Here is a 72,089-nt window from a genome sequence, read left to right on the forward strand (position 1 = left end):
ATACAATGTAAAAAAGATGTACAATGCAAATAATTTTGTCACCTTATTTTTTTTATAAAGGAGCAGTAAGCGAGAGTACAATTATGGACAATGCTTTACATAACCACGCCAAAATTTCTTGCCGGTTTTCTTTTTCGGCCATTAAAGTTTTTCTGTGCCATTTCACAGTTTTTTTTCTTACGAAATACGCAGCTAGTTGCACAACTTGAGCCAGCTTGTTAGTTTCTGATCTAGCTCAATTCGCAATAGAGTATGTCATCACAAGAACCTATTAGTCTAACCGAAGACAGCCCGTGGAATTCGTTTTCCCTCCCCACAGGGGCAATAAAGTCAGAGAGGATAAAAAAACAAGCTAATCTTACACAACTGCCCGCTTTTGAATGCCGATGTTTGAGGCGTGTGAGCTGAATGCAAACTGTTAGGGAGAACGTCGGGTTGGCCTAAAAAAAAAATCACAGCATATCCACGGAGTGAATGATGATGAGTGGGCGAAGCTGCGGAGGTTCATCGGTAAACCGTGAATCTTCCGTGAATTCTGCCCAGTACATCATCACCGACGTGAGATCGGGCGCGTTTATACTAAAGGTTCGATGAGTTATGACGACTTGCAGCGCACTTTAATTTTACATGTACGCTGTGAATTTTCATTGTTTAGAAAACCATTGCTTAGAAAACATCTGGCGTCTTTCGTTAAGCAGCTGGCGTCTTTTCGTTTTGCTTTAGAAACATCTGGCGTTATTTCGTTTTGCTTTTACAAAACATCTGGCGTCTTTCGTTTGTTTATTTCATCAATCAACGGCGTTTTGAACAAAATTTTTATTGTTTAATCACGCACAGGAGAAATCTCACCAGGCACAACCTTGGAGGTAAAGAATGGCTGCTAATGGGAATGAGAGACAGAAGAAGTCGGCTTTTAGCTAACGCTGCGAATTTGTTATTGTTCAACAACGCACAGGAAAAATCTCCCACCGGCACCACCTTGCAGGTCAAAGCGTAAGACTGGTTACATACTACGCTACGAGGGACGAACGGGTGCCGCTATAAGGAGCTTCGCCCCTAAAAGTCACACTTACACCGCAGGGGTGAAGCAGCCAATGCGACAGTAACGAATGGGAATGTCACACGAAGAATGGTGAGCAGCTCGCTGCTCACCATTCTTGCAGCGCGTTGCTGAAACACGACGAAGGATGCACGAAAAGAACACACAGGTATGCACAGGACGAGCGCAAAATAAAAACTGCCACACTTGTTACTTTGTGTTTTAGCAGCGCGCTGCTAGTGTCTGCTATGCACAACCAACTTGGCCCCTATTTTGGCTTTTCTAGGTAGCAGCTCACTCCTTTCGCTAACGCAGCCACAGCAGCGAGCGATGTGACCTTCGTGCGCTGCGTAAATTCAACGCAAAATTTGCGGTGACAGCACAAGACGTATGTTCAAATCGCCCCATCACGAGATAAGCGCGCGCACGGGCGACCACGCCCTGTAGGGCAAAGTACAGGTGGCACAGGTAAAATGCGCGCGCGCATCACAACTCCGGCGGAGAACGAGCGCAGCGTGCGGGGCGAAGACATTTAAAGCGCACCCTTCGCGCCATCTCGGTGATGATTAGGAAAAGTCGCTGAAGCGCCTCCGAGCTCTGCGTACTACCAGCGCCAAATGGTGTATATAAATAGCTTGCCGTAAGTGCGTTGACGGGCGTGTGCTGCGTGGCCGAGTTGTTGAACGCGGCGCGCTCCGGAGCGAGGAGTCGCAGGTTCGAACCCCCGTCGCGCGCTTCGAAAAAATATTTGGTCTGAATTATATTGCTTTGTGGCTCATTATATATAAGAAACGTGACCTAACGAATTTTAGTTAGACATTGCAAGTTGTTGCGAGCCCAATAAAGAGCATTATGCCACAAGAATTTTTCTAATCGGTCCCTTAGAAGCTGAGAAAAACAAAAATTTGTAGCGGCGCGAAACCATGATGCGAGGAGGCGAGCTGCAAACCCTTGCCGCTCGCCCCGTGTAGCCTTCGCAAGCCAAATTCCTTCCCTGCCCTCTTCGGCACGCGAGCAGGAGGATCACATAACGCATACGCATGAACACGTCATACGCGCAAAATCTCACGAGCGCATGACGTGCCCGAACCAGCCCGAGCCCCCGAGACGCGAGCGGTGTTGTGGCGGCGTTCTTTGCGCTTCATCTCTGCAAGTTATGCCGAATGCGCCCTAGCCGATCACTTGGCTTTCAACCTATAGGCACCCGGCAATGCAGTTTCCGAGATACGATGGTAGCGCCAGAAAACACAGCCTAGCGAGTAGACGCAGCAAAATCGAGTGTCTATCCTCCACATCCTCCTAAGGTCCCTAGATAAAACAAGTTTTCAAGGTAGCGACACCCTTCCTTTTCCTCCTCGCTTATTTGCCTGGAGCGCCCCCAAGAAGGGTCAAAGCGTGCATAAAAAAGGGAATGTTTGTGTTCAGTTATTATGGCGGATAGAAATATTTATAGCAAATGAAAAGTAAATGAGACGTAGGATAAAAGGTTACTTAGTTGAATATAAGCGGTACAACATAAGAAGAAGCGTGATGTGTGTTACCCAACTGGCAACGTTGTTATAGTTTTATATTTCACACCATTATCCATGGCGTCTCGCATCGTACGTCGTAGTTCGTCCCGGTTCGTCCAGTTCTCCGAATGTGTTTTGCTCGTGAATGTCATGTGGCACAGTTAACGTACCTCTTTTTGGATCCTGTGATCCTGACTGATCACAGGGCAGCACCTTGTTGTGACGTTGTGACGAGTGATCATAGCCGCTTGTGCGCACACAGGCAAAAGCCGTGGCCAGACTAGAACGAACGCTTGAATAGCAGCATTGCGATGACAGTTTTTTCTGGAAAAATACATCCATTTTCGCAATCATGATGCCAGGCAATCGTGGTGCATGTTTTATTATCTGGGTGACTACGGAAGAGACCGCGGCACCGCAATGCGGGTGCACGCAACTTAACGACAAGTGGGGTTCTACCAGTTTGGTGTACCGAAGTGATGAACATTGCGACGATGTCTTCGCCCTACCATCAGCGGCAAGTACCAGAAACAGACTTAAAAAGCGTTGGCACAGCGTCGCGTTTGAGCCTGTTTACGCCGCGTTCAAGAGCAAGTGACCCGAACTGGTCTGGCGTGAAATGTCCCTGAAAGTGCAGCCACTTCAGCTGTATTCAACTGTACGTGCATACGCACAAATATTTGTAATGAATTTCACGTACTAGACGCGCGTTAGACGCGCGTTCTGTAGCGTTTCAACAAAAGGCGACAAATCAACTCGCCTCGCAAAGCCGCGTCCACGGCGTTGCACGGAAGTCCTCGCGTCAAATGTTTTCTAGCCACACTTCACGGCGTGCCCTATTCCGGATACCACGAGGTATGTTGTAGAGGGAAAAACCGCCTTCTGTTTTGTTGCTGCAGCCGACATCACAGTACTTGACATATTCAAAATTCAACGGCGAAGCATGTTCGGCCGACTCGGCGTCAACTGGAACGCTCCTCTTCTACAGCTTGTCTTGGATACGATTTCGTCTTTCGTCGCGGCAAGAATCCGACTGGAACCATATGCACATGCGCACTCGTTTTGAACCTTTTGCTTTATAATAAATATCACCACCATCCACTAACAGCATCACGTGCAACGAATTCACCAATCACAGACGCAAATGATGTAGAAAAGGAGGGGTAGGCGCGAGAGTGAGGAGGAAGGCGCAAAGAGCAATGAGTGTCGCTACCTTGAAAACTTTTTTATCTAGGGACCTTACATCCTCCATGTTCAGAAACGCTCCTTGACTTGAACGTGACTTGCCACCGCCTCAATGCAGTGCGTTTGAAACGCGTTTGTAGCGTTTGTACTGCCTTGGCACAGCCTGAAAAGAGCGCGTTCTAAACGCGTTTGTGCTGCATTGAAGGCGGCGGCAACATCCCTGAGGTGATTACGAACGCACGTAGGAAGCGTTCGTTGAAAGAGGCGCCCAAAAGGCAGACACTTGAGCGCGTCGATGTGTCCAGGAGCGTTTCATTTTCTTGGTATCCCTGGCGGCTGGTGCCCTCAACACTTAGGCGTTCGATAAGAGCTCCATCGCGCCCTCTGGTCAGTGACGGGTGCCTATTACTGAGCACGAAAGCTGCAACATATGTACGGACGCGAGACTAGCGATGTGCCGCATGAACATCTAGTTAGACGCGGGGGGGATAAATGAGCCTAATGAGCGCTGGAACGCGGTAGAAAATTAGTTTCGTTGTAAAGGGTGGCGTCTGCACGATGCGCAAAGCGCGAGAACACGAATGCGTGCGAAACGGAGGTACATTAGTCTCGAATCTCGCTGCGATTCGCAGTAAAAATTAAAAAAGAAAACGCACACATTCGGTTTGTGTGTTTTATTATTGCTCTCAAGTTTTATTCATCCATTCAAGCAACAAATTACACAAACTACACGTCATGTCAAATAATTATCGCAGTGTCACGTGCTACTGTTGGCGACGTCAGAGCACGGTCGTCTACGCAGACGAGCGACGTCACCGCACTACCATCTACGTAGGGCCATTCTCTCATGTACGTCATCCCCTCATTCTCTGGGCGCGCGGCCGCGAGAAGAAGGGCAAGCAGCGTTCAGCTTGAAATTTGACCCGTTTACGCCGCGCGTAGCGTTGCAAATTTTGGCAGACGCAATCGTGAACGCCCAGTGCATGCATTGCGCTCGCCATCTCAAAATTGTCAAACCTGGTGAGGGGCCCTTTAAACAGACAGCGTTTATCAGGACATGGAAGCGGCTCAGGCGAGCGCTAAGAGAGGTACCGTATGAATGGGTGGCCGGGCCACAAGCCGGCGACGCTCCCTGGGCGTTGCAGGAGTTCGTTGCGTGTCTCGTCCGGTACCTTGGACGTGTCCTCGAACAGCCGTTGACTACGGGGCGATGCCGTAGCACGATGGTCCACGAGCACCCGGTACAAAAGCCGGTGACGCTCGTACCCAGCTTACGCACTTAAAATCGAACACCCAAGGCCCCTAGGCCCACGTCACCTTCTTTTCTAACACGAAAGTGTTTTATGCCGGGGTCCACTGAGACGTCAGTGATGTATTTCCTTCACGGAAATGACGTCGAAAAAATTTACGCGATCAGATGGCAAAGAAAAAAAGTTCCGTCAACGGGCATCGAACGCACGATCACTCCGTCCGCAGGAAGAGACGCTGGCCACGCTATCCACTGCGCCATGGTCACAGACTTCAGAGGATTTACAAACGCGCCTTTTATATCTACCATTCTCCCAGTCCGCGGGGGGTGTTGCCCTCTGGGAGCGGTAAAGTAATTCGTCCTTACTGTGGCCTCCGCGATTAGCACCTGCAACGCGTTACACGTCCGTCCCATTCGGCGCGTTTTCAATAGATGTTCAATTTTGTCAATGCCCTAACACAGCGCGATGTGTCAACCTTACCCCAAGCGTCGTAAAAGCGTCAGCCTCGCTCATAGTATCACGCTAATCCAAACCAAAAATAGCTCTGCGACCGGCGCCTGCCTCACCTGGCTGTAACCGCGCGTTCCCCGCTGTCGCGCTCGCCCAGAAAAAAAAATCGCGGCCGGGATACCGCGGTGGCACGACGCGATTTGGGTTTCCCTCTTGTCCGGGCGTGGGTGTTCAATCGCCTTTTACCATGCCGCTGGATGGCGACCAAGCTCTGCGTCCGATATGTGACACTCTTCTGGCTATCACACCTCGTTCTCTGATTACGCTTTCACTGTTAACTACTACAGCTACCACAAGGGTTTGTGGAATAATTTACCATGGGCGTTAGTCGTCGGGATGGAGATGTATCAGCAATCATCAAAGTCGGTGCGTCCACGTTAAACGGTGCTATAGCTGCCAGACATCAATATACATTGTGCAAACTCTCTTATATCAATGTACAGTAAACATCCAGTTACCTCTGTAAGGGCACGTATTACTTTCGTGTTATTCCGATTCCTATGATGGAGGGATCAACTATATTTTATATCTTTAACTTCGTTTTCGTCATCTTTTAGTCTTGCGGTTATACTTGCGCCTTCCTCTTTGTTTATTATATTTTCCCTGTCGCCTCCTCTATATGACAGTGTGTGATAGTTTCATCCGGCATTATCATATGCCGCTTAATTTTTTGAGCGATACTTGCACTAACCTGGGATGGTCATTCTCCAAAAAACCGTCCTCACCCACAGCCGGCGCGCAGCAAATAAGTAATATATACATTAATCATTTGATAAATGCATTAGAAAGTGTTGGGTATTGATTGGAATCTTTTGTAGCTGCCACTCAGATAATCGTTTAGTTGCATACGGTTTTCTCGCAAGCCGGTTCAGTGCCGACAACTGCTCTATTTGAGAGAGGGTTTTTTTCTCTACATATACTCGAACAAACAAGATCATTTGACAAATGTGTTATCTGGTTTGAAGGAAGTTTTAATGGGAAACATTTCTCCGCGAACGAAATGCTGTTTAGTCATTCGTATCTATCTATCTATCTATCTATCTATCTATCTATCTATCTATCTATCTATCTATCTATCTATCTATCTATCTATCTATCTATCTATCTATCTATCTATCTATCTATCTATCTATCTATCTATCTATCTATCTATCTATCTATCTGTCTGTCTGTCTGTCTGTCTGTCTGTCTGTCTGTCTGTCTGTCTGTCTGTCTGTCTGTCTGTCTGTCTGTCTATCTATCTATCTATCTATCTATCTATCTATCTATCTATCTATCTATCTATCTATCTGTCTGTCTGTCTGTCTGTCTGTCTGTCTGTCTGTCTGTCTATCTATCTATCTATCTATCTATCTATCTATCTATCTATCTATCTATCTATCTATCTATCTATCTATCTATCTATCTATCTATCTATCTATCATGGGTGAGGGCATGAGCGCGTCTGAGGTGGTGAGATGAATGACATGACATGTTTGTCGTGTACATCATAAAATCTTTCCCCCAGTCAAGTATGACCCATACCCTCGTACCACGGCCCAAATAGGTATGCGGGTACGTGCCACAGGTGATTCACAATCTATGTCAACCCAGGACAGCGAACATATGCACTGTAAACTTCATAACATACTCTTCGAGGGATAAATAAGAGAAGAACATACCGTTTGATATAGTTGAAGATCTTGATGTTGAAGACAAGCGCTCAAAAACGTGCTGCAAGGAGCTTCGGCGAGCAACCACGCGGTGCATATTGTCAACAAATATATTATATCAACGGGTACCTATCAGTTGTAGCAGTACTGCTTGTCTAACGTGAATTGAGGTTGCGGTGTTGGCTATCCGCTGTATAAAAGATCATCGCCCAAACACTGCGCACAGCTGGTGAACCATCGAAGCTGGCCCGTGCGGCCCCGGTGATTATAAGTGGGTTAATCACGATGGTTCAATAAAATCTTTCTCAGTCATTGGTTACGTACGTCCATAAATCGTAATCGGTGTTTGCTACCCATGTGTTCTCTTCTTCTTTAGTGGACAATCAGTGACTAATTGGATTTTCGGAATTTCTGTGGCACATTCGTTTTTTCACGCGGACGACTTCGTTTTTAATGGACGAGGGATGGGTAGTGGGGCATGCCCAACTTGTGTGGCATATAGGCGGTAGGAATTTTTGCGTACATAGGACGGGCGCACTTTGGCTTCGCCTATTCAAACGCAGCTTGGTAGTAATAACGTTAAATTTGCATGTGCACTCCTATGCCAAAACAAGTCATAGTATAGCGTTACTCATCCCAGCAACGCTAGGCTATAGCCAACGATCGCAACGCCAAGGATACGCGAACGATGGCTGCTAACAGTTCGTTTTGATGAAACTGACGTTGGTACTGTATCGGGAGTGCCAACGTTACGTTGCACAGGGAGCTAGCCTTTACACAACAGTGTAGTCGACGTGCCTGGTAATCCCTCGACATTCACACTACTCAAATTTTACAAAGGCGTTGATCCAGCTCGCAAGATTTGGATCAAAGCCAAAACGAGTGCAGCATATGCAGGTGCTCGCTCACTACTTCGCATGAAATTAATTCCCACAATACGTGGGATCTGCCGGAATCTTTAATGAAGTAACAGTTCAGTAGCATATACGACTTGTATGGAAAGCACCACGTATATGGGCGCAAATGCACACACCAGCATACAGTTTCGCATTAAATAATTCATATTGTGACAACTGGCCTGCCGGAGGCTCTTTATTTCGCTTTGCGTGTGCCGTTACCTGAAATCATAGCTCCTCTCCAATGCTGGGCAGTATAGATGAAACATGTATCTTAGATACTATCTTAGATACTCTTTGGGTGTCTTGTATCTGTATTGCGATACATCTCAAAAGACGTGTATCAGTATCATTATTTCCGATAAATTGAAGAATGTATCGTGTATCTTAAGATACAAGATACTGCGATCGCACCATTACCATGCGAAACAATAAACCTTGGCTGAACGCCGCTTCTCAAGCTGATACTGCTGCCACTGTCACCAGAATAAAACTAAAGGCCATGACATTATTTATCTTTCTTTCCACCTGGTTTTTCCAGCGAGGGCAGGTGATGAGCTCTGGCGCTCGCGTCGTCTCGACAAACCCGCGAACGTATATGCCCAGACGACATTTTTTTTCACGGTTTTCCTTTTTTCTCTTTAGTTGTGTCAGTGCTATAGCACTTGGCTCTTAGCTACTATCCTGTGCCGCGTACTCCAATGTGTGCGGTGTCGAAGTTTCTCTTGCGTTCTGAGTTGTTACGAAGTCTGAAGAATACAAGAAAAGGGGTTGCTTTTCGTCTCATGGCTTTCACACATCGGCGATTTGAAGGACTTCGTCGATGCAAGTTTGACTTACATGCAATGAGATTGACTTATATGGAAATAAGATTTTAACAGCTATTGCACCACTGGTACCGATGCTGGATTTAACAGAACAAGCAATTCACTTAACACAATCTATATTGGCGTACGTCTCCTTTTCTTTAATTCAATGAGTTTTAAAAATCATAATTGGATTATTAGCACAAATTCTAAGCTGTCCTCTTCAATCTCATACATTACCTATGTCTCCGTATTGCTCTTTTCGGGTCTGCTTACGGCAATATGTCTCTAACGTGCTGGCAACGTAAGCTCTCTGCTTTATTCTTACGTTTAGCTGTCTGCAATATTTCTGCTACTGTTTACAGACTTATATTCTACTTAAGTTTGCTGTTACGTCAATGCGGCGTTGAGAACAAATATGTAATAATCTGCGCGTTCTTGGAGTATACAGTAACAAAAGTTCTGCTTACTGCTTAGTAAAATAGGGAAATTGAGTTTTCGTTATAATAACGTAAATTATTAGGAGCCATCTCAAAGTTGTTAGCAAAGGGATTGGAGAAACATTGTTATACAAAATACTCCGTTTTTCTAATAAGCGTCTCATCGAGTCGGTTTACGCTATTTTACATAGGCACGGGATTTTCTGTAGTCTTACCTTAAATGCCTAATTGTCATGGCTATTAAGGGTTACCCGCCGCGGTGGTCTAGTGGTTATGCTGCTTGACCGGTGGCATAGCCAGGAGCGGCAGACCGGGCCCGTCCGTGCCCCCTTCCCCCCGAAATTCTTTTCTGTCATTGGATACACAGCACAAAATGACACTCGGCCCCACTTACCTGCTCGGACCCCAAGTCGGATCAAGGGCGTGCAACCCCCTCCCTCCCCAGAAAAATTTTTCTGCCTACGCCACTGTGCTTGACTGCTAACCAGCATACTGTAGCCCGCGGCGGCCGCAGTTCGATGCCCGTGTGCTTATATTTAAGTTTTATAACACCACGTGGTCTAAATTTCCGGAGCCCTCCACTATGGCGTCTGTCATTATCATATCGTGGTTCTGCGGGACATTAAACTCGGCAATTATTATTAGCTCTTGGGAGTGCCGCCTGTACCATGCTCCTATACTTATTCGCTGTGTTTGATACAGAACCGCCTTTCAATTTTACTTAGTTATATTTGTTTTTCCTAGTCTTCTCTAAATATTTTTACTGTTACTATACACCAGGTTATCGGACCTTAATGACAATATGTGTCAATAGCGGCGGTGTCCTGTGGCGCTTCGTGACCCAATGGAACACGTCTGACACGTTTTCTGGGCTGCAGATTTTCTCTCATAAAAGAAAAATTGTTAGAAGTTCCCGCTTTACTGAGTACGTCGCTTTACGCCAGCCGATAAGTAGAATATAAATGTAATTGCAGTTTTATGTCCTCTACGTAAACAAGATACGTCGCAAAGAATGTCACTACCAGCGTTCTCGCTGATGTACACCTGTCCGTTGATCGGGTGTTGCGAAGACAGTGATACGTTTACGGGCAAGGTAGAACTTAACAGCGGTATTTGCACGATTGTGGGGAGGCTTCTTATTGAAGATGGCAGCCCACTAACTGGTCCGCAAGCAGAGCATCGACTCCACCCAATTACAAAAGCGGCAAGCAAAGACCGTTATCAGCGAAGTGTGTAAAGAGCTGTCACGGTAAGCAGCTAAAGCAACCCTAAGTTGTTTTGGGAATAAAAGTAATATACCTTCAGCGACAAATACAAAACTTCGGAAATACTAACACACATTTATTAATAATAAATATTTGGGGTTTAACGTCCTAAAACTAACAGACGTTTCGTTCAAATGAAACAAAATTGGTCGTGGTTATTAACGTTCAAGCGAATATTTTTTGTGCATCGGCGTTTAGTGCTACGTTACCGTATATACAGATGTATAATAACAAATTTCCGAATGTATCGAAGTATCTTAAGATACAATTGGAATGTATCGTATCGGATACAATCGGCGTTGAGGTATCTTGTATCTGTATCTCAAATACATCTTGAGAGCGGAGAGGCCCGCGGACAACGCCGGACGCCTGACATACACCGACTAAGAAATGCATTCGCATTTAAAAAACGGAACGTACCATCTCGCGTACCTCCAGAAAATGCGAAAGCAGCCATCAAGACCGTAAAAGATCTATATCTATCTATCTATCTATCTATCTATCTATCTATCTATCTATCTATCTATCTATCTATCTATCTATCTATCTATCTATCTATCTATCTATCTATCTATCTATCTATCTATCTATCTATCTATCTATCTATCTATCTATCTATCTATCTATCTATCTATCTATCTATCTATCTATTTAGCCGCCTACGTCTGGGTACTCTCCAGGTCGTCTCCATAACTTGTAATATACAAAAATTGGCAAAATTTGCAGGGGATCAGTGTATGGCGAACACGATACACTGGTCACGACATGAATAACGCAAAATGCCTGTCGCGTACGTCATGAAACCCTTTCTCTGAGTCAGGCGTGGCTGGTATACCATCTTGTTACTGCAGGCAGGTCGGCATGCACTGGTCTGGGGATATCCAGGGCTTGTAGTGCGAGTCAGTGGAAGTTATGTTTTTGAGAACAAATTTCCCACTGTCATCATTTGGGAACCACACTTTTGACGATAACTTGGCTGAAAAGCTGTGAATAATTTGTTTCTTCATCCCGTATTGAAACAGTCAAGTCTTTGTTTATATTAGTAAAGTGCTAACATATGGTCACGAAATAGTGCAGCTTCGTGATTGAAATCACTATATGTGTTTCCGTTAACAAGAAGCTGTCGTTTACATAGATAGGTGCACACATATCCGCATCTCTACTAGTTGGTCAACAGGTGCTAAAAGATATAGTTGCAACATCTCCAAGGGCTTGGCTAATTATGGGCAACAGGGAACCGACCGTAGACCGGCCCATCTGCGAGGAATGACTTATAGTAACCGCCTTGGTTTGACACCAGTGTCGCGGACTATACTCACCAAAGTCCAACGGTTTTCAGATATTGACACTCACGGCAGCGACCATATTCCCGGATACCTGCGAACAGCAGGTTTTCGCGGTCCTCCCACTACTGGACTCTCACGACAGATTGGCAGGCAAGCGATTCAAGCCACATAAATTATGTGAAGACGTTATTGGTCATGCGATGAAGGCTTATGCACGAACGTATGCGAAATCAACAAGACGTACTGAAATCGGTCAAGAGTTGGAGAAACGCCTGGCAAACCACCGGCGTGCCGAAAGACAGTACAGACGCAGGAAGTTCATTTATGACCGGACGGAAGAATGGTGTATTCTGAAGAAAATACAGCTAAATCGCTAGGCGTATTTTTCAGAACATCTGGGAGCCGTACTAATTGCTTGGGGACATATCATAGCACGTGTATAAAGAGCCGATGCGTTTACCTCGCAGATAAAATTTCTGAAGTTGAACATTCGGCTGCCCACTTTTGTTCTGTTTGCAGTTTATTGGTTTTTCTGGCGGCATGTTCGGCCAAGAAGGAAACTAATATTAAGATATGCGTTATCGCAGCTTCACAAGAAATCTTTAGAAATTATAATGCTTTTAAATGCGAAGCATTTCTGAACCTACCAGTGGCAATTTGACCATTTCTACCTATATATCCATATATCCATATATCTATCTATGTAGTTGCCTATCTCTCGGCGCTCTCGTGGTCGTGTCCTTAACTTTGTATATTCCAAAATTGGCGCAGGAGGACATGAGTGTATGACGAACGCGATATACAGGTCATGACGTGAATAACGTCACGTGCCTGTAGCGTGCGCCATTAAACAAAACAACACCCGCTTTTCACGGCCCGCGGCATAGGGGTATGCGCCACAGGCGATTCACATCTATATCTACCCAGGGACAGCGAGAATATATCTTCAAAACCTTAACGCGAAAGCGTTTAGGAGCTCGTGTCGCAGAAATTCCGGTGCCGCAGAGGAGGTCATTGTCGATGAGTAAAAAGTCCCATTTCAATTCAAAAAGAGGAATCACGGCTCGAGTAGAAACCAAACCCCAGGATTCTGCATGGCAGTGAAGTATTCTAGCACAGAGGAAAGCCAGTGCTTTAAATTCCTTAGGAAAATGACCCCAATACTCAAAATATAGTGAAGCGTTGCTCGTAGACGCCGTCGGCCACTACTTATGATATGCACATTATCTCACCGTAGCGTGCACTTCGTTTTGATAAAGCATCTCTGCTTTAACAAGTGCCGACCTTATGTCGGACCAGTGCAGTCGACGTTCCTGGCAAGCCCACGATATGCGCGCAACAACTAAATTTGCACCAAGATGTCGATACAACTCGTAACGTTTGGCTCGAAGCGAAACATCGGTCATTCACTTCAGCTCGGTGACTGCTTAGCATGAAATTGATTCCCAGAATGCTTTGGGTATGTTAGATTTTTTTATTGCCACTCTTTCACTCCTTTTAGTATTACACATTGTCAGACGCTTTGCGTGTAGCCTACACTATTTTATTGATTTGTTATGTACAGGGGCGAGCTCGTTATTTAAATTGTTAGGCAACAGCCAGTGATAACATACTTTCAATAACAATGTCTGCGTCAGATCAGGTGTTTATACTTTACTATAGTTTGCGATGTGTCCATGTGCGTGTCTCTTGACACTGTCAGCTATAAGGCATATTTTAATCAGCTAAAGAAAGCTAATTGCACGTTGCAATAATTTTATCCGGGGCTCTATTAACAATAAGAACGGTAAAGACTATATCTTGTTGATTTTTACGGCGAAAGTAGGTGCATGTTTGTCTTGTGTTCCTCTGTGATCTTGTTACTCAATTCCTGGTTGTGATAAATAGTTATTCTTTCTATTCACCTTGAAATTCTGAAAAGGAAAGTTGCATGGTAAAATAATAACTACAAGATACGATCCGAATTGCACATGCTACAAAATATTAAGATCCAACCAAATGATAATAGGAAATGGAAATATATGAAGACTTTATGAACAGTAAACAAATCTAATCATGATTACATGATTAACTTGACTGAAAAAGGTACAAAACAGAAGGAAACACAATTGGAAACATTGATAACCTATACGGCAAATGGTTAAACTAGTGAAAAAAAAGATTTTCTTAGAAATGATATTGATTTACCAAATGGACATAAATATGTGCCGGTACCCCTGCATATATTGGTACTGTAATGCGCACACAGTTTTTTTCTGTTTATGAAGTAAACTCAGATAATGATTCGGCGTTAGTGATAGCGTCGTCAAGTTGATCTCATTCTGCTATTGCGAGCAGAAAGCAAGGATACCTAAACGTGTAGTGTTTACATGCGTATTCTGCCGATGCGTGCTATGCTTATTACTTGTTTGTCGAGCCTGGGAACATAAAATGTATTTGGGACTAGCTATTTTTAGCTATTTTTCAGTAGTTGAAACAGGAATGTTAAGCGAGCGCGTTTTGCTCTTGCGAACAGTGTTTGCGAACCGCACTGGGTTAAAAGGTTTGTTGCAGAATTTCTGCGTCTGTAATTCTTGCAAATAAAGCTGACTGATTGCCTTTGCATTGCTTCAAGTTAGGCTATCTTACTCAGCGTATGCGGAAAACAGACTATGTTAACATGTTCGAGAACTGGCCTTACAAGTGATGTGTAGGCTAGCAGCTTCGATGGCGTTGTGCAGAACGTCAGGCTTCGCTTTATGAATAGTATGCGTAAGGCCTTCGAAGTTGTTTTAACGATATGTTTGTCCCATTTGAGATAATAATAATATCTAGGGTTTAACGTCCCAAAACCAGGATACGATTGTGAGGGACGCCGTAGTGGAGGGCTCCGCAAATTTTGACCACCTCGTGTTCTTTAACGTGCACTGACATCGCACAGCACACGGGCCTCTAGCATTTCGCCTCCATTGACATGCGGCCGCTGCGGCGGGGATCGAACCTGCAACCTTCGGGTGAGCAGCCCATCGCCGTAACCGCTACACCACCGCCGCGGAGGACGTCCCATTTGAGGTCAGATGTTAGTGCAACGCTTAGATATTTAAGTTCTTCAACTTTATTACAAATGGCGCATGCGAAGTTGTGTGGCATTGTGTTGCTGCTAAGATATCATCCCAGGTTTTTCTATGCTTGTTTTCATCGGCCATGTTGAGCCCCAATTAGCTGAGACTACAGAATCATTATTTTTATGATTGCTGCAACGATTATTTCTTCAATAAATGACACAGTCTTCCGCACATGATTTCATATTGGAAGTGAAGTTAGCAGTCGTACCATTATTACAGAGCAGGAAGAGCAACGGCAAAGCACAGAGCCTTGCGACTCCGGATGTTAGTGCGTCTTAGAAAGCTTTCTTCCGTAAAGTACAAATTGTGACCGGTTAACTAAGAAACATTTTATCCAAGCAGAAAGCTCTCTTATACCAAAAATCATTTTCGCCTTTAGCTGTTTGCTATGATATACACAGTCAACAGCCCTACATAGGTCGAGTAGAATTAGTTCAGCTTTACCACGGTTATAGCTGTAACAGCGAGGTCGTCGACTAGTTACGTTAACTGGTTTACTGCTTATAAATCACTGCGAAAACCAGGTTCGCTCGGAGAGACAAAATTGTAGCACTCTAGAAATACCGTCATGTGCTTTAAGATTATGTGTTAGAGGAGTTTACATGATGTGGTATTCATCCAAATGGGACATAAGATTGAAGGTAGTGCTGCATCTCCTCCTTTGTGGATCGGTAATACCTTTGCGATTTTCCAGTCGTTAGACAATAGCGAAGTCGTGAGTGATCTTCGGCAAATAAGACCAAGATTTCAACTACACTATTTCTAATATATTTTAATAATACTATTAGGTGTATTGTCGGGGCCACTACGTTTCCTGCGGTCGAGTTTGAGCAGCAGGTTGAAATTACCAGCATAAGCGATGTCAGTTTGGACAATTTTCATACAATGTTGCATTATATCTGGCGAAATAGCACTATCACCTGCAGTGTACACTGACGCGTGATCTATAGATAATTTTTTTCGTGGGCGCTTGGTTGTTGCATGCTTGTAACCAGAGATACAGAAAAGTACAAGATATTTGAACTGAAGACTGAGGGAATCGACATGTGGTGAGGCACTGGAACCAATTTATAAAATTGCTGGAATTCATGAGTAAGATAAGTTAGTGTGCCATCGGCATCAGCGTTTTCGACGTCTGTTACTACGGCCACAGAAGAATGAGTGGATATGATACCACAAAAAGGTACGACGCACACTGGTACGGCATGGTGAGCTATTCCACTGGTTGAACTGATCCTTATACGTTATATGTAGACGTGATTGTTGAAAAAGAATAAATCATGTATGTTGGGAGTAAATTCCTGTGACCGGATACGGCGTGATAAGACCTGATAGAGAGCATGAGGTCAAATAATACATCCGAAGCAGATGATGAATAGCACATACCATTCCAGTTCATGACTGGAAGATTAAAATCCCCCATGAGGACGACATGTGAACCGAACGCACTACCTTGCAATTATTCATGAATGGCACTGATAGAATCGTCATCCCGATTTTGGCTTCAATAAACGCAAACGTATGAATATGCTGGTACCGCCAGAAAGTAGTCTGCAAAAATTTGCTTCAGCATTTTGCACCTCTGGAAGAGCCACGAAAGAAAAGCCTGTTTTTATCAATAACGCCACTCGACCACCACGTGTGGTGTGGTCTTTTCGGATCACTGAATAACTGCGTGGTGTAAACTCATGATCGAAAACTTCAGGAATGAGCCACGCTTCTTTTACGATTGCTAGGTGAGGTTCATGACAAATTATCAAATTTTCAAGTGGTTCAGACTTATTGGTCACGCTTCTTGCATTCATCGCGAAAAGTGTTACTCCACTGATTTCGCTGTACGACTCTGTTACATTTGGCCACCGCCTTCCATCGTCGCCTTGGCTGCAAGTGCTGTTTCTAATCCAGGTTGTGTGCATTTTTTAGTAAACAGCACCTTGTCATCCTCCTCGTTGTTGCAAACATAGGCGTGATCTTAAGGCGAAAGTCTCATATGTCTCATCAAATGCAGAACCTGACCGGAACGCACCGTCGGCGTCGTCAACCCGAGTGATGCAAAAATCATCATCGCGTGATGAATTCACCATATGACGTCAGCATGACGTCACAGATAACCAGAATATGTGACGTCGTTATGCCGTCAATGTGACGTCGCATGATAATGTCATCACCTGGTATCATCGCTTGGTCAAAGCTGGGACGATCATGGACGCAATGCAAAACCCCGTTATGTGCGGAAAGCTTTCGCTGGGTGGCAGGGCAGGATCAATACAGCGACTGAGAAGAAAAGAAGGTGGCTTTTGCCTTCGCGTCACCATAGGAGAATGCATAAGGGAGCCACTGAATTTTTATATGCAGCTTGTCAAACACAAGGGAAACTTGTTAGTTATTTTCTCGGTTACCATTTGCACTGGTGCAATGTTTCCTACGGATGTCACGTACTCGTCTCGAAAAGTATTCTGTCATAGACAGGCCTGCATCTCTAAGTTCATAAACAAATTACATAAAATGTTTCTGCACATCCAGGGTGCGAATTCAATACTTGCCTTTTTTTGCGATTCCGTTTCGCGCGAAGCCACTAGAAAATAAACAAATAACATTTGAGGATTAGGTACGGGAATATCACCCAAAATCAAAAAAATTCCCAATTCAACATGGTGTTACGCCTGCCCTAACGTTGTTTATCGTTATAAACAAGCGAGTAGATATTGAGTTATGAAACAATTTTCAATATTCATATGTTGCATGCGGCGAATAAACATTCAGAGACACATGCTCACAGCAATTTCCCGTCAAAATACCAGAGCCTGTACTGCTTTCCTTAAAAATCTGTCAGCATGGCGGGTCGCTACGTCGTACTTTAAAATTTTATTTCTACAAAGCAGCATTGGTGAGCTCTGAATACTGTATCGAAGGAGCTCATAACTTAGAACTTGACGGAAACCATCCTGTTCATACTCTGACGACTAAACGCGTTTATTTACATGGCGGGCGATGCAGAGCTGTAGCTCAGCGAAATCAGTTCATGGAGCCGCTTGCGAGCCAGTCCAACCTCGTTTCCCACTTTGTCGAATATTTGCAAGCACCTTTCACGTCCCAGTTTGCAGACGATGGCCACTGGGCGAGTCAGACAGATGGTTGACGTAGTACGGTTTAACGGGCGCGACGTGTGTCAGGTTTCTTTTGCTAGAGCGGAGACAATTAATTTTGACGCTAGAGATTACGTACGCGTGACTTAGTTTGCGGACGAGTGTTCATAACCACACAAGGTCACCCTTTGTATAAGCACCTGAGTGACGGCGGGCGTCGTTTACTGTTCTTGGAACGCTGTTGAGATTCCACAGCTGCCAGAGTTGGCTTCTTCTGCGCGGCAAAGCGCAGAAGAAGCCAAGAAGGAGCCAGAAGAAGCGACTCGGCTACCGCGTTTTCTACATTTGGCGTAAAAGGTGAAATAGTACCGAAACAACTGCTCGCGGAGTGACCGTATCGCAGGTAAAATGGAGAGTACCCTGTGATTGTACGCGTACGTGATGTATGGTATTAGTTCGTCCCAGTTTTTTTTTTTGTGCTTGCAATCGACATAAATAGATACCATGTTCGTGAGGGTCTTGTTGGTGAGCTCTCTGGGGTTTTCTCCGAGCGATTGCCGAGTGATTGCGGGTGGCATGGAGTAGCACGGGGTGTCATGGCAGAACTGGCAGGTAGACGGTTCCTCTTTCTCTCTCTATCTCTTTCTCTTTATTTTTTCCCTTTTTATTTGATTCCCAGCCGCTTGCTATACTGTGCTATACAAGGCTGCGCTATGCTCTGCTCGCGTACCTGGATAGCCGAATGATTGCGATGCTCAGCTTCGAATCACGGCTACGCGGATTCGAATAGCACATTACCGAGAAATCTTTCACCAAAATTTCTTTGTTATCTCTTTCTTCATACTCTCGCTTTCTCTATTTATTACTTTGTATTTATTCTCTCGCCCACCAGAGGTATTCCATCTCATGCCGGACAAATACGCGCACGTGTTCTAGGAGTGAAGCAGAAGACAAAGAAGAGGACAATGCGAGCGCGTGCCGGTTCATGATGATGATAGTGCTTCTATTCAATCTGCACGGACTATCAGTTGGCTTAAAAATTTCGCAGATCCTCCGTACCATGGGAATCGATATTATGCGAAGAATGCGCGGGATAGTGACTGTGGCGTAATATTTCACATTGAGCGAAACGTTACGGAATGACGCTAGAGAAATATGGAAGTGGTATACGCACACTCATATGTTGAAGAGTCGCATATCTAATATATAACCAGTTGTTTACAGTTGTTTACAGTTGCGTAGCGATGGCAACAGACACATGGGTGTTACCAACACCAGACGTGGTAAACTGATATGTAGTGCTTATAGTCATCAATACTGGATAGCGCGAATCCGAACAGGACAAAGAATGAACACAGACGCACAGGACAGGCGTAAGTCACAACTAAGCTTCATGCAGGAAAGTTTCCCTAGATATATACACAGCCGAATGACACGTGCAGACACACTGCACGTACGTTACAGTCAGTTACAGTTGTAATGCTTATACTTGTCCGTTTTGATGGGAGAACGCACGCACGTTTCATGAACCCGTGTGTATGTGTAGAAGAGGTTCGTGATAGTTCTCGAACAAGGTGACCATCACCGTGATCAGTGAGCCCCAGCAGCTGGACCGGACTTGTTAATCGAATCCATTCGCGATCGCGGTTACGAGGGGCCTAAGTGTAGTTACGTGCGAGGTATAGCACAGCTGGCGGAAATCCTGGATGCCTGTTACGATGAAATGATCTATGATGCCTCCTGTCGTGGACGCGGCAGCGAGGTCTTTTGATGCCTTCTCCACATCCAATCCGTCTTTCACGCAATATAAGGACCAAACATTTTCGGGTTTTGTTAAAACAATGTTGAAGACACCGGTAAGGATGAGAGGCCTGGTTCGCTCAGCTGATTTATTGTAGGAAGCAGTGACGCCGGTTTTTGCGTAATCCCCGTGGTCCACGTTGCGGACCATGTGGACAAGTGGATGGTAGTTGAGCGTCTTACAGGGCTGTTCTGTCTTCAGTTTCCTCACTTTCCTAGCGCTCGCCGCGGTGGTGTAGGGCTAAAGATGCTCGGCTGCTGACCCGATGGTCGCGGGTTTGATCCCGGCCGCGGCGGTCGCATTTGGATTGAGGCAAAATGCTAGATGCCCGTGTTCTGTGCTATCTCGGTACAGGTTAAAGAATATCCAATGGTCAAAATTTCCGGAGCCATTCGCCACTGCGTCTCTCATATCATATCGTTGTTTTGGGACATAAAACCCCAACAAATATTGTTATTATCACTTCGCTTGCGTGTCAATGTGTGTGTTCGCGGTTACTGCGTTGGTTGAGAGTTGTATCACCTGTGGCACGTACTTGCATAACATTAAATCTGGTTTGCGGGTTTGTGCCACAGGTGACTGAGAGAAAGCGTTTCATGACTTACGCGACAGGTATACAGGTATGTTGCGTTATTCATGTCATGACCAGTGAATCATGTTCATTATACACTGATCTCCTGCTAGGCCAATTTTGGTATATTACATGTTATGGAGACGACCAGGAGAGCGCCCAGACATAGGCGGATAGATAGATAGATAGATAGATAGATAGATAGATAGATAGATAGATAGATAGATAGATAGATAGATAGATAGATAGATAGATAGATAGATAGATAGATAGATAGATAGATAGATAGATAGATAGATAGATAGATAGATAGATAGATAGATAGATAGATAGATAGATAGATAGATAGATAGATAGATAGATAGATAGATAGATAGATAGAAATGGCCGAAGTACCTGAGGTTCGCTAAGAAATGCTTCGCATTTAATAGCTATAGCTCCGCTGTTGAAAAGAAAAGAGAGAGACAGTGAATTCACTGCAGCGTGTGGGCGTGCAACACATGTCAGCGGCGTTCGCACAAGCCCGTCGTCCACAAAAAGCGCAACAATGCTTTCGTTGCATTGTTGGCCGTCGAGAGATGAGGACGGTTTTCTAGTAGCACCTGCACGGAAAGTAGCCGATCACCCAGTCGTCGCAGTGCGTTCTAAAGTACTTATCTCTCCGAGGCAAATCGAGGACAGCGGCACAGCAATGGTCAGTGCTTTCTTTAGTGCCGCAAAACATCGCATGCCGCAATGTCATTCACTCCAATCAACGTTGTATATGCCTTCGTGAATGCAACTCCCAACCAAAGTGCGATAGAGAAGCGAAACTTTGCTTCGGCGAAGGCCGGATGGAGGTCGGAGTTGCGGTGAAACGTTCAGTTATTGCAGTCTGGTATGCCTTATCTTTGGCGCGTTCCACTCCGTCAGTGTGAGGCCGCGGGTCAGTTCAAGAATCTACCAATTGTAACAATCTTTTCTTCTTGATGTGATGCGCGACCAGCTTTATCTGCGGAATCATTGCCACTGATTCCACAATGGCCAGGTAACAACTGAAAGTCAATCTCGTGGCATTTTTTTGTGTCACGTGGTGGTGAAGTTCGACGGTGTCATACGTGAACTGTTCGAGATATCCGCGTCGGAGAACCGACCGCAAGCACTGTAACGCCAGTTTTCGCTATCATACGAGCAATAGACATCTCTGTCGTTCTTGTAATAGGCGCATAAATATCGTATTAAGTGCGAGATTAATTATACAGTTATACTGGTCCGCTGTACGAAAACGCTGCTAAAACAACCTATTCCCGCTGTTCATCGTCTGTTTGGGCGTTCCTGTTTTATCACACATTCTTATAGTCCTCCCAACGTGACCATCAGCCCATTCAACCACATCACCGAGGCCATCGTCCAAGTTATCCAACCGCGGTAATCCCGCCTCGGGTTTCACAATCATGTTTCTGCTGTCTTTTTTTGCTATATGGATACTCTCGACGGGTTATTCTCATCGCTGTTGGCGTTGGCGTCGCCGTTATCTTCCTTATAAAGTACAAACCGATACCGCCACTCCGCGCATCGTATGTTCCCCCGCGAGTAGAACCTCGCGAGCACTGGCGAAGAACGCCGCTGAACCAGAGCAGACTGCTTCAGCCAGTCCGCCCTGCAGGAGGGGCAAAAACTAGCAGACCATCTCCGTCACATGGAGGGATCATGCAACAGCATCTACAGGCAGTGGAGCCCTGGACTTGGGGCCCCACCCATCGAGCTCATGGCCCGTTATCCCAACCCTTATGAATAAAGTTGTACTACTACTACTACCCGCGTGCGGGGCCTGTCGTCGATTGGTCCTCAAGCAGAGAGGAAACGTCCCGCCTGTCTTTTCTAATCAGCACTAAAGGAGTAAACGCCGACCACTACAAAGACACTTTAAAAACAAACAAGACGTTTCGGCTCCCGTGCGGGAGCCTAAACGTCTTGTTTGTAATATTGTGGTCGGCGTTTATTCCTTTTCTACAATGCCTCCTTCCGATCAAACGGCATCTCGTCAAACCCTGGATTTCACTAAGGAGCACGTAGGGACGCCAGGGAGGGATGGGGGCTGCGTCGCTTGAGCAGAAACTGTGAAGTTTGATCATAAGGGCGCGGTTGCGAGTGCTGGCTAGCGCGCTATCTCGGCAGACATCAGCAAGCGGCGCGTGTACCCGTCTACGTGCAGTGCTCTCACTGCTTCGCGTCGATATGACAGACTGCACGAAAACCACTTCTCTCCCTGGAGCGCCCGTGTTCCCTCACACCAGCGTTTTGTAGAGTTAAGCGAAATCGGATGCAAGAGGGTTAGCTGCTAGCCTTACTTCGTATAGCATTACAATTTGTTGCTATCGCCTACATTGCTTCGCCCTTAAACAAAAATATGATTTTTTGCTACGCAAAACCCGTGACAGGAATGGCCTTCCGAATGCCCCAGCAATCACCACGATCTCACGCGCTTCAGAGCTGTAGGAAACATACTGGTTCACATGATTACAATACTTCCTTCGATAGCGTTACACCTACGTTCACAAATTCTCGGTGAATGCCCACGATTACTGTTTGAAAGAAGAAAAAAATTCATAAATGACTCACCGGCAGTGCATTATACACAGTGTTTTTGCAGCGAATGAGTTTTGCTTCAGCATATAGCCCAGAGACATGCACACTTGATATTCTTCACATCTTCGTGACGTGATATTGTAGAAGAAACTCTTCTTTGGGTAATAGCTGGAAGTTGGTTCGTATGTTGCACAAGTACCTGCGGGGTGGTCGGCGCAAATTCCTGGTTGTTCACCTGGATGGAACAATATAAAACATCACTACTTTTTGTCGGAAGCGTTGCGAAACGCAATGACCCACATAGGAGCACCCAATAAATTTATGTACATAAGAACTAACTGTTGTCGAGCTAAAATGGCTATTCCAGGGGTGGGAGAAGGGGCTCAAATAGGAATTTCAAGGCAGGCCCTCGCTGCTGATTTTTTCAACTTCAGGACTAGGTACTCAAGCTGTACCTGAATCAATCAGTTACGATCAGTTCAGGAGGGCTTTAATTAGCGATAACTTAGTTCAGGTACAGTGGCACTAAGAGAAAATGAGAACAGCACTGCTATCTTTATTCTTTTCATGTGCAAGCGTACATCTCTAGGTTTCAAGCAGTTAGCAATAATAGCGTGAGAAAGCAGCTAAAAAAACTTCAAGCAGCTTCACTAACTTCAAAACGCGCGCGCGTCCCTCCAACCACGCCTCAATCGCGCCTCAGACTGCGGCGTGCGGTTCCATAGATTGGGTTTTCTACAAGCCTCGACCTTAAACATCTCCTCTGTTAAAAAGCCAAAAGCAAGACAAACATAGGTAAGCACATTGGGTCAACAAAGTGTACCGTCACGCGCGTTCTATCTGAAAAAAAAATTCAGCAGATCCCACGCATTGTGGGAATCAATTTCGTGCGAAGCAGTCGGCGAGTAGTAGCTTATGCCCGATTTCAACAGCAATGCCGTTTAAGCTCGCCGTAGTTTGTCTGTAGGAAGCAGAAATGATCATCATCATGACGCGGCACGCGCCTTCTTCGTCCTCTACTCCTCTACTTCATCGTCGTCCTCTTCTTCATGTTCTACTTCGCTCCCAGAACACGTGCTGCGATTTCTCCTGCGCGGGTAGATAACCTGATGGACGCGAGAACGAGTACAGAGAGAGAGAGTGAAAGGGAGCAAGAGAGAGAGAACGAAAGAAAGAAAGCTAGGAAGAAAAGTAGACACAAATATTCTTCAGAAAAAGTTTGTTGGCGACGCGGTATTTGAACCTACGTGCCGACAATCCAAAGGCGACCATCGTAACCGCTCGAGTATCCAGGCACGCTAGCCGAGCATAGCGTAGCCTTGTAAGAATGGCAGACTGGGCTTGTTGGTTTAACGTATTTGAAGTTTAAGGCGCGAATAAGACACGGACGAAGATAAGGAACACGTCCGTGTTATCTTCGTCCGTGTCTTATTCGCGCCTTAAACTTCAAATAGCATAGCCTTCTACAGTATAGCATTACAAGTGGGTTTGAAAGGGGAGTGAGGATGGGGAGAGATGTGAGTGTGAAGAGGAGGGAAGAGGGTAAAGCATAGAATAGGGAGAATGAGAAAAAGAGAAATTGAGAGAAAGAAAGACAGAGAGAGAGAGAGAGAAAGTGAGGGCGACAAACAAACAAGATAGTGAGAAAGTGAAGTGAAGGTGAGGATGCGTGATGTAAGGGTGACGAGGAGAAAAATGACGACGGGAGACAGTAAAGCACAGCATAGACAGAATTATCAAGAGAGAAATAGTGAGAAAGACATGTAGAAAGTGAAAGAAAGAGTGACAGAGAGCATCAAAGAAAGAGAGAGAAAGAGAAAAAAAAGATAGAAAGAAAGAGGAAGCAAGCGAGAAATAGGGAGAGAGATAGAGAAAAAAAACATGGTTGATCCCTGCGTCATAGGAACCGGAATAACGCGAAAGTAAAGCATGCCCTTACAGAAGTAACTGAATATTTACTGCACATTGATATAAGAGAGTTTGCACAATGTATATTGATGTCTGGCAGCTATAGCACCGTTTAGCGTGGATGTCCCACTTTGATGATTGGTGGTACATCTCCATCCGGACGACTAACGTCCCTGCTTAATGATTAAAGGGGTCATGAACCACTTTTCCAAGTAATGATCTAATGGCCTCAGTATCGGAGTGTACTGCCTCCCGAATCGATTGCCGCAAAAATTTCTCGAATCCGTCAAGAATCAGCGGAGTTACGGGGGTTTGGCGCACGCTCCCAGCGCTTTCTCTCTTTTCTCGTGCCGACGAGCGCACTGGAAGCTAGACAGGGAGGGATGGCATGGGGGAAAGAAGTTACGCCAGCGCGCGTCATGAAACGCGATCGCTCTCCCGCTGTGATTCGCTTGCGCGAGTGCGGCGCCGGCAAGTGGCGGCATTCCGCGGCAAGAAGTGCATCTGATCCGAACGCCGCTCTCGATTTACGTCGGCTATCGGCCAATAAGCATGCTATGTCTTTGCGACGTACAGCGGACAGACGCCCCGCCCACCGACGAGAGTGAGAACCGGCCTCTGTTTGAAAAGAGGGTGCCTGGGGAAACGGCAACTTCGCGCTCCGCTTGTGGCCATTACGCGGCGCGCACGACTGTAATATTTGGCAGAGCAGTTCATAGCCGTGTCAGCTTTCCGCAGGATGTGTTTTTTCAATCAGCCCAAGGGGTGCTTCATGACCCCTTTAAACAAACCCTAGTGGTAGCTGTAGTATAGTCAGCGGTGAAAGCGTAATCAAAGAAGCAGGTGTGATAGCCGGAAAAGCGTCATATATTGGACGCAGAACTTGGTCGCCATCCCGCGGCATCTTAAAATGTGATCGAACACCACGGCCAGACTAGAGGGAAACGCAAAGCGCGTCGTGCCGCCCCGGTAGCCCGGCCGCGATTTTTCTTGGGGCGAGTGCAGAGTTATGAGCGAGGCCGAAGCTTTTACTACGCTTGGCTAAGGTCGCCACCTCGCGGTGTGTTAAGGCATTGACAAAATTGAACTTCTATTGAAAATGCGCCGAATGGGAGGGACGTGTAACGCGTTGCAGGTGCTAATCGCCGACGCCACAGTAATGACGAATTACTTTACCGCTCCCAGAGGGCAACACCACCCCGCCGACCGGGAGAGTGGTAGATATAAAAGACGCGTTTGTAAAGCCTCTGGAGTCTGTGACCGTGGCGCAGTGGATAGCGTGCCCGGCATCTGTTGTTGCGGACCGAGCGGTCGTGGCTTCGATGCCCGTTGACGGAACTTTTTTCTTTGCTATCTGATCGTGTATAGTTTTCGACGTCCTTTCCGTGACGGCAATACGTCACTGAATTCTTCGTGGACCCCGACATAAAACACTTTCGTGTTTAAAAGGGGTGAAATGGGAAGCAAATTAGAAAGAGCAATAAGGAGAAAGAATTAAAGAGAGGGAAAAAATACAGATAAAGAGAGAGAAAAAAAAGACAGAAAAAAACCGAAAGAGATAAAAAAAAGAGAAACTGAAGGGAAACAAAGAAGGCAGCCCAGCTCCGCACTTCCTTCACGCTTGGCACTACTGGTGGTGAGCTATCTTAATCGGCGGCTTTGAGTAAATTTGGGAGTTGTATGCATAACGTGGGCTTGCGAGACAAGTCGAATACACTGGCGTGTAAAGGGTAGCTCATGGTCCGACATAGTATCGGCACTCGCGTTAAAGCGATCACACCATTACCGCAACGAAGTATATGCTACGGTCCCATGATGTGCATATCATGAGTAGCGGTCACCGACGTATTCGAGCGACGCTTGTGTTCAGCTTGCGGAGTCAATGTTTATTACATTGTTGTAGGAGTCGACAGCTAACCCTGCAACCACATTTGACATTACACTGACTTGGCGGTTGCATGGGGTCTTTTTCTGAAGCAGTTTGAAAGACTGGCGTGGCTCTGTCGTAGGATACTGGACTGTCATGCAGAACGCCTGGGTTCTATCTCGGCTCGAGCCATGATTGTTCTCATCCACAAGGCTGTCGACGCCGGCACAGAATTTTGTACAACGCAGGCACCCTAACTCTAACACGTCAAGATTTCCAAAGTATGTTCTTCACTGTGCCTGGGTTTATATGAACTGCGAATGGCCTGCGGCGCATACCCGTATAATGCATGCTGTGTTCAGCGGGTATCAGCCACGGGTGACTGGTGTAAAATGTTTCATGACGTACGCGAAAGGCCAATCAAGTTATTCATGCCTTAACCTGAGAAACATACTCGTCATGCACTGATGTCCTCGTATGCCAATTTTTGTATAAACCAAGCTAAGGAGACGGCCCTGAGAGCGCCCAAACGTAGCCGGCTAGATAGATAGATAGATAGATAGATAGATAGATAGATAGATAGATAGATAGATAGATAGATAGATAGATAGATAGATAGATAGATAGATAGATAGATAGATAGATAGATAGATAGATAGATAGATAGATAGATAGATAGATAGATAGATAGATAGATAGATAGATAGATAGATAGATAGATAGATAGATAGATAGATAGATAGATAGATAGATAGATACGGCCAAATTGCCTTTGGTTCATTAATAAATGATCCGCATATAAAATTAGTCGAAATTTCTACCTGAGCCTAAAAGCAGCGTTGGTTTGTACGGCGTTTGCTTAGCTTTCCTCAACGCATCGGTACAATCAACAGGTTATATTTGTGTTTCACGTCATTGCGAGAAGCATGTGGCTTATGGACGCAGTTAATTTATTACCTAAATTCCACTAAATTTCGCTAGCTGTCGAGAGGTTGCCGATTGTGTTATTACTGTTCAGTTTTCCATGAACTGGAGGAAAACGTGCAGAATAAAAACAAAAAAAAAACAATTTTATTGGCAATTCACCTAAAAATATAAATAATTTAAACTAGAAATCGAAGACTCTTTAAAAGTAGCAGAGTACAAATAAATAAATACACCACGATAGCGTCTTTGAGCGTAGGAAGGTCCAGTAACAGATACGAAATCTCCTACACCTTTAGTTGGGGAGCACTCGCTGTGTCTCTGAGCAACAACGAAAAGAAAGGATGGGAAGCACGCAGTAAGTACAATGTACTACTTCTTTTGATATGCACAATGCGGGAAGATCGCGCACGGGGAAGCCTATCTACATGGGCTATCGCCATGTTGCAAAAAGCGCCAATAAAGTTTGTTTGTATTGCGATAGTAATTATATGGACACTCTCGGCGGATTTTTGCGGTTGCCGACGTGTGCAGTATATATATGTATATATATATTATAAAGACGTTTATTAGCGGGCACTCGGCGATGATACACGATTGCGACAGTCAAGGCGGGTGCCGACTCTGAGCGCGAGGAGCGTGCCGTCCGAGAAGAGCGGAAGAGGACGACCCACTAGTAAGCGCTCGAGAGGGCGACCCATTACAGGCTTGCAACGCTTCGCTACAATATATATATATATATATATATATATATATATATATATATATATATATATATATATATATATATATATATATATATATATGTATATATATAGCGGGGGGGTCGCAGTTTTAAATCCGCGGTCGAGCGCCTACTAATGCACACAACCACCCATATATATATATATATATATATATATATATATATAATATATATATATATATATATATATATATATATATATATATACATATGGGTGGTTGTGTGCATTAGTAGGCGCTCGACCGCGGATTTAAAACTGCGACCCCTCGCTCCTCAGCGCGCTGCCTTGGACAGTTTCAAAAGTCAGGCAAACCCACACATGCGTCCAGAAGTGCAAGCCACTCCGGAACGGGCTCGAAAGTCTCAACTACACTTCGCACTTATGCAGCTTCTTCTCGGAAGACAGACCTCGTCGATCTTGGTGGCTTGGCGTGTCTTTCAGTCATGCGACTTTTCCATAGCGAATAAAGTTCTAATTACGTAAAGAAATCATACGGTGTATCATTGGTGGGGCTTTTTTTTGAAAGCGAGGAACCTAATACCACGAGCTGTGATAAGAAGGTCTTTTCTGATTGTTCTCTTTAGAATGTCTCAGAAAAAAATGCGCCATGACAATGGATAAAACAATGCGCTATCGCCTCAGGTTGATTATAGAGTCTACAATTTACAGTCCAGGGCACATATATCGCTTTTTCATTGAGCTATGTCTTCACTGGTAGACTGGATGTGTGCAGCTTAGGAAAAATATTTTCGCTGCTGGCCATATGAACAATCTACGTATACAGAATATTATATCATGAACAGAGAAAGGCAAATATGGCAGTCGGCAAACAGGTTCTGAGAAAAGGTTATTCACAAGTGCAGCGGTTAGCGTTGTTCTGTCAATGTTATATAAATACTCAAATGTAAATCTGGCTTTCAAAATCTTGACAGTATCAACAACTTCCTTTAAGAGTCCCGACAACTGCGATTCTTTCGCAACACTTGTCGTGACATAAAGAAAAGGAAGATGGTAACTCAGACGGCTTCAAAGAAACGCCAAAGCAAATGGGTGACAGACGTCCTTAAGATAACAAAAGTCTCGACACCAAGTGTCGCAAAAACAAGTGCACTAGACTGAGGCCACCTTTCTCAAGTGGAAGAAAAAGGTTGTCTCTTCTCATGGGTTCCCATGCAGAGCACCAAATAAAACAAGCAAGCCTTATGGAAATGACTGTTGATTTTCCATTGACGGAGTATGATTGAAATATTGACTTTATTGATTATCAATGATTCCGCAATACTCATTGACTTGCTTCAATACTTCGTCAACAACGTTTCTGTTGAGCAGTTCGCCATAAAAATGTAGTTGACTCACTTCTATTGAAATACCATTGAGGGAATATTTCCGCAATAATATTTCTGTTGAGCAATTTGCAATAAATATTTCATTCACTCGTTTCAATCGAAATACCATTGAGGGAATATTTCCTCAACGATATTTCTGTTGAGCAATTTGCAATAAATATTTCATTGACTCATTTCAATCGAAATACCATTGAGGACATAATTCGTAAGCAATATTTCTGTTGAGCATTTTGCAACAAAAATTCCATTGACTCATTTCTTTCGAAATACCAATGTATGAGGACGTAATTCGTAAACAATATTTCTCTTGAGCACTTAGCCATAAAAATTTCATTCACGCAATTACTTTTAACTACAATTGAGGAAATATTTCATCAGTATTTCTGTTGAGTAGTTTGCAATAAAAATGCCATTGACGCAGTTATATCGAAGCATCATAGAGGCGTTATTCACTGCCGATTGAGCTGTCGTGCTACTTAAATTAGTTCACGCGCCACTAACCCCTGCTAATTAAGCCCCATTTATTTCACTTAGTGCAAGCGATGACTCATAAATGTTAATACCGTAGGTCAATCCAACACACACACACACACACACACGCACACACACACACAAAAAAAAACGCGCGTGCGCTAGTCGAAGTTTTGACTCTGACGAATGCTGTGCCACGGCCAAAACGTTCACAAACAAGTATAATGCACGCAGTTTTCGTAAGTACGCCCTTTCATTTCTCCAACCATATGTTCACCGGACCTACAGAACTTCCTCGCACCCTTACCTTTGAAACTCCACGTTTCATTCTAAAAAGACAGGGCGTGCAAACACGGACACAAGAAAGAAGTCAGGACACCACAAACGCCGACTAACAACAGTTTGTGGTGTCCTGACTTCTTTCTTGTGTCCGTGTTTGCACGCCCTGTCTTTTTAGAATGAATACTTACCAACTAGCTCAGCTCTCTGTTATTCCACGTTTCATTTGTGAAGATTCGTCGCAGTTCGCTCTTCTCGGCCGATCCTTTATTGTAAAACCACGGCCGGTGTGGAGGCGCGCAATCACTCCGCGCTCCCCCACACCCCCGTGGTTTCGCCGGTCGTGTGCGTGTCGGTCGTTCTCATCGTTATCTACCACTAATGTCTTATTTACCCATCTGAGAACAGTTTTTATGTATGCACGGGTTCTTCGACTCAACCGTCCTGGGATCAATGATGCTCTAAAAACGCATCGAACCTTGTAAATTTTGTCTTGTATTTATAGATCGCACTTATAACGAGCACAGTAACTCACAAAATAAACTAAAATAACTGCAAGGACTGTATGGCCTTTCCGCCTTCTTTTCTCCATTGAGAAGGACAACGTATTTCATGGAATACTGCAAAGCGCAATGTCGAAGCGGGGCAACGGTCACGCTGAACACAGTAAAACGGCCTTTTCAAGACATAAACAGCAGTATTCAGTGCAGTATTGCTGTTTCTGTTACTATTCAGTACACGCATTACGTTGGCTTTTTTTTTCGAATATAAACGAACTTGCCCAGAAACGAAATTTTTTAAACTACTATTTTGCTGATTAGCTGTCGCCTTTCAACAAATAAGTATTTTCTCCAGCTTTTATTACGACGACGTGCGATGTACTTTTGAATAGTGTTTAAGCGGGCAATTTCAAATAGTAACTTGCTTACACCTCCACTTAAAATATATCAATTAAGGATAACAGAGTACATCAATAAGAAAGAAGCTGCAGCTGAATCACACTAAGGGCGAGGCATTGATGGTGCCATTGGTTCGTTGCTCAATACGAAGAGGCAGGCACGTAGAAACGATTTTTTTTCGGGAGGTGGGGGGGGGGGGGGGCTTGCCTACGTGCCTGCGAAGAGGTATTAAGTAGTACAGTGAACACTTGCTGTCAAAAGGCCCCGGTTTTCCACGTGCTTTTGTTTTGCACACGCACGGATGTGCACAGTTAGCCAGCCGTAATGACAGCAGTTGTTACTTTTAGCAGTAATTAAAACGCACCACTCGTGTACAGATGATGTATATTTTTAAACAGCAAAAGCGCAGTAGTAGTATTAAGAACCCATCAGACGCAGTTGAACGCGTTGCGGCCGCCCGATTGTACAGTACAGCATAGGCGCTCGTCCGAGAAAGAAGTGGTGAACAAGGCATGGCCTCCAAGAGTGCGCGAACAGGGACGTGCAGTAGACGGAAGGAAAAGAGAGTTGCCGCAACTCAGTTCAAGGATTCAAATCGCCCGGTGAGCGAGAGAGCCAATCAGTTCAAACCGGAGAACGCGCACGCGCAGAGACGTCAGAGAACATTTGACGTTCAGGCTGGTTCAAGCGGGTTCAGGCACATTGGAAAGCTCTCTGTGCTCGCTGCGAACGAAGTGTTTTTTCTCACATCTATTTTTACCGTATTTGAATGTTACGTGCGGTTATCGTTGTTGAATGAACACGTACTACTTACATCGCGTGTCGAGACGTTCGGGTCGCTGTTTGACATGAAATCGACGGTGGCGATGTGTCGTCGTGGCACCAACGAACGGACGCGCAGCTTTGTCTGAACAAGATCGCAAGCGCGGGCCGTTTGACGAGATAGTCGCCGCAGCGGATGCAACACTCGGTGAGTTGGAGAATGTTGCCAAATCGCTTTACTGAGTTACCTTAGTGTATGACAACTTTTATGCAGGTAAGAGTGCCTGGGCGGGCAACCAGTTACCACAGCAGGGATGCTGCGCAAGAGAAAGGGCCTGCTATAAAAGTATGCATTGTGCTAGTATCGCTGCTTTCTGTGCTCTTCGTTATACTTTTCTACGGAGCGGTTGCCGTGTACGTTGATTGCAGCTGAAAACAAGCTGAAGAATGCGCGTTCCATTACGGGATTCTGTGCTCCTGCCACGCTGGGCTTGTGTTGTCGAGCCGTTATAACTTGGTTGCACGAGATCGTCGCTTGGAGCGACTTGCACATTGCCTTGTCGCCGTAAAAGTGGGTCCGCTTTTAAACATACTGGTCGTTCCACACCCTTTCTGTCATGTAAATGCAATTGAAGTTATAGTTCAATTCTCATAGGTATAATGAATTAACTTGCAAATGTAGACGGGGGAGGACGCAGGTAGGAAGATATAATGCTGTCATGCACACGCTATACTGATCAGAGCATGTCTCTGGTTGCGTCGCCGTCTACCGTGCTGCGTCGTTTTTGCAAGTACTTAGCACTTATGGACAGTATAGCACTTATGGATAGTATAATAATCTGGCTGCGCAAGGTAGCGGCTCGTAGCACCTAGATGTGTGCTGGATGGCCATTGGAAGCACAGCATTTGTGTGAATCACGCTATGGATACTGGTAGTAACAGGAAGTACACACATCAAACTGCAAATTTGTCTAACGGGAAGTCGCACAGCATGCATGTAGTGTGTGTTTTCTTTTTGGACATTACATATTTCTCATAAACGTTGTGTGACAGTCAGGCTCCTGTCATTTTCGCTCATGAGCATGAGGTCGAGGCGGGAATACTCTGCCGCAAGCAAAATTACATTAACGCGGTTAACAACTCGTTCATCCACTTTTTATGTATTGAAGGAAGTAGTTTGTATTAAAAAGATATAGTGCGTGCCAAGTTGTGGCATGCCGCATTTTTATTTTTTTTATATTCAACTTCAAATTTCAAGGTGGATATCGAAACTAGGCGCGCCCGGCGCGGGACACGCAGCGTCTCTTGACTACATATGACAAGGAAAGGACGACATTTCAAGCAAAACTTGGTATGCGCTAAATTGTCATGCACCACAACTTTCTTATATAAACAACTGCACTTAAGTCAGCGATTAAAAAGCAGTTAACGAGTGCTTGATAATAAGTGTCGATTCCATTAAGCTGATTAAGCAAGTACATGCTCTGCTTGTTGCTGTGTTTGTGTGATAAAAATTGGGTCAGATATCTGACATGCCATTTCATATTTTCTTTGAAGAGCCGTACACGTTCTAATACAAATTCTTGTAACAGGGAATATAACCATTGCAAAAGCTTCTTATCCCAAATTCTAAATGGTTTAGGCTGTGCTAGTGCATTGAAACACTACTTGATTGTGTTGTACTGTATAGTTCTTTTCCTTGCTGCTTTGCTTAAGAAAGAGGAAATCGAAAGGGGGTTCTTATTTGCAGGATACACAACTAAGATCTAGCATTTAGTGAAACTGGTGACAATGCTGCTTTAGTTTATGAATTAATTAATTTGAGAACCCAATTTCTGATATGTGTATATGTGTTTGCAGATCACAGTGAGGTTACTGGTTCTAAGGCGTGCTACAGCACTGAGAAATTGAACAAATGATTATAAAAAAAATTGGGGGACGCCTAAGCTTCGCCTTTAAGAGTTGAACGCGATAGCGATATTCTGTTCCTAGTGTACAGTTCGAACACTACGAGTGTTTAACAGAATGCGCGCACTAAGGTGTGTGCCTTATGTAATGGGTAGCACGCTTTAAACCAGGAGCAATTATGCGCGAGAAACTTTTTCGAAGTTGCGATGCACCCACTACGTGGTCCTAAGGGAATACGCGCAGTAATGTGTGTGCCTTTTGTAATGGGTGGCTCTCTTTAAACCACGAAGTCGTTATGATATTGACATGGTGTGACGCCCGATGGCAATGTACGCTTGTACCACGCAATATTACTGCGATATTACATCTCGTATTGTGACACCTGTATACAGGACGCGTATTTTTGGGAAGCGTGAAAGTTACTTTCAGTGCAGCTCCAAGCAGAGGCGTGGCTGTGTGGTAGAACATCTGCTTGCCACGCAGACGGCCTGGGTTCGATTCTCACTCGGACCCAAGATTTTTATTATTTATTTTATTTGCAGCTTTTTCCATTTTTCGCTCACGGACAAGATGATGATTTTTCGCTCACAACCAACGGCCCCAACGCCGACGCCGCAATTTCTGCGATACGAGCTCTTTAACGCTGTCGCGTTAAAATGGAATAGATCAAGGGGCTCAGTTTTTTTTTTTTTTTTTTGTTCGACAAAACCTGATGAAGCCAAGGGAGGTATACGGGAGATTATTCGTAGATTTTAAAAGTAGTGTAGGAAGTATGACATAAAGAGGAACTATAGTAGACAAAATACAACATTCTGCTGCCAGGGCCTGAACCTACAACAAAGTGTTGCATCTCATACTCCACCACTCTAGCTACGACATAGTCGTTCTCTCATCCACCCCGCTTGGCACTTCTGTGTGTGTAATTCCGGCAGTAGCACATCAGCATTCGTAGTCATGCTGGTGTCGCATAGCCCATGAACTCTACGAGCTGGTAGCTGATCAATGAACCGTCATGTGCTACCTGAGGGCACCAAGTTTGCTGACACGAGGCCCTCGCTATTAAAGAACAAAAGAACGGGAGTGGATCAAGGGCTCATTAAATTGAACAGGCACTTCTAGTGGACAGGCCCAGGTCTGCACATGAATGGACTTTAGTACAGCAAGGATAGTTGTTTCAAAGAGAGGAAAATTGGGCATGCTGTTAAAGCATGCCCAAAATTTAATGAAAGCAAGAACAGCAGAGGGACAGAAAAACTGACACACTGCTCAATCTTTTCTGTCCAGTCTGGCATTCTTGCTCTTTTACTGAATCTTAAGCTTTTTTGAAATCTCCACATTCATGATGTCACACAATAAATGGGCTCATTGTCATCCATTCTGCAAATTGACCACGCATATCTTTATTTAATATTTTGATGGGACTACTCCTGGAGTTTTCTTTTGTTCAAATTACGTGTATGGCAAGCTGTATACCTCGCCCTTTTGTAATACACAATTGTAGAAAAATTCGACACCTAATGCAAATTACAATTATTTGCTTGAGCCATTACAATTATTTGCATTGAGCCATTAATACTGTAATACTTGTTCTTAATGCATCCTGGGCCTATTTTCGAGGACAATTTTGGTATATAATGATACGCCTGTGTTAAACCATCATGCCTAATATTACGACTTGTGTGCTGTAAGGACTCTCTGTGCGCAAGTTGACGGAACTTTTTGTGGTATCTGTTATGCATGTATCCAGCGTAGACAGCTGCTCAAGAGACTGAAGTGGTAGACAGCTTGCTGTAAAAGAGGGAAGCATTCTTCCTGCACTCTGGACAAGGCCATAATAAATCGTATGTATTTGTTTTCGTCACTACAAATCGACAGTTTAGACCTTTTCAATTGAGAGACTTATTGCTCCTATATTGTTAGCAACTCCAAGACAGGAAACAATATTAATAGCAAGTGCATGAAATATACAAATGCCCACTAGGCCATTCATACGTCTGGCCAGCTGCTTCTGGTAGGATGTGCTGAAAAAATATGTTGTCATCTACCTGCGCAGTGCCATAGCAGGATATCTGACTGTTTGAGGAAACTTGGGGCATCTATGCAAGGCAGAATTAACAAATTGATTTTCAGAGTTTCATGATGAAGTAAAACTTGGTAAAACAACTTGTAAGCTATGCACGCTTGTGTGTTAGACTGCCGTCTTAGGCATTGCATTTGCCCTAACCAAGTTGCGCCAATGAACTGGCGGCGGACTATGGCATTCGAGTATTATTCTTTACCTTTATGTGCAGCGCCGTAGAGCCCTCGTAATAGCATCTCGCTTACTGTTTTGCTGATGATGTCGTGGACGAAAAGTCTCGCAGTTGTTCCCGAGACCCTTACGGTGGAAAAAAATTGAAGCCTACCGTGCGTCAAGGAAGTAAGCGAAGCGCAACGACGAGCGCAGTCACAAGTTCGCGGTGGAAAGCTACGTTCAGACCGCTTCGATCGAAACGTCTTCGAACACAAATGGGTAAGTATCTTATTGAGCAGCCGCTCGCGTGGTAGTATTTTATATCAAGCTAAGTATGCAGTGACGCTAAATGTTAATACGATGGTTAGTGCGCGCGGTGTTCGAGCACTTGCTGACATCGAAGAGACCGCTCGGCACACGTTGCGAGCAACGACTCTGGTGAGCTGCGCTATTCTCAGGGGTGGTACGCTAAGGGGATCACGTTTGGCAATAATTTCTCTTTCGCGAGATCAGCATCGAATGCCTCGGCGTCTGTAAGCGGCAACGTTGCTGGCCGTAGCATGTTAGCACGGTGCCCGCGGTGACGGCCGAACGCATCAGGCCGTCACCGCTTGCGAAGTATATCGAAGTAGTCCTGCGAAGTATGTCGTGAAAGTGATCAGCTGAGAATTCAGTCCGAGGTCGCATGATCTGCCGTTCGTGGTTATTTTTTAGCGTTCCTGTGCTAAAACCAGCGCTCTTATGGAGTGGTGTTTGCCCTTTCGCAACATGAGCCGTGCGCTAGTTACACGAAAAGCAGCCAACACATGCATTTCCCTCCTGTACCATTCACACAAGTTGTTTGAAATGTTATCTTTGTCGTCAGTCCATCTGTGATATATGAACGTTAAGGTGCTGCTTGTGAAATAATAAATGTTACTAAGAACAACCCCCCCCCCCCCAGTATGTTCATGCCTATGTTTGCAACCATTGCACTCTGTGATTTCTTCAGTGACATGTGAAAGTGTCGTCGGAAACAGCTACTGCATATACCACGATAATGAATACCCTCTTTTTTTCAGTGACTCAACGCTCATTTGTGTGCATGAACTCTGCTACAAAAGCCAGAAGAAGACAGCCCCCGCGTACAAAGTGTCTGCTGCTTTCTGTCGTGACGGTAACATCAACGGTTGCACATGTGAATGAGCAGCAAGGGAGAACGGTGCCTGCCACCACATTGTGGGGCTACTCAAGATGGTTTTGCTGCTGAAGGAGAACGGTTATAATGAGGCACCACCTGAGCTTTCTTGCACAGAATTACCACAACAATGGAGACGTCCACGAGGAGACAAAATCTCGGAGTGCGGTGTTGACGAAGTTGACTGGAGGGCTCCGAGACCTGGTGGACTTGAGCACCCTACTCGCTCAAGGCTGTATGAAGCACGTAAAAGATCAAGACGTGCTGATGAAGTACAGCTGGCTGCTATGAAATTTGAAGAGGCGTTCGCAACACATGCACCATCTCCATTTGCAAGGCATCTGAGGAACATGAGGGCAGCGCCTGCAACGTCGACATTTGGGGAAACTTGTGTGGGCAGCTTGCTGTGTTGCCAAAAGCCAATACTGCCTCACCATTTTGTGACGTACATAAGCCCAGACATCTAGTTGGGTGTGACAACACAGGCTGATCACTCAACACCTGTTGAACCAGACCTGTTCACATCAACAACTCTGTTTGCTGCTTCATCCATGAGACTACCGGATAAAGAAAAAGCAATATTTGAGGTAAGTACAGAATAATATTGAAGTGGCATTTGGAAGTACTACAAGAGTAACAAAATTTAGTATCTGTCTGGGAGTGCCAATAGTTATTTCCATTATCTTACTCTGTGTTGAATAAGCAAAGCTTGCCAGTGATCTGGCTGTTGGCAGAATTTCTATATTTTTAATAATGTGATTAGCATCCCTTCAGGACCTCACAAAATTCACGATATGTTTGTGTCTTCGTGCCTAACTGGAATGTGTACCACTTGGTGGTTGATGTCAGAACATGTTTGGCATCATTTTGTTTTGAGGGTTCAAAGTCAGCCATCAGACCAACTTGGGTGAGAGGGTATTTACTTCTCTAGAAAAACAAAGAATTCTTTCAAACTTGCACCATATGTATCCAGACATATGCCACATAAACAGATCATGATGGTGCTGCTACATGGCACAGCGTGAGGATTTGACTGCAGTACAGGCCTCAAACGTGACCCATTTTGACTAGCAATATGGTGTCTTACTGATGTTAACATCGACAAACATCCTTGGATGATTGCTGCGAATAAATTTTGAGCTACGTAACATTGTTTAATTTCAGGTGGCATTTGGGTGATTTTAGATCCAACATGTTTTGTTACAAGTGTTATAGCCTGCCTGGTAGCCAGGCTGCACTAAGTACTTTGCCAGTACATTTTCTACATTCATCTTACAGACATTCATCCTGTCAAGTCCAGATGCTCGTCTCCTGGAAAAGACCAGCCGGCAGCAGAGCAAGAGTATACAGTGGAAGAAGGCCCGAAAGTACCGCCTGACCGCCTCCAATTTTGGGACTGTCGTGTTCCGCGAGCAATGGACGCCAAAAGGACTGCACAACTTGACCAGTCACAAGGACCTGTCACAAGTGAGGGCTGTACATTAAGTACAAATATCAATGGCACTATGAATGTTTCATGCTGTAAATTGGTTTCTGCGGGACGTGCTGTTGAACCAGAATATTGAATAAAGTGAATGAGTACTGAAACTATCTCGCATAAATATTCGGAGCCAGAGAGGAACGGGGTCAAACATTTTTGAAACTTTTGCAGTTTGTGTGCATACATATGCAGGTGCACGTATAAACATGCGTGCATTTCTTTCAATATAAATCTCCTAAGCTAGACCGTTGAAGTGTCAGCTGAGGACAAGATTAAGCCCGCAACGCGGCCGGTACTGGGTCGTAGTTCCCGATAGCCGTGGAGCAAGCGCAGCTCCGAATGACTGAATGGTCGTTCGCAATGCTCATACAACTCTTTCTGACAAAGTGTGAGACGTTTTCGTTTTGTGTATTTCCTATTTATTACGAAGGCCCTGACACTGTTCAGTTATAGATGAGGACATCGGAAGCTCACGCGACGGGACGCGTACAATGGTATGGCTTTCATGCATTACAAGAACACCCACGGATATTATATACAAGCCAAATAGCGCGAGTTTCGACACAAAAAGACAGACACTAACATTTCACTAACCTGCGGAGCCACAGAAAACTTCGCGGAGCTGAAATATGTACACTGTGTACCATAATTGGCAGCACGACTTTCCCAGGGTGCTTCACCACGTATTTTCACAAGAACTTTGCGTCTGGCAAGAAAGAATCAAATTTATCTTGTCATGGACGGCCCGGTTTGTTCAGGGATTCACGAAACATGCAAAGTCGTAGTGTTTCTTTCCAACCAACGAGTTGAAAAGCGGGCTAGCACAGCCAAACCATGGAGGGGCTGAGGTTGGTAGTCTGCTTGCTAGCTCTCCTCGTGACATCCGCTTGGTGCTGTGACATTCTATGGGAATTGCGAATATGTTCGTGCGTACGTTTGTACGTTTAAGTGTGTATACACACATGTAAATTTGAAAAATTTTCGAAGCGGTTTGTACCTCCAGACTTCCCCCACCCCACCCCAAATGCTACGCCGATAGCGGACAGTGTAAGGGACGTTTTCCTCAAGTTGTCGACCGCGCCGGGTGTGAGTGGAAAGCACATGCCAAGGATGACACCCCTCGAGCAATGCTATAGAATCATAAAGCTCGCAAGAAGTCTTCTCATTATTCGCGACTGTTGCGGTGCAGATTCCAGCCGGTGTCAATTGATGGCCTTCAGCTGTCTGGTGCGGTAGTCTTCCCAAGTAGCGTTTACTTTCATTAGCGTTGCGGTGAACGGCCTACAGGGTTAGAATAGTCGGCTCCGGATTCAAAAAATCGGCGACATTGTGGATATCGCAAAGCTCTTCGAGCTCGATGCTTCGTCGTCTTGCGTCACGGTTAGGTCGTGGCGTCGGATGGCGAAGTCTCTATTCCATGGTTTTTATTGAGTGATACTGTAGGCTTGTCGGCCGTCACAGGGAGGGTCAAAAGCAGCACTCTTGTATGTGGTACATTACATTTATAAAAAAACTAAAAAAACACACATTTAGTTGCCAGGTCTGGTACACGCCGCTACGTGTTCTTCTCAAGCATCCGTCTGCCCTTCAGCGCGTTCAAACGTTGTCGGAATGGTTCGTTTATCGTCGTAGTCATCGGCGCATGATCATCTGGAAAGCGGCGAACATCAACCGCTCCTCCATGGTATGCTGCATTCAGTTTTGCGGATATGGACTGGTAGACCAGCGTCTAGTAAGGCCAATGTATGCTCGACATTGAGGCGGTATCGGCGGTGCGGTATCGCCTCAGCGGTATCGGCGGTGCGGTAACGCAGTATCGGCGGTGCGGCGTCTTGACGTGGACGCGGAGGGAGAGCGTGACGACGGACTGCAGCAGTGTACGTCACAGTCTGCGGCTGGGGCTTCACTGCCTCAGGAACATCCAGTGACCACTTAACTTTCTACCCGGTCGTACGCTTCAAGCCAGCATTCTGCGTCTTCGCGTGATGATCGGGGGAAGGTTGGCAGCTGCTTGGGTTGCTGTAGCATGACTGTGACGGCAGACTGTGACGTCATCGTGCCTGCTGTCTTTGTCGCAGTGGCTTTTGGCCTCTGGGCTAAGGCCCCGCCTTCTGGCGGTAGCTCTTTTTGCCGACGGCCAGCTTGACCTCCCGGTAATAGATTTGGCGTCTCTTCTTGACAGTTTGGACTTGGTTCAAGGCTTCCAGGGGGTGTCTGGAGTATGAACGACCCAGCATCTCCGTCACATGGGACGTTGTCGTTAAGGTGAAGTACACAGAATTCAAGCCGAAAAGGATCGAACTGTTTATTGGGCGAATTTGTGCTCGGTAAAGAAAGTAGCACTGAAAGTGTGACAGTACCAGCAATCACAGTGGCCCGTCATCAAAAAACTGATGGCTGGCGGATCGCGTCGTCTTTATAGATGAGTGACGAAAATCCCAGCGTTATCCTTGGAACTTGCGGTAGCTCCAGAACGAACTCAACTACTTACATCGTGCGCGCTATGTTATTAGGACAGTCTAAACTATCGCGCAGTTTCCCAAACATTACTGCGTGGCCTGCATCGAGTGCTGACAATATGATTCTGTTGCTGAAGCCCACTACCATATTAAAATGTAGAAGTAAGCATGCCTAGCAATACGTGGAATAAAGCAGCGTCATGTATACTTACGGTGGTTGCATTTCTTAGCGCAAGCGATTCGCGTCAAATGGACGCCATCTTTAAGACAGTTATCCCACATGAACTGTTGGCACTGGTGGGAAGTGTGGTTGTAGAAATATCTCCAAATTCTCAAGTTTCCGCAGAATCTCACTTCCTCCATTAGTGGTTGAGAGCATTCCCTTTTACGAAGTTTGCTTTGAAGGCGTGCGACATCTAAAAAGGGAAGGAGCGATCGAACAATATATGTATAACAGCAAGACTTTGTGCGGGACACGATATTGGTGGAAAACGTATGGACATTGCAACTGCTTACTGGGAAATAGCAATTCATCACTCCATTTATTTTCACCATAACATGAGATGTCGTTTTTTGTAGCTCTTCGAATCGCATTCCGAACAATATGCACTCGCCTCTTGGCTACGTATGATATTCTACTCCAATGATTTTGTACTTGTGTACCATGTCAAAACTTTTTCATACATCAAGGAGTTTCTGCAGCACATCCAAGTCGAACAGACAACACATGTTTATTAGAATTCATAGTTGATAAATTGAACAATAAGAAATCACTGAGAACGTTTCGTCCGCCAAGCTGGTATAGCGGTTGCTCTGGTCAGCTGCTGACCCAAAAGTCGCGGATTAGGTCCTGAGAACGGCGTTCGCACTTCGATGGTGGCGAAGTCCTAGGGGCCCGTGTACTACGTGATGTCAGTGCGCGTTAAAGAACACCAGATGGTCTAAATTTCCGGAGCCCTCAACTACGGCGTTCTTCACAAACATATCATGGTTTTTCTACGTAAATCACCACCAATTGTTATCTGACAGCGTTTCTTCTTGATAGAACCCATCGGCGCTTGTTTAATACGTGTAAAGCGCGACACCAGCGGTGATATAAGGGGGAATAAATATACAAACAAAACGCCGCTTCCAGCAGGAAAATATGATTTTTTTAATTCCGGAATCAGGAAGTAGTTATCGCAAGAAGGGGATGAAGTATGCTTCTACGTAAGTGTGCCTCTGCTGAATGAAAAGAAAAAAAAAACGAATAGCCTAAATATTGTCATGATTGATGTGAGAAATAGAAAATATGATAATCGATTGCAGATAAGCACCTCAAATATGCGCAAAAATTGAATAATGCTTTGTCAGCGGCAGGGTAACGTCCTCAGTGTCATTCTCGAAGCAGTGTTAGCACAACATTTACTTCCCTTTTTTATGCAACAGACCCCATATAGTTCGCTCTCGGGCATCCTGAATTCTATTAGAATACATTGGCCGGTTAACGCTGAACTGCACAGGCACATTTTAGCGGCCTTTCGCTGCAAATCGTCCACAGGACCCGATGCTCCTCTAAACTGTGGTTAAAGCATCTACCGCTTTCGCACTCGCAACATCTCTGCTTTGAGAGCAGAATGTGGGAAGACAAGTCCTGTTTGGCAGCTACAGAGTGCGTGGGATGCTTTTCTGTGCCCATATTCCACTGGTCGACACGTTCACTTAAGCTCATTCGAGGTGAAAAGTAACTGAGAACGCCGTATCCTATGGCCACTCTCCGTGCTATAGGAGATATCCATGCGACAGGCTGTGCACATAAGGCACCGCCTGCAGCTCACTTTTTATGTTTTTTGCAGGCTCCTTGAAAAATGGTCGTTTCTGTTGCGAAATGTGTTCATGGTAACTTAGCCTCTTTGGCGAGCAGGGCAGTCGAAAAAGCCATCAAATCAGTGTTGGTTTATTACGTGCAAAAGCACGGGGGCCGTCTGAAAAAAAGAAATCATAGTTTTGCCACAATGGCGAAGCAATGAATGTGATAACACAAATTGTAATATTACGCGATGTAAGACTAGCACCTATCTCTTTTGTATTCGATCTCGCCTGACTCTACAAAACGCTGGTGCAGGGAATACGGCCGCTCCAGCGAGATGAGCGGTTTTCGTGCAACTGCCGTCGCAACGCGAAGTGGCGAGAGCAGAGCACGTAGAAGGCCACATGAACCGCTCGCTCATGTCTTCTCAGATAGCGAGTGCACCAGTGATCACGACCGCCTCCTTATTATCAAAGTGCACTTTGCTGCTCGACCGACACAGCAGCCCTCCCTTCCCCAAGCGTACCTTCACGCTGCTTCAAGACGGGCGAGGCGACTCCTCGCTGATTGATGAGAAACTGACGGCAGGCCTCGCACGCGGTCTGATGTTGTCGCTTTCACCCTCCATGCGACGGGGATGGCCGGCTCGCTTCATCTCTGTGTCAGCCGGGTTTATCGCCCGCGCTCGCGTGCTTCTATTCGCGGGTTTAATATACAACGCGCGGGTCGATATTATCGATTTGAACTTTTACGGAACGTGACAGCGCAGAGAAAAACCCGTCGAGAGTACATATATTTACTTTCGCAGTAAAAGCTACAGTGTCGTAACACTCCAAGAACGCGGACGACGCGCAAGGTAATGGACGTTATCGGCTTGCACATTGCCCGTAGAATGTCGCTTTAGGTTAGCCAGGTTGACTTTGTCCTACTTAATGCTTCTAGAGACTACATGGGACATGGTATCAGCTTCCACTGGCGCGTTCATCCCAAGCCATCGAATGCCATGTTGGCTGCTATTGCAAATAAGCCGCTGAACAGTCATAAATGTTATCCAGGAGGATATCAGCTGTTCCGCAACCAAGTTGAGCTTAGGCAAGTGAGTGGCAAGGGCGGATACACGTACCCACTTGAAATGACTGGCTTGAATTCTTGTTAGATCCCAGCAGAAAACACTTTCGTGGACGCTTATTCTTCACCTCTAAGCGTGGAATGCGATAGCGTCATCGGGCCCCGTGGTGATCGCATTCTCATTCACTTGTCATGCTTCGCTTCTCTGATCTAAACTGTGCCGTGAGTGCGTGAACGTCTGTGCGCGTTGTAAGCTCTCTTAGAGTGCTTACCAGTGCAGTTGCGAAGTACCACTATGTCATATTTCAACATTTTTCAATTTCGCGAAGTACCCTACATGCCGGTAAGGCACTACGCGTCCCTAAGTAGCTGTAGATTATTTCATGTTGTTGTTGCTGATGAGTACGAATTAATGCTGTATCATTTCCTAAGCCTTAATGAGGCCCCGTAATACTTTTCGAACATCGTTAGCAAAAACAGCCGATCGGTAGTCGAGGTTCCTGCGAACATGAGCCAATCGTTCCTGTATAGCACACGGTATGGAATTTACAATTACATAAAAATAGTATGAAAAATCGGGAAAGTTCTTAGATATTCTGGCGCAGCCTGTGCTTAGCGGCGGTTCCGTAAGACGAAAGCGCAGAAAAGCACGCGTAGCAAAACAGGATGGAAACCAGAGTCCGCTACGTGACCCTGTGCCGGTATCTACTAGCGTCTACAGTTCCCCGGTTTCACGGCACCAAATTTAATGTACCAAGATGGACGCCATAGCTGCCCCTATATTTTTGTTCCTCTTCTAGAGTGTAGCCTCATCTCCAATGATACAGTTACGTGTTTACTAGACATGACCACTGTCGACATCGATTTATAAGAAATAGAGCATGTGATAAGCACATTCGTAAGATGGGAATTCGTGAGAGAAACAGCAACCATGTGTAAAAATAACGCAGAAAAGTGAGCAACTAGCACACTACTAGCACATCTGACAAACAGGGAGATAAAATATCTGACAAAATGAAGGCGACATAAAATTTCATAACACATGAACTTCCCCATTCCAAATGTACAATGAAGAGGATGTAATCAATTTAAGTAGAACACAGCGCAGCCATAATGCTATTATACCAGCAAGCTCCACATGAACGCTAATAAACGTTGGTTACTATAGTTCCTCCATTGAAGCCGTAGCACAGGGACGGAGGAAGAGGACAGGACGTGCGCTACTCACAGTGTCCTCTTCCTCGGTCCCTGTCTTTTCGGCGCTATGGCTTCAATGAACGTAACAAAACAAATAGCCCAAAAGCCTGTTCTCTCGAATTATAATTCCTCTTTGGTTAGTTGTCTCTGATCGCGCACCGTTATGCAAGAAGATATGTAAAGCAACTGTTGCCACGTATGTTACCGTGTTCTTGTGTGTAATGTCGTATTCGCGTAGTTCCCACTGCTATGTTGAATATTGACATCAAAAAATATCTCCTTAGTTTACAGCAATGCAAAAAAGGGTCTCTAGACAGGCGTTTAAAGTCTCTTCACTGCTGGGAAAGAGAAGCAATAAATATCTGCATAGTGTTCGGCACTGTAACGTAATTTATGCCTGACTCGTCGTGCAGGTGGCGGAAATATCAAAAGAAAGAAAAAACTGAAGATCCGAATGAATATGCGATATTCCATATCTACAGATGATTTCGCAACACCTAAAGAAAAAGCTGGTGGTAAAGGACATAGTGCCACTACTTCACCGACGTTTGGTGTTCTACGTGCCCACACAATCACATCATTATGTGGGACACGACAATGAGGGGATGAGGATAAACGGTGGCCCTTTGCGGTTCATTCATGCGCTCTTTATCTCCTATGTAGACGGTTGTGTTGAATTTGAAGGGACACTAAAGAGAAACAATGAATTGGCTTAGATCGATAAATTGTGCTCTGAGAACTCTAATATCATTAATTTCGCCATCATTGGTTTATTATTAGAGGAAAAAATCAAGTTCAAATTTTGATTTTTAAATTTCACGCCGAAATCTCCCCGCGTGAAGTCACGGATTTCAAAGTGTATTTATCGTATATCGGTGTCATTGCCTCAACAATATTTCCCCAAACTTGGGGTGTTAAGTCTATAGCCCCCTAAGAGGACAATGTACTTCATTTTTACCGATTGGGAAGTACGTAGTTCCTAGTAGGCGCTATCAAAACACCTGAAGTCACGGTGAATGGTGCGGAAACTTCAAGGTGGCGTCGCCACCCACTTTCCGATCGAAACTGCGCAATAGGACGGGACACTAAGAAAGGCAAGACAAACGAGCGCTCGGTTGTCTTGCCTTTCTTCGTGTGCCGTCCTATTGCGCAGTTTCGACCAGAATGAACTCGTACCAACTCGCCCTACTCTCCACGCCACCCACATTTCGGTTTTGCGCGTTTTCTCCCTTACTAAGCGTCTTCTCGCAGCAAGGGTGGTGTTTTTGGTATCGTGAAAGAGTACTTTACTAATATGAGACAAATGATTTTGCTCTTTAGTGTCCCTTTAACCTACCTTACCTTACGCCATTTACTTCAATTTCAAAGTGGCGTTTTCAAACTAGGCTAGTTTGGGCTTGTTGGTGGTTATACATGGTGACACTTGTGGCGCACAAAAAAAAGACACGGACACGAACACGTCCAGTCGTCACTTTGTTTGTCCGTGTCTTTTTTTTTTCTGCGCCAGAAGTTTCACAATGTAGTTATACTTGCCTTGCTTGCCAAAGATGTAACTTGCGAAACGGCAAATTAAAAGATATTTGGTTGCGTCCATTATTTGACAATATAAAATTTACCACATGCAAAAAGCGGACTAGGGCGCAATTTTCTAAATTGTAACCGTTTTCGTGAAGCTAACACAATATTCCAAAGCCGCTGTTTCCCCAAGTAACTGCATTGCACTTTAGGTGGCGATATTGGAGCGGAGTCATCGTTTCATAGAAAGTAAACGTTAGGGAATAAGCCTGCTTGCCACGTTTCGCGAAAAAGTGTGCGATTTCCCTTTGGAAATTGAAAGCTTTAACTAACAGTTACTGAGAACATAATATACGCACAATGAATTGAAAATATAATAGCATACATACATACAGACAACATTATTATAGTCCTAAAAAACAAGAACAGCAAAACAAAACGTTTTGCCAACGGCAAAAGAAATAGTTTCCCTCTCCCCTACGGCCCGTGTGAATAGCTGCTACCCTAATCGAACAACTTTACTCAACAGTGAACGTCTATTTTCATTTAGGCGGTGTGCTATAATGCAATTTATTGCAGCATGAGCACTCTGCATAAGACGAATAACTGCATCAAAATCGCCACCTACCAGCTCGCGTAGTTCCACAAAATCGGACGGCAGTCATCAAGACGGCAACGAAGCACACGTGCACTTTCAGCATAGCGAATTGGCAGGTGCGTGGAAAAATAACCGATTGTGGTTATTGTACGCATGCGTATACCTTTTTTACGGCACCCTAAATATCATCTAGGCGGGCGTTGTTCAGGACACTAAAAAGGCAAACCAGCAAATGCCGCAGCGTTTTCTAACGTCAGCAGTGCACCTGTCACGTTTTGTTTACGCAGGAATGAGATGACCGAGAAGATTTAGTGTGCAGAGTGTAGAAATTAGAAAAGAAAAATCATTGAAGTGGTCTATTGTGGCATCGGCAAATTATACTGCTGAAAGCAAATTCATTATTTATAACATTAAGCGCCGGGGTTTAAAGTGCCAAAACCACTATGTGATTATGAGACCCGCCGTTGTGGAGGGCTCCGGAAATTTCAACCACCTGGCGTTCTTCAACCAGCACTAAAATCGCACAGCACACGGACCTCTCGAATTTCACCTCCATCAAAATGCGACGTTCGTGGCCAGGATCGGTCCTGCAGCTTTCGGGTCAGCATCCGAGCACGGCATTTGGTGTCTCGAGAAGTTTGAAGGACTCGAGCCATGTCTTTCATTCTTTGCTTCCATCGCGATATTTGCCCATCCATAGGGCCCCTGACGTCGAACCGTGTATTTGCGACACGGGCTTCTTCACGCTGTCGCGTCATGATTTCCAGTGTCTGGGTTCATATACAATGCGAACACCTGTGGCGCATACCGGCATACTACGGACGGCGGTCTGAGGCTCTTTGACATGACTGGTGGAAAGGGCTTCATGAGGTACATGACAGGGCATTAAATTTATTCAGGTCTTGAACGTGCGAGTCGCGTTGACGTTCTCCTAACCAATTTGACGTGTACCATGTTATAGAGATGACCACCAGAGCGCCAAGACGTAGGCGGCTACGTCTCGAGATAGATAGATAGATAGATAGATAGATAGATAGATAGATAGATAGATAGATAGATAGATAGATAGATAGATAGATAGATAGATAGATAGATAGATAGATAGATAGATAGATAGATAGATAGATAGATAGATAGATAGATAGATAGATAGATAGATAGATAGATAGATAGATAGATAGATAGATAGATAGATAGATAGATAGATAGATAGATAGATAGATAGATAGATAGATAGATAGATAGATACGGAAATTGCCTTCGGTATGCCAAGAAATGCTCCGCAGTTAACACGGACAACGCCTCCAGCTACTGAACAATCATTGTAAGCACAAGAATGCACAAGTGTGGAGAGCCAAACTACAGAAGTGCACACCTAGTGCATTTGTGAACTGATACCGCGAATCTGTGACTTACCAGCGTATACATTATTACCGTAAGCCCGCAATATTCTGCTAGAAGCGTCATGTAGCCTGTTCTAGGAAGGAAGCTGCATTTCGGAACTGAAATCGATTTACCCGCCGAGTTTACAATGCAATTCCTTACTGACGTTGTTAAAAGCATGAATCACCTTAGTGACACAACCATTCAGAGCTCACATGGAGATACATTAGAGGCAGCTTACTAAAGCAACAAATATTGCAAGCAAGAGGCAATTAGGAGTATCCTTTAAATTTTTCTTATGTATGAAGTCCACACTAGCGGAATCTGCTTTAACTAGGAACGCTCTCTGAGGTCCGAGAGCCAGTGAGATTCACCTTCAATGGTCATTGTTATTGTGATCGCACTTCTCCTGTGCAATACTTTCATCTATCGTTATTTCCGAGACGTTGGCGCAAAACGGCACCATTGTTGTGGCAGATTTCATGCGTAGCAAATACGCCTAGTCTCTATCGCTGCACTAACATTGTGGCAATTATGCATTGCTCTGCTGTTCTGCCTAACGCAAGAGTAACGCAGCCGGGCGCCAAACTTCTGCTGAAGCAAGAGGTTCGGCCCTCAGCTTCTGAAACTGCACCACCACTACTCTAGTTATAGCTTAAGAGGTCTTACCAGAGTGAAGATGTCCACGGCTACCAAAAAAGGCACGTGAACCAGGTAACACGCCTTGTTGTCGGTCTGTCGCTCTTACCAATGTTACTTTCAAATTATTCGAACCATATCGTGTAAAAGACTACTATATAGCAAAGTTTCCTACGATTATTCAGCATAGTCTTCGCTCCCGCCAGCCCTAGCTGGGCAGAACAATTAGCAGTATTCATTCAAGAGTCACACCCCTTTTAGGCCGCGCTAAGGAGAGCACGAACTAATGCCTATGCTGCCACGCTTCACTCATTACACTACTTTGACGTTGTTGCACTCTTTCTCTTCCCCCTGCCAAGGAATTCTGTAGTTCACGTGATGTTGGCCAACCTCGGGTGTAGTTCACCTCTGACAAAACGACGATTCCACTGATGGCGTCATGTGACGTGATAATGGCACCTTTTGTGTTGCAAACACCGAACGCTGGATTTTTCGGCAACCTGAGACATACAATTCCATCGACGAACTATATCTCCGCCGGTTTCAACCGAGTTACTCGGCCCAGATGTGTTGCACAATGTGCGGCGGAAAAATTGTTCAGAAGCGAAATTTTTGACGTTAACGGCAACTATCTCATTTGCGCGGTACACTCGTTAATTTGCGATAAAAGCTTCCGCATTTTCGAGGCAAAAACATAGGACTTGAGCTTCTGCACCCGCATACGAACGAGAGAAAATTTTAAGAGCTTTAAGGAACACTTGGAGGATATTTTTGTCGGCACGTATTTTTGTCGCTCCGAACTGAAAAAGAAAACCACGTGACGACATCTCACCGAGTGACGACGTGAAATCCTGACGTCACATAATGGTGTGATCAGTCGACATCGTGGATTGGTCAAAGTTGGGCCGACTCCTGATGCAGTGTGACATCAAGCAAGGTACAGAAAGCTTTGCTAGAGCAGAACGCGTTTTTGCAAGTTTCGCCACGTCAGGCGAGTCTAGGCGCTACACTGGCACGGTCATACGTGCCATGTGTAGGTTGACTGCGCAGTTTGAGTACGCCGGAGGATCAGCGCGCCCTTGTTCAACAGCGATGACAGCAGAGAGGGAGCGCACCCGTAAGCACCTCTCGTCACCCACTCTCACAGAGTGATATCTGCAGCTTTGTTTTTTCGAGCACTTGCTATACCAGATGCCTGCACTCCTCCAGGTGAGAGGGGTGATACCACGATTAGGTCTCCTGCCGTCTCCTGAGAGCTTCACCTCCCCAGCTTTTCGTCCGAGAATCCCCGATTTGGTTTACGCAAGTAGAGTTTCATTTTCAAATCATCGCATCACTTAACATGGAACAGGCTACCTGCATATTATCTCCACGCTGCCCACCAACACTGCTAACGCCGTAGACGACTTGCTTGAGGGTACAACATTTACTACAGCATACAACGACCTGCAGCCCCTCGAGCGATGAAAAGAGAGTAGGCTCGAACAGCTTCTTTTCGAGGAGCTCCGTGACCACCGTTTGTCACAATTTCTACAACAGATGCGTCAGTTACTTGGTGAGCACTCCTCAACCGAGAGCCATCTTCTCATCTTCTGCAAAGTGTTTTTACAACGCCGGACGACGTGAGTGTCGATCGGCTAACTGCACACACAGACATCATTTACGACTGCTCGTCTTCGGCACAGCTACCTATTGCCGCTGCGAGTCTCTGAGCCAGTAGACCGACCCTCGGTACTGGAGGAAACAGTCGACCACCTTCCCGCTGCAGATGAGAGGGTTGGCGACTTCCGGCAGCGTTAGTGACCAAGCACGGTGACATCGTTCTTCTTCGGTCTTGCAGTGAATCTAGACAATCACCGTGTAAACTGTTCTCGTACCGCCGTCGTTTTCTCAAGCAAAACAGACAGTGCACTCACGCCTGTGGGGTCGCTAACGCATCTCGTCGTATAAACATCTCGTAGACTTGCTGCTTTACGGGTTCTCGTTCTCGACTTCGCTATGGGCTCTAACTAACTAGTCTGGTGCATTTGTCGGTAATATATCGCGACCGGCGTTTGCCGGATTTTTAACAACGAAGCTTGTTAATGCAGCCGTAATTTGTGTCCTGTGCGTCCTGCCCTATGTGGCCAATCGGCTATATCTCACAGAAATTGCGCAAGTCCCACTACTCACCACTGGTCCACCAAAAATGAAGAAGAGAACAGTTAGCCCAACAAGCTGGTATGTGCGGCTCACTACTCACCACTGGTCAACTGAAAAGGAACAAGGTAACAATTAGCACTGCACAAAGGAACGGGAACGGCAACGGCAGCTGCGAGAAGACCCCGAAGCGATGGAAGGCATACACCAAAGAAGATATGCTGGCAGATCTATGAAAGCTGCGAATGCTTTGTTTCAGCGCGAGTTCCTGTCTCTCAAGTTAGGACATGCGAGTCGTGTCTGCGACGGTCTGTGGTTTAACTCGAACCTCTCCGCCTTGAGAATCAACGTAGAGCCAACCTAGCATCGACCTAGCATCGCCCAGCTAAACCCTAGCAACCACCAAGAAGCAACCTAGAAAGAACCCTCATCATCCTAGACAACCTAGAACAACCACAAGCAACCAGATTAGTCTTGAGAATTGTCCAGTTTCCCTGTGCCAAGCCTTGAGCGGCTTAGTGCAAGCGTCTCCAATGATTTTTTTTGCATGACGAAGAGAAGAAGTTCCTCTATTTGAGGTGCAATTATTTGGACTGTTCTTGCTTGTCAATGAAGATTCGAATTCATGTCGCAAGCTGGTTGAGGAGCTTGCATCGTCGAAACAGGTTCCGTAGGGTCCGCGAGGGTGAAAGCGCCGTTGACTTATGAAATTTCTTCCATGTAGGCGATCGTGCTACCTTTGTAATCGTGACGGAAATTCGTGACCACCGTCTTCGTTTCCCCTCCGTGCGCTTCACTAGTATCTCTGGCGAACCACATCTCACGATTAAGCAACATGTGCTTGCGCCTTCAATGAAGCCGTCTAAATCTGCAAATTTTTCTGTGCCAACAAACATATTAACGATGGAGCGAGGCAGAATGGTGACCTGATCTTCCAGCACATCCATGTATTGGTTTCCTGGCGTGATTTGGCAGCGACGCTCGTTGTGAGTATAGCGTTATCGACTGGGATCCCAGGTTGATGACATCACCGCGCTGGCTTAAGTAGTCTATACCGAGAATTAACCTTTGCGATCAATGATTCATGATGTCTAATGTCGAACGGCAAGTCCGGTCATTAACCGTGACTGTCGGCGATTCCTGTCGGCGATATTGTCATTCACCCGTTCAGATTTGGGGACCTGCACATGCAGTCCTAGCTTTCTTGATTTTCGCTTCGAAGGTGCACTTATGACGGAGTAGCTGGCTCCTGTGTTCGTTGGAGATAACTTCGTTGGAGATAACTCATGGCGTAGGATTATGACGGCGTCGGCTTGTTCCGCTCCTGTCACGTGGCGTCGTAAGGCCTTCCTCCGGCGGCTAAGTTTCGTTTACAGGGCTTTGTTGGTCTAGCTGCTTGTTCTGAACATTTCGTTGCAGCGGAGGTTCTTCGGCATTGCGACTCACAGCAACGGCACCTCCACCAGTTGGTGCTTTTAGTTTTCATGTGCGGGCTATGTCACCGACGCCGGGTTGCGCCTGGCGACGGTGGTGGCGATGCTATGTTCCTGGTGATTGTGAGCATGAAACTTGATGAGGTCCGCACTCAGAGACTGCTAGATAGTTGGCAATGTCCTGTCGCCGTTCACCGCTCTGGACAAGGCGCGTCATCTCGCGGTACTGGCAGCGGTGGTAAGTGTGACCTTTCCCTCTGCATTGGTAGCAGAGCGGGCGGTGGTCGGGAACACGCCGAACGTCGGTCTTTCTCGAGGCGTACCCCTTGCCGGCTGACGGACGAGATGGTGTCGGAGGAGGTAATGGCTGCTGTCGATCGAATTGCAGTGGCGCGGCGCATTGACGCGTGCTCGGAGTGGCGACCGCGTGGTGCGCAGCAGCGGCTTAGCTTACCGTTTCCCTTTCAGGCTGCGGCGGTTCAGCGACTGCTATATTTTCTCGCAAAAGATGTTCGCGATCGAAGCCATTTGAGGCTCGGGAGACTTCGACATGCTGCGTAGTTATTCGCGTACAACGGCCCTTATGGCGTCGTTGGAGCAGAACATGTTGAATGCCGGCATAGTCCGGCGTTATGCGCCGAATGAACTGTTTGGTCCGCATTTCCAGTGCCCTTTTTGATGTCCTTTGCCTCGGCACCGAACACACCCACTCTCTTGTTAACGTTGCGGCATCAGACCTGCAAGCACATCCTGCTTGACAGCGCGCATGAGTTAACGGATCATCTCCTCAGACATATCCGTGTCGACGTGACAAAAAATCACAGCATATCCACGAAGTGAATGATGATGAAGGAGTTTGCTCCAGAGGTTAAATCCGGTAAACCGTGAATACTCTGTACATCTGCTCAATCATCATCATATAAAGAAGTGACACGATAGTTGTGGTGTGATTGTATTCGCACCAACTAGCCCCCATAGCAGCTTTCCTTGATTGTATATACAAAATGCTTATAATACAATGTTATGTGCACAATATTTGTAATTTACATATCGATGCACTATATACATAAACTTACATATTGATGCAATATATACATTTTGTTTAAGAGCTTATTTACGGATCAGATAAGCTCGGGGGAACGTTTTCCTTTTAGTGTAATGGCTTCTTCTGCTTCGCGGGCTCTCAGCTGTGGATCCACTTGTGTTTGCGCCCGCTAAGCTGCGGCCTCGCGGGCCCTTGCCGCCACCGGCTCCCCTTGTCGACGAGCCCGCTTAGCTTGGCCATCGCGAGCCTTCGCTGCTGCCGCCGCCTCGGTGCTGGTAGTGGCTTGTGCTTGCTGTCGGCGCTGGCGTCCTTCTTCGGCCTCGCGAGCTCTCACCGCAAAATCTTGGCGGTGAGCCCGTGTTGCTACTGCATTGCGAGCCCTCCGTGCTTCTGTCTTGGCTTCTTCGCATTCTTCGCTCCGCTCAGCCGAAAGCGGAGCACGCGCCCATGAATTGTGCACTTGAGCGCGTGCTCCGCTCTGAGAGAACTAGCGTACACGGCAGGAGGCACAAGAGACAACCCTCTAGCTAAAGAAGCAGGCTGCTAAAAAGCTGGTCATCTCTAGAGTGAATACAGCGACGTTCTCATTATGGAGCCGCATTTGGGATTATAGTAGGACTTGGGCTAGTTTATTCCCTTCAACGTTTATGAAGGTTCTCAAGAAGCTGGATCGGAAACTGGCCCATGTAGTCAGGGTTGACTCTTCCTTCTCGAACCATGTGAGAGCGGCTTCTTCCAAGGTGAAACATGCATGGCGGAGCTTGTCTTCGCTGCTCTATCTAATGAAAACGGTGACCCGACCGTAGGCTTCGACACAGCCTTCCGGGTCTTCGAGCCGCGGAAGCTCGGCAGCTCTTTGGGTTGTGGGAGTAGGATCGATGCATGCTGCACAGGGTCTATCATCGTTCCTGCGGTATAAGTCAGGGCCTTGGGCTGCTTGGTGTTTTCGGGAAGGAGCCCGTACTTTGGGTGTAGTCGTTATTGCCTGCGGCTAGCTCTACGATCCGGGTTGGCTTGAGCGGCGTTTTCTTCGCGGCTTGAGCTTGGTTCAGCGCTTTGCTGGGGTGGCCGGCTCATGGAAAAAACAGGACCTTGACCAGAGGTCACTTGGTAGTGATCGTGAAACAGAAATCAGCCATGCTGGTAGATACGAAACCTGTTATTGGGCAAACCTATGCCCAGGAAACTAAGCAACTGAAAATACAAGCAACGCTTTCTGTACACAGACACCGGCGAATATAATCGTTGGCCGTCGGCTATCTGATCTGCGGCAGAGCGTAATAATATTTGCTGCGGTTTTACGTGCCAAAACCGCCATATGATTACGAGGTGAGCCGTGGTGGGGCACTCCTAATTAAATTTCGACTCCCTGGGGTTCTTTAACGTGCGCCTAAATTTATGTACATTGGTGTTATTCTCGCTTTGCCGCTATTGAAATGCGGCCGCCGTGGCAGGGAATCGAACACGCTCCTTGAGCGTGGCAACGCGGCACCATACATGGTAAACTGCCACGGCAGGCATCGGCGGAGCGCGTCGTCTTTTGCATAACAGTGATCGAACCATCCAGCGTTCTCGCCGACGCTCCATTAAGCTCTCGAATACGCTAGCGTAAGCTCGAGTAAGCCCTCGATGAACAGCCGCGAAGGTTCTTAAGCATTGCTGGGCGGCCTGAGCAGAAGGGTGTTAACAGGTTGCGTGGGTGAAACCTGATCTGATTTAGAAATAAGGGCGCGTGGCAATATCATCTTCAAATAATTATCATAACATAATTATTAGAAGATTCTCACAATCAATAATTATCGTATGATAATTTTTAGAACCACAAGAGTGATCTCAATGGATTCTATCTAAATTTACTTAACATTTCACATTAGTGTGCCTTTTAACACAACTGAGCATACAATAGGAGGAATTTTGTATACCTCATACACTGTAATTGTTCAAAGGAATGAGGAATCACTTTATATCTTAGAACAGAATTGTACTTTCCAGAAAACAAAGAACTTTGAACCTAACTTCACTGGCTTTTGTATTTTGTTAGCGAGTTTATCATGTTCGTCTAAGCTAATGCGACAGTTGAAGCGTCCTAAAAGATACCGAATTATCTGAAGTGCTTCTGTTATCTGACCTGTAACTTGGCAGGTCATATGAGTACCGATGGTTTACGAACAGCATGGTCATATGAATAGGAACCATAATGTTAGAATCTTTTGAGTGCGCAAAGTTGAGCTACAATTCGCTGCCGTGAAGATATCTACATGGACGGTAAATGCGAACAGAATAAAACGAAGAGAAAACTCGACCATTCTGTGGACATTTACACACCCATACGTCTGTTTTTGTTCATATAAAACAGCTAACCAACGACGTCAATGCACTAAATCTTAAAAGTTATCATTCTAAAAGTCACCTTACTTTGACAGAAATAGAAGTGGCGAAGAAAAGACACTACGTGGGCTGCATTTCACAACATAATGCCACTGTTCCCATGAAGAAGAAGTTCAGACACTTTGTACGTCATACTAGCGAAAATAACGAAAGTATCGTATGAACGGTGAACGTGACTGAGGCACGCATGCACGGACACGGAGAAACCGATCACAAACGCCGGCGTTTCCATCGTCTCTTGTGTCTGTCTATGCATGTTTTACCTTCTTTCATGACATATTATTAGCAACTAGCTGAACATCGTGACGTTATGTCACATAGATACGAGAAGTGGCAATGGCTTCATATGGGCTTACCGTATAAGCGAAAAACATCTGAAAGTTTCATTTCAATCGTTCATTTGTAGTTACTGAGCCAAAAACTCTGAAAGTCATGTTTCACAACCTGTATATGTATTATTTTCAGGAACGTTATGATTGGCCATAATTTCAAATATTGACAGTTGGCGCCCTCATGCTTGCTCATCGATGCATCCTGTTTCTTGACCTATTTTGGCCTTTCGACTTGACAGTGACAGTGGTAAACAATACCATTGAGCATATTTGCGACCTGGCATACTACGCACAGCCTGGCTTGTTGACAGGTGTGAAGCGCATTTCAGGCCAAAACAGAAAGCATGGCTGTCAACAGTATGCCGCCAGTATACCCGTGACTTGGGCGAATGGCGTTGTTTATGTCATACCGCCAGCATGTCGAAAGATCAATATGGGTCGGGCGGAACGGCGCCTTAATCATCGAGCTCAGCAGGAGAAGATTTAAACCCACAATAAAGAAAACGCGCGTCCTACCGAACTTTATGTCACTTTAAAATGTTAAGGTAGCTTTCGCAAGACAAGTGTAATGAACAGCAGGGAGCGACCATCTGCGATCAAGCACATGCCACCTTTCACGATTGTTGCCAGACATGGAGGTGCTAAATAACGCGAAGTCCTAAATCGCAGCTTCCAGCTGGAAAGTTTCAAGTGACTGTCCTCACTTTATTTTTTTTAATACGGTAGTAAACAAACAGCAATGTCACACATGTTATTAACGCCTCGATCATGCCAAATCAATTCAAGAAAATACGAAACGCATTCTTCTCGAATAATATGTATGATGAGCGCACCTTGCAGCTTTTCGAAAAACAGTAGAGCTGTGAATTCTTTACTTAGAGTCTCTTCATGGAAAAGACACCCGTAAAGACATGGATGACAAGGAATGAAGGACGCTTAATTAAAGCGCTTATGTATATTTTTTCATGAGTACCTATTGGACTCTCTTCACCAGACGGATCACCACGGTAACATCTTATGTCAGATTAATGTGATACGTTGAAATAATTGACTAGATGCGGGTCGTGTTATGCAGTGTCATGCCACGAGTGTAGGTCACAGTATACCGATTACGATTTACTGTCTATCTTTATTATTTCTTGGCATTTTGACTGACGTGATATTTAAATAATAGGCATCACGTAATTGGTTGCCGTCTTTTTAAAGAATAGGTTTAATTTAAAAATATTTTAAAGAAAATGTAGCCCGCAATTTTTTTGCTTCCTTTATTGCATTATTTTTTTATCTACGTGCTGTTTACCCGTTACTCGCTAGCGTTGCATATTTCCTTGCATGCGCTTTTTTTTTAAATCGCTATATCATTCCTTTGCGCAATACCCCGCCGGGAGCTTGTGAGCTAATTGAGAGAATAAACAGACATTCACTATGAGCAAATTGAATGCTTTCCTACTTCTACTAACCTCGCCAAGGCGAATGACATCCTAGCTAACGCCTGCTGTTTCTTCATCTATGCAGTTCAAGAACTACCATTTAGCTGTGCGTCAAAAAGGCTGAACGAACACAACCAAAGAACACGCAAACACACCAGATATCACAGGCATGCGGATCCCACCTAGAGCACTGCACGGGCCCGAGCCGGCCCGAAAGCCCGGGCCCGGCCCGGCCCGCGGGCCGGGTCGGGCCGGTTAAGGGATTGTTGGATCGGGCCCGGGCCGGGCTCGGGCCCGTGACCGTCGGGCTCGGGCCTGAGCCAGGCCCGTATTAGGCCCGGGTCTCATAAGTATCTGTATAAATGCGTGTGTACGTTGTTTGACGTTGTTTTTGTTGTTTTGTGGGGTTTAACTTCCCGAAGCGACCCAGGCTATATGAGACGCCGTCGTTGAGGGCTCCAGGTAATTTAAACCACCTGGAGTGCATTGGAGTGCACAGAAATTGCACAGTACAAGACGTCTACAATTTTGCTCCATCGGTATGCTACACGTAATTTCAAGAAACGCCTAATATAAGTTTCCACCATTATAGTGAGTGAAAGGCGTTCTTCGGTACCGTGTAAGGAAAGCAACGGTAAACTGCCTATATTAGTGTATATAAGATGTGCGCGTTTGTATGTAGGGAAAGATTTTGAGTATGCAGCTACGCTCGCGTGCGCGCCGCGCCTGTTTTCGCTTGCGTGACTCCGTAGACTAGTCAACGCGACTTGTGAGTCAATAATATCTCAGGAGCTGTTTTTCGTGCAGTTTAAGTGCAAGACGCGGAGCGACAACAACGCGGAACGCCGTTGTTGATTTTCCCATTACTAGTGGTGAGGCGCCAGACCATAGCGACACTAATTTCCCCGAGTGTGGCTCACAAGTGGAGTGATGAGGCCAGAGAAGCGATCCGGGATTCTGGGAATAACCAACACACACAAACACACACAGACTGACTAGTTTTATTTAAACCACCCTTTATTCAACACACCGTTACTGTACGTACGTCTGACACGAGTGTTTCGTTTTAAATAACTTCGCAATGAAAACAAATTTTCACGTAAAAGATGACGGGGACCTCGTTTCGCTTAGGCACTGGCTATGCACGAATGAAAGCACTTTTATCTCAGAAATCTCTTCAATAGTTGCTTCCAGAATAAGCCCCCGGCATATTCCGACAACCAAGCCCATCCTCTGGCAGTCAGGGGCATGCCGTGAGCAGTTACTGACCGCGTGTTTTAAAAACGTAACCCATCCTTAAATACTCAGTTAAACACATGCGAGTACAAACGCCCGAACGACATCAACGCGCACGGACGCCGTCTACGTTGACATCAGACGTGGCATGTGCTAGAATTACCGCACATAGCTCCCACAGTCACGTATACTCGCTCGACTCTGCCGAACGTCATCGCAGGTGTAAGGAAAGCACGAAAACAGCAAACAGAAACAAGGGAAAAGAGCGCATGGCGGCGGGCTCAATAACGCGCGCCGTCGAAGAGCTTTCCCCGTTGCCGGCGATGCGTGTCCTAAACGGGCCGGGCCCGAATCTTTCGGGCCCGGGCCGTGTACGGGCCACGTTTAAGAACATCGGGCCGGGCTCGGGCGGGCCGGAGCGTGGCGTTTTCGGGCCGGGCCGGGCCCGGGACGGTAAAATCGGCCCGTGCAATGGTCTAACCCACCACACGGCAATGAAAAGTAATGCAGGCAATGGTCCAGGTCTGACATAAGAGACCAGATTGAACTGGCCTACCGAGTGAGAATGGCAGCCAAGCCCGCTGGTTTCGGGGACAAGGGACTGCAAAGAGGGACACATTCACGCAATAATAGTTGTTGGGTTTTTACATGCCCGAACCACGATATGAATATGAGGGGCGCCGTAGAGGAGGGCTCAGCAAATTTTGACCATTTGCTGTTCCTCAACTGGTACCAAAATTTAAGTATACGAGCCTCTGGCATTCCCCCTCCATCGAACTGTGAGAATAGCCTTTCTTACATTTTCAGATTCTGTGCTCTTAGATGCGCACGACCTTCAATACAGCTTTGTTGAAAGTTAGCGCTCGTCCCGTTTCTTCTCTTGCGTTCGTTTCTGAGCTATGTATTCTGCTTACCGATGACCAACCTAAACGCGCCCTAACCCTATCTCTTCTCAAGCACGACAAAGCTTTTAGGGGCGAAGCTCCTTAATGCGGCACCCGTTCGTCCCTCGTAGTCGTAGTCGTAGTCGTAGTGCGTAACAAGTCTAACGCTTTGACCTCCAAGGTGGTGCCGGTGGGAGATTTTTCCTGTGCGTTGTTGAACAATAAAAAATTCGCAGCGTTAGCTAAAAGCCGACTTCTTCTGTCTCTCATTCCCATTAGCAGCCATTCTTTACCTCCAAGGTAGTGCCTGGTGAAATTTCTCCTGTGCGTGATTAAACAATAAAAATTTTGTTCAAAACGCCGTTGATTGATGAAATAAACCAACGAAAGACGCCAGATGTTTTGTAAAAGCAAAACGGAAGAACGCCAGATGTTTCTAAAGCAAAAGGAAAAGACGCCAGCTGCTTAACGAAAGACGCCAGATGTTTTCTAAAGCAATGGTTTTCTAAACAATGAAAATTCACAGCGTACATGTAAAATTAAAGTGAGCTGCAAGTCGTCATAACTCATCGAACCTTTAGTATAAACGCGCCGTATCTTACGTCGGTGATGATGTACTGGGCAGAATTCACGGAAGATTCACGGTTTACCGATGAACCTCCGCAGCTTCGCCCACTCATCATCATTCACTCCGTGGATATGCTGTGATTTTTTTTAAATGCGAATACATTTCTTAGTCGGGGCATCTCAGGCGTCTATCGGTGTCCGCGCGCCGGCAGGTGCTTTCTCTCCGCTCTCACTCCCTCTCCCATAGCGACAGCTGCGGACGCGCGCGCTTATCCACGCCCCTAGCAACCGGAGCAGGTGGTGCTGGCGGAGTAGCGGAGAGTGAGTGGAGAGGAGGAGCGCGCTCTGGTGTGTGAGGGCGCTCGCATTGCGGGAGCTCGGCGGAGCTCCCGCGTGTGTGGAGAGAGTGTAGGAGGGGGTAGGTGCAGTGCTTCGCCGCTCCTTCTCTCGCCGTTCGCTCTCTCTCCTCCCTGCGCCCCACTCTCCCGTCCGCTCGATCGCAGGTATATATAAATGGAGTGAAGCGCGCGCCTCACTCTCGACTGTTCTCTGGCTGGGCGCCTCTGAAGGCGATGGCAGAAGTCGGTGAAGGCGAATGTCTGACGGCAACGGTACTACGACGTGTACTCTCGGCGCAAGAAATGCATTCGCATTTCCTCACGATTCCCTTCGGGGAGGTGAGGGCATTTTTTTGAGTATTTAGGAACTAGCAACCAGTCACATCTCATAAAATATCGAGGCAGGGTTTTTAAATTAAAACTCTGCGTGCAAATGTCGAGGGGTTTTGGGCACAGCAAGGCTTTTATAAATATGGCCGGAAATTCTGTCGTCTGTTCCTGGCGTATTCCACGTCCGTAACTGGTCAATGACAAGTTCTATTTCTTGTTCAGTGATCGGTTCACTAATAGGAGCGCATTGCTCCTCAGTTGAAGGAGTCACGAGTGACATAAACTGTTACGAGATAGACATTCTGACTTTCAGGAGAAGCGCTGAAGAATGCTTAGTAGTAAGCCTGAAGTTCTCACATTACTTCGCTTGTATTAGTTACCAATGAATATTGCGAAGAAAAATATGCTATAAATCAGTTTTTTTGTTGCGGCTATCATCCATTATGGCTAGGAGTGTGGATTTCTCGGAACGCTTAGTATGGGTATAGTGTGATCGAGCGCGGACGCCTCTGTAGCTTATGGTATCGTACCTCTTGCTTCTATATTTGGCATTAGCAGTTTGTCTCTACAGAACCAGGCGCCTCAAACTCAAATACATGTAGTTTATGAAGATTTTAAGGGACACCTTTGTTTTAGAGACAAAGAAAGAGGAAGGCAGGGAGGTTAACCAGAAGGTAGTATCCGGTATGAAACCTGCACTGGGGTTGGGGAATAGGGGGTTGAAAGAGAGATAGGGACAATAAATAATAAGTATGGGTGTGCGAATATTCGAAAGTTTCGAATATTCGTCAAATATTACATTCGAAATAGTCGTATTCGATTCGAAAATCGCGTATTCGAAAAGTTTCGAATATTCGATAACTTCGAATAATCGAAAAATTCGAATATGCGATTCGATTATCATGCATAAAATAACTCGTCTTCCACATTTCTGCTGCGTTCGTGTCGCTAAATACATTGCCGAGAGGCGCGATAAACATCGTAAGCACACGGAGGCACGATATGATTTATTGCTGGTGCATCTCCGACGTGCAGCGCAGTTGGCGATCATGTAACCGTACATTTTCAATATTATGCGGCCGTAACGTGCCGCACTACCACTCGTTCACTATGCGGGACCACTTCTGAAGAAAGACAGTGACCCACGTGACTGGTGGCGGACTGTAGGCACCTTCAGATACCCCAGTCTGGCAAAGCTTTGCCCCTTGTAACTCCCTATACCAGCCACTTCTGTTCAAAGCGAGCGTGCCTTTTCAGTGGCGGGGGGGGGGGGGTTGTCTGTTAGAAGGGAGCGCCTGCTGCCTGATCATGTGGAGCAACTCATATTTCTTCATGATAACATGTAGTCATTACTTTCATTGTGCCGTGATATTTGCTTGTGTTGTGATGTGCATTGTGCTAGCCTGGACATTGTGTTCTGGAGATAGCAGTGTATGTTGTGTTGCCAGTCAGGCTGTTAATGTTTTTTTTTTTTTTCAGATAGCTACATGTTAAATAAAAACGCCAGGCCTGCGCTGAAACCGCAGCACAGTCGCAGCGAAAGCTGGAAGAGCGGCGTTTCTAGAGGCCGTTAAGCTCTCTTGAGGCTACAGTACAAGTACACTAGAAAGGTACCCACTACGCCATAAATCACAATTTTTGTGAATTTGGGAAGCACCTACTAAGCCATTATTCGTCATTCTGCGGAAAAGTGAGGCGCCAGCTACACGTCTGTAAGGCATTATGTGCACTTTGTTGACGCGACGACTGATGACGATGAAGAATTATGGCTCAGCCCTTTGTAATGGGTTGGAATCTTTAAACGGTCCACCAGTTATGTAATTTGCATTGGGTGACGCCCGGTCACTATTTCCCTCTCCCGTCATGCTGTATAACATACGTTGACGTGGGAGAGAGGGGGGGGGGGGCGAAGAACTTTACTGAGACCCCGAGGAAATGGATCATGCGCTTATGGGCTTCCTTGGCAACCAATACAAGTGCACTTGCGAGGAACCCACTACGCTATAAATCATTGGAATTTTACTGAGACCCCGAGGAAGTGGATCATGCGCTTATGGGCTTCCTTGGCAACCAATACAAGTGTATTTGCGAGGAACCCACTACGCTATAAATCATTGTAATTTTTGAGAAGTAGGGCAGCAGGCACTGTGCGATTTTTCGTCATTCTACGGAGAGCGTTGGTACCTGCTAAACGCATATAAGGCATTATGCGCATTTTGTTGATGCTGTGCCTAATGACGATGAAGAATTATGGCAGAGCTCTTCGTAATGGGTTGGAAGCATTCAACAACCTACTCGTTGCGCAATTCGCGTTGTGTGACGCCTGGTTACAGAATTCGCGTTGTGCGACGCTTGGTGCTTATTTTACTCTTCTACCACGCTATATTGCATATGCTAATGTGGTTCCTTCCCGACATGAAGCCTGTATAGGTCCTTTTTGCAAAGCAGTTTCAAGCACCGGCATGGCTCAGAGGTTGAATACTGGGCTCCCACGCAGAGGGCCCAGGTTCGAACCTCGTTCCATCCTGAAATATTTTTCTTATTTCCTTTTTTTTCTTATTTCGAGAGATAGTGGTTACGGACACCGGCGGCGGCGGCGGCGACGGCGGACAACTACGGCGCCAAAAACGGCCGGTGAAATGATCTCATATTAGCTTTCGCTCTAAAATATTGTTACTGTGGAGGCATTTTTCCTTTGATATTCGATATTCGATTCGATATGCGAAGGTGGATATTCGTATTCGATTCGTATTCGAAAAATTTGATATTCGCACACCCCTAATAATAAGGCAAAGCCAATCACACACAGACACACACATACACACACACACAAACGAGAGAGCGTTCCACTCAGAGGCGTTCTGACAGACCAGTAGATCGCAGGAAGCCTAGTAGTGCTTTTAAGGCCTTCTTCTGCGACGTTATGTCAGGGCGATGGCGTAGTAGCTTTTCCTCTGATAGAGGCTGGTCGTCTAACTTTTTGAAAGCATCACAAAGATATTGTCTCTGCGTGCTATACTCCAGTGTTTTAATTTTCTGTAGGACCCCCGACGACCCCCTTCCTATGGCTATTACACGAACTCCTTGTTTGAAAAATGTTCAAGAGCCAAAGAAGCCATACCAGCTGACAAAGAACTACTCACTGCTAAACGCACGCTCACAGTTGAAGTGTTGATCACTCACAGTTGTAGTTTTGAGTTTCCAGAGTGCCAACTGGGTATGAAATTTCAACAAATTGTATTACCAATCTGCCAAACAGCAATGCAGTGATCTGAGAAAGAAATCGGTATCAGTTCTGTTTCGCATGACTAATCATGCGAAGCAAGAGGAGCTGAAACATGAGTGCGATAGAGTCGTGTATGAGTGCTACCATGTGCATGTGTATACGAATGTAAGCTATTCAGTGTTCTTATGTCCATGTGTCCCACGTTTTGAACTATCAGGGCGACCACTCCAGCTCTTTTTCACTGCGGCGAAATCAAGTACGATCACTCCTATTAAACACACAGCTGAAATCGCCAATGAGCAGAATGTTAAGGTCAGAATCTCGCAAAGTAGGCAAACTTCGGAAAATAGGGTTATGCGCGTAATTGCATTATTAAACGCATATATGTTGTTTAGGAGCCAAGGCAAACCATACAACAAACGATCACATAGTAGGAGCTCCCCCCCTTCCCCCACATCAACAGTACAAGCTACCGAAAAATAAGGTAAACGCTTCCTGAGAATGCAAAGCCCAGCACATAGAAAGGCATACAGTGTGCGAAACGAATGCATAAAATACGGCAAAATGTGGCTACAGCGGCCAATCTGTATCTACTTCGCTCTCTATCTTCGTTTTTTTTAAACTGCGGCGAAGTCAAAGGCTGCCTGAAGAGCAGCCAGCGGAGCGGCACCTGATTCTGCTTGGATAGAAGTCCACATGCGTTGAACGTCGCAAAGAAGACTTCCTGGGGCGGCGTCATGACGTCTACGTTCTTTAACAGTGCTGCAAACGGTGGTCTGGTGGGGAAGAGACGCGTGAATTCTCTCCGTCACCAGCGCCAGGCCTGCCTGATAATGGGCGTCTGCACTTCAATGCGTGACTGTGTAAACCGACCACCGAATAAATTTCCTCAGCCGTGTCCGAGTTCTGCGATGCAGGGCGTTTACATAAACATCGGTGGTTCCTTGCATATCCACAATAGGCATAATCTTCTCATCTAATGCTTCTACATCAGCCCTACTGTGAGTGTCTGCAGACTCAAGTGCAGGGACCGCTGGCTTGTCACCGCTGTCTTTCAGATGCACCTCGTTTGACGCTTGTTAGATTTCTCCGCTACGGCACAGTCAAAGCCCGCTTCCTTGTCGACAAAACTGGGCTCAGTGAACAGTATGTGGTAGGTCTCCTCTTGCATGGAGCACGTGGCGTGGCATCTATGATTTGTTCTTGCAAAGTATCATCAAATGATCGCATGTGATGGCGTAGTTTATTGGCATACGTCACAACACTTTTTTCAGCCGCATCTTCAAACCGCCGACGATCATTGCAGCATGGTGTCCGGCAATGTCATAGAATATATCTTACTCTGTTGCAGCGCAGGCGTAATGCAGTCCTGCCAGTCATCAGTACAGCCTATGTAGACCACAAACTGAGAGTAGATGTGGGATGCCGTAGACGCGGCTCTGTCTACAAGTGCCAGTGTGACATTGCCCTTAAAAGTACGCATTTATTGCACATCTGACATCCTCGATGTTTCTGCTGAAATTGACTTTATCGTCCCTAATGGTTCAACGGCATCATAGGCATAAATATTGTCCAGGCGTTCACGGAACCATAAGAGCTTGATTTTAACTCCCGTGGCACAGCTGCTATCACAACACAACTTCGGCTTCGAAAGAGAAACCTCACCACGAGTTGCGAGCTTCACTTACACTAGTCCTTTCCTGCAAGTCACCGTCCACACATGTGACATGAAAATGTTTGAATGTTATGTATGTAGGGTCTATTATATTACAGAGGGCAACGTGATTTTAGTCACGTGCGTAGTTACGTGACGTCACGTGCTTTGAGTCGCGCTACTGGATGTTACGCGATGTTAAGTGAGTTTTAGTAACGTTTAGTAACGTGAGCAGTTGTTACGTGATTTCGCGTGATTTCAGTCATGTAAATAGTTGCCACGTGATGTTATGTGATCTTTGTCCCGAGATTAGTTGTTACGTGATTTTTAGTCACGTAAGAGGCTTCCCCATCATGGCTATCGAATTCCACGCCGGCCAAATCGGTGCATGCGTTGTGGAAAAGATGCAGAAGTTGATGAGCAGGACGAAGTGAGTGCGTGTCGCTAAAGATAATTTCTGTTCGCACTACCCGGCGAACAAAAAGTTTTAACACATCCGCTGCTAGACACTTTTGTGGGACTGTGGCCACGTGTGATGCTTGGACAGCGATTTTGCATAACAGCGTGCAGTGTTGTTATGTGCGAGTATGTGGGAGTGATATACCCACCATGTGAAGACATGACAGGTCTAGGTATACGCAAGATTGAAGAATAACAGACGATTGAAAATGTTCTTTATTTAGTGCTTATAGCATTATGTTCAAGAATGACTTGACCACCCTTGAGTATTTCCTGGCAGTACGGATAATAGACGGTTTGGATGGTTGATTTCGCTTGTTTATTCAAACGATCGATGCACTCACTGTGGTTTCTATATTCTATAGAGGAGTTTCTCACACGCAGTTCAAACCAGTCTCCTACTGAAAAGAACAATGCATTACCTCACAATTAGGAGAAATGTGCGAGATGTTTAGTAAGTCAGCACAGTTCACACTTTCAACGCAGATGTTAAATACAAATTATGGTTCCCGCAACTGTAAGTAAAAATATTCACGGCAGAATAGCTCCAAATTAAACGCAGATAGTAAGAAGGTACTTTCCTACAAAATTTAGCACGTCACCAGAGAACTAGTTTGCATATGGATTACGACAGTGTAACTATACGGCTATAGCAGTAATCAAGGACAGATGGTTTCCCTTATTCATGAGGATGAGAAGAGCATTAAAGAGTCGCAACGTTTCACTTAATTTGTCACCAAAAAGACCAAAATAGTGATAAAGGAGCAGTACACACGTTTCTTTTGCGCTGATGATAATGTGTTATTGCTATGTGACATGATATCGGCAAACAAGGCACGGACGAGTAGAGAGATATAAAGAATAACAGCATCCTGTTCGCCAGTATCTCGTTGCATAGCTCTGACTAAAAGCCAACTAGCTCGTCTATGTACAGTTATCAAGATGTATTATACGCTTATACGCAAGGAATGTACAGCCCCTCGCTGAGATATGCGGGCAATACGGTTAAGCTCTAGGACTTGATGTGAAATAAAAATACGCATTAATGGTCTTTCCTCATCGCAGGATTCATGCGGTATCAATACCAAGTCAAGAAATGTGTAGATTAAAAGAATACAAATACCTCAGCGTACGCAAATCACCTGTAACTGAATATAGACAAGACTTTAAGTATTTAGAATGCATATTGAGGAGAACGATAAACCATACACCAGAACTTCATACCCTTCACACGCCTTTACCAAACCTCATAACTTCCATATAACCAGCATTGAAGTGCATCTACGGCGGCATTTTTAGGGATTCATTAAGGATCGGTCCTGTTCACCGCACACAGATGTTCTAACAAGCAATTTTGTTGGTTTTTGCCGACGACGAAAGCCCGACGCATGATGTTATTATGCGTGTCTACTGCGACACCGCGAACATCCTCCGTCATGCCACCACGCCTTTGCTTGACGAGCGAAGTTCACCGTCAAAGTTCGCTAACCGTACCCTGAACTTAACTGCTTCCAAAGCGGATGTAAATATGCAGTGAACTGCACTGCAGATGCCGTATATCCCTCTCCTACACAATCGTTTATTCTAATATTCTTGTTCTCGTTACGTATAGTGGCTTATTTCAATTCGTGTATCCGGCCGAATTGCGCGTAAGTTTTCACACATTTCGAGAGCAATTCAGTGAGTGCAGTAACGCCATCAGTATATCAATCCTTAGATAAAACAGCATAGACGTTGTAAAATCTCACGCGACATTCCACTCTGTGAAGGTGGATGTCCAGCGAAGCATTGCGGCACACGACACAGATGTGACACAGAATGTTGACGAAAGGTGCAGAGATATAGACGGTGCTACTGCAGCAAGTTAATTGCTGTTGAAATGTGTCAAAATTGACGCGTGATGCCCACGGCCACTACTCAAGGCGATAATACAGACAATAGCAATGAGCGCACCGCAAGTAACCCCAACGACAACGCTCAAGAAAAGATCACAATACGACAGGTGCCACCAGCAGAGGTAGCCGAAGATAGGGTTCGCATCACCAGCGCCGTTGGACTTTCAGAGGCTAGAAGAATGGAAAGAATGGTGGCGACGCTTCATGCGTTACTGGGGAGTCTCGTGCTTGGCGGAGCGAGAAAGAGCAGCTCAAGTAGACGCGCTCATTTATTGTCATGGCGCGGACATTCTATAGTGGCGACAACTTTCTGTGGCAGCACAGCGAAGGCTACGCAACCGCACCACGCACTTTTTTACTCCGCTTCTGTATGTAGTCCGCGAACGCTAGCTTTTGCAGAATACGTAGCATAAAAGAAAACATAAAAAGAAAAGAAATAGGTATTACGTTCAAGATTGCTTGCGTTGAAAGTAAGAATGATAATCCCGTAAAGGATTAGCGATTTTCGCTCTTTCGAGTTTTCAGGTTTTCTTGTGCCCATTTCACGTTTTCCGTCCCCACTCAACAACGATGGCGTCGCTCGGCTGCAACAGGTGCACATCGAAGCTTGCAAGTGAGCATAAGCGCGTGTTCTCTACCAGAATGTGTTCATCTACCAGAATGAAACAATTACAGCGGTGCTTTGTGATTTATTTTGTTGATTTTCCCATACTATCACCGAGAAAGAAGTGTGCAAGTGATACTACCATCGCAAGTGGGTCTCTCATCGCGATAGCTTCCTTGACAGTGACGACGGCTACCTGCAAGTCTTCAGCAAGAAGAGCCGCTTGAAAGCAAAACTGCGATTGGAAACAGTACGTAAAATAAGCGGCCCATTTCATAAAATGCGTTGCATACATGGTCCGTATTTAGGTTGCCTACTATTACTGATACAGTCGCACCGAAGATTGCGTCTAACACCGTGCCCGTCGGCGTCTACGGCGGGAGGTGTTTTGGCGTTTTGCATGAGAGCGATTTACGGTGACAAAATCACCCATGCACAGCTTTGCCTCGGCAACAGACGCGTTCATGTCTATTATGCGACTGACAGCGTGATTTTCAATTTGCAAAAAAAGCATTCTTGACCACGGGAGTAAGGAACGCGTTTCACCCGTTTGTATAATCACACACGTGAGACTCCCGCTCCTGACTGGTCGTGGCCAAGATATCTGCTGCCTTTCGATGCCTTCGCGTCCCCTGACAAAATGACGTGAACGTCTCCAGAAAGTTACAGCGTCTCCAAATGTAGGAAAACGACGATGTCGACCCTGTGTGCACCGAAATTCAGAAAATGTCTTGTTACCTTTGCGTAAGATTTTCGATTGCGCAGTTACTGCTGGGCCGTGGCTTTCTTTTTTCTTTGAAAAGTAAAACCGACCGCTTTAATAAAGTTGATTCCTGCATTGCTTCGCAATGCAAAATATTCTATCGCTTTCCCAAAAAAGAAATGTAAACAATACTAAATGGTGCTCGCTTTGCACGTGGACTTGAACCGCTAGCACATTAGCGTTATTAATTTGATTTGCAGAAGAGCTCAGCAACGATTACAGGTATTTGTGCTGCATGCTTAAGTATATCAAGTCATGTGGTAGATTTCGACTACATCTGTGAATAAACTATCTGCATAAATTCCCAAATAACATCATGAGCCATGAATACTCATGTGGAAACGCACATGTTTTATGCTCTCGCGAAACCAAAACCGAAATCGCCCGCGAACGGACTACTTGGCGTAGTAACACATGTGCAGAAGCTCCGCCCACGTAGCTTTAGCTGTGCTGCCACAGAAAGTTGTCGCCAGGTATAGCGGCGTTGACGCTAGCCAAAGAATAGCATAACATTGAGAAGGTGATTCACGTGCTAGAAAAAAATCACAGCATATCCACGGAGTGAATGATGATGAGTGGGCGAAGCTGCGAAGCTTCATCGGTAAACCGTGAATCTTCCGTGAATTCTGCCCAGTACATCATCACCGACGTGAGATCGGGCGCGTTTATACTAAAGGTTCGATGAGTTATGACGACTTGCAGCTCACTTTAATTTTACATGTACGCTGTGAATTTTCATTGTTTAGAAAACCATTGCTTTAGAAAACATCTGGCGTCTTTATTAAGCAGCTGGCGTCTTTTCGTTTTGCTTTAGAAACATCTGGCGTTCTTTCGTTTTGCTTTTAGAAAACATCTGGCGTCTTTCGTTGGTTTATTTCATCAATCAACGGCGTTTTGAACAAAATCTTTATTGTTTAATCACGCACAGGAGAAATCTCACCAGGCACTACCTTGGAGGTAAACAATGGCTGCTAATGGGAATGAGAGACAGAAGAAGTCGGCTTTTAGTTAACGCGCACGCTGCGATTTTTTTATTCAACAACGCACAGGAAAAATCTCCCACCGGCACCAGCTTGGAGGTCAAGATCTGGTACTAGCGTTACGACTGGTTACGCACTACGACTACGACAACTACGAGGGACGAACGGGTGCCGCCTTAAGGAGCTTCGCCCCTAAAAGATTTCATCGCCAAAAGAAATATATATGAAAGATCGGTGTCCAATCAGTGGTGAGAAGAATTGGGAAACACAGTGGTAGCTTTTGTGATTGCTTTGCAGATTGCTGGCCCACTGCGTATACGGAGTACTAATAGATACAATGGCACGCGACAGGCTTGTTGTGATCTTATAGGACGCAAACATGTGGGAAATGCCACAAGCATATCCATATCTCACGTTGGAGATGAATGTACAATAAACGTGACACGCAAAAGCGGCCATAGCGCAACGAGGTTTGTAAGACAGTAACCCTTATTTGAAGAAGCGTCTGTTGTCGTCTTGCGAAGAGCAAGTAATGGAGCTCATCTTGGGCTGCACAAGCAAAACTGTCGCTAATATAGAGTGCTGCATGGCGGTAGCAGATGTTGTGGACATGAGCATTATGACAGAATCAATTGTTAGGCCGCTAAGACGAAATATCAATCTTCTAGGGGAAGGGGGCGCTGGAGAAAAATGTGTCGAAGAAAAGCACTCAGAGAAATAAAAGACGGAGCCATCTTAGACCACGTTTGGACTTTGGAAGCCTTCCGT

The 72,089-nt window shown here is 45.6% G+C and overlaps 1 protein-coding gene across 1 annotated transcript; it reads right to left on the reverse strand.

Moving 5' to 3' along the window:
* Positions 1 to 13,303: 13,303 nt before the first annotated feature.
* LOC119373292 (uncharacterized) lies at positions 13,304 to 47,716 on the reverse strand. The gene is made up of 5 exons (XM_037643317.1): positions 47,627 to 47,716; positions 41,642 to 41,845; positions 23,004 to 23,205; positions 17,488 to 17,519; positions 13,304 to 13,753 (listed from the first exon to the last, which is right to left on the reverse strand). Exons 1-5 carry the CDS (start codon positions 47,697 to 47,699, stop codon positions 13,737 to 13,739), a joined length of 528 nt encoding a protein of 175 aa, XP_037499245.1. The 5' UTR covers positions 47,700 to 47,716; the 3' UTR covers positions 13,304 to 13,736.
* Positions 47,717 to 72,089: the final 24,373 nt, after the last annotated feature.

Source organism: Rhipicephalus sanguineus, chromosome 11 (genome assembly GCF_013339695.2).
Source record: "Rhipicephalus sanguineus isolate Rsan-2018 chromosome 11, BIME_Rsan_1.4, whole genome shotgun sequence".
NCBI classification, from domain to species: Eukaryota; Metazoa; Arthropoda; class Arachnida; order Ixodida; family Ixodidae; genus Rhipicephalus; species Rhipicephalus sanguineus.

Excerpts from the sequence above, each read along its gene's own strand:
- LOC119373292 (XM_037643317.1), bottom strand. The coding sequence starts at position 47,699 with ATGCTGAAAGTGCACGTGTGCTTCGTTGCCGTCTTGATGACTGCCGTC. Across the intron at positions 41,846-47,626 it reads TTGTGGAACTACGCGAGCTG|ATGTCGCACGCCTTCAAAGC; the intron begins GTAGGTGGCGAT and ends TTCCCTTTTTAG. Across the intron at positions 17,520-23,003 it reads CTGTGTATAATGCACTGCCG|TGGCTTCGCGCGAAACGGAA; the intron begins GTGAGTCATTTA and ends TTTATTTTCTAG.